This window comes from Schistocerca cancellata, chromosome 9 (assembly GCF_023864275.1).
Source record: "Schistocerca cancellata isolate TAMUIC-IGC-003103 chromosome 9, iqSchCanc2.1, whole genome shotgun sequence".
Taxonomy (NCBI): domain Eukaryota; kingdom Metazoa; phylum Arthropoda; class Insecta; order Orthoptera; family Acrididae; genus Schistocerca; species Schistocerca cancellata.
The window spans coordinates 344,907,609-344,961,786 of record NC_064634.1 but is presented as its reverse complement, the minus strand read 5'-3'; the positions used below and the strand labels follow the sequence as shown (position 1 = coordinate 344,961,786).

Here is a 54,178-nt window from a genome sequence, read left to right as displayed (position 1 = left end):
CCACTGTGTGCTCTATTATTACTTGGCACAAATTCCTGCGAAGTTACAGGACCTAAATTCGAAGGTGGATGCTTGTTCTGATAATTGTTACCATTTTTTCTATTGCGCTGGTGTAGTCTAGCTAGGTTGACTTTATGATTTTTGAAATTATTCCCACTATTCCTTTAGAAATTCGAGTTTTCCCCTTGATGTAAAGTTTCATTACATTCTTTATTTAGGACATCTAGTCCATCAGTGAGGGATAACAATTCTTCAACTGTTTTTCAGCCACTACACAAGATGTCTTTCCTTTCTTAGATGGGTAATCGTCTAATCAAAATTTGAACCAACCCCTCTTCCTCCCTCGGCTTATCTAAATACATTGCCCATATTAGATGCTAGTCGAAATATTTCCTCATGGTACCCCAAGCATTATTGTAGTATTTCAGGTCTCTGAAATCTGGTATTAGTTTCTCCTGCGCACTAGCAGACCAATATTTCTCTCTAAATTTCTTCTGGAAATCTCCCCACGAAGAAAAGTTCTAATATTTACAGTACCCCATTCCGAGACTTCCCCTGAAAGGTACCTTACAGCAAATTCAATCTTTTTAGAATCTTCCCAGTTCTTTGGCAAGGCTTCGTTGAATCTTTTCAAAAAATGAGTCTGATGCACCTCCCCGTCGGGCTTGAATTTAGGGAACTGTCTTGATAACCTCGAATTCGTCCCCCATTGCAAATCAGTAACTACTTCACTAGTCAACACAACATTGGGTGAAGTTTATCATTTTTCTACTTGTTCCTGGATAAGTTTGACTTCTCTCCAGAGTTCGTCTATGTGCTTCCTGGTATCAGTAAATTCATAAGAAACTGTAGGCAATGCATTCCCAGATGTTATTCTCTCATTGACTTTCCAGTCTATAATTTCCTCTACCTGCTCCTCCAGACTACGTACATTTACGATATCAGAGCTTGCTATCTTCTCTTTGAAGCTCCTTTCTACACTGTCTACTCTTGTACGTACACCTGCAATTTGCGATTGAATGACAGGCATTAATTCGCTATGCTTATTAATGCTCTCTTTCAAAGTATGCCATCCCTGCTTTACACCATTAAGCTGAGCATTACATACATCCTCCAATGATCCTAACTTTTCATTTATCTATAATTCTATGCTATTATATTTCTCCTCAATATTCAATTCTAACTTTTTAGTCAAACTCTGAAAATTATTAGCCTGTTTTTGGTTGGATTGAGCAAACATTTGATTTACATGAATGCTTAAAGAATTAGTTAGTTCCTTCTTTAAATATAGTTACATGTTGTCAGCTTTTACCATTCAGAGTGTCAAATTCAGTTTTTAAAGCATCCATGCCGTCGAATAGATTACTAAATTCTCTACTCTGTGCGTCAACCTTGGCACTTAATAAACCTAGATTGGTTGCTTGACTATTCAAGGTTTCACTCTGGGCATCTAATTTATCATTTAATTGAGCATTTACTGAGTCTGAACTTAAGACTCTGGGTATCTATTTGTTCACTTAAAGTTACACTCAGTTCCTTTCTTAAAGTAGCATTTTGAGCTTTGATTAGGTTTACTAACTCAGACCAGTCTGGCACTTCTGTACTAATTTTCATAGCCATGCCTGGTTCTGAAGTTCCAACTTGCTGTTCCTGATCCATAATTTTACATATGCTTTAGACCTTGTGAGAATCTAAAAATTAACTTCAACCCTTAAATGCATGATTTTTTTTTTTTATTTTATTGAAAAAATTCCTACTGTTGTGTTTAGGCAGTGTTAAAAGCCAGAATAATAGTTAAAAAATTTTTCAAAATTTGAGGCTCTTAGATACAAATTAATGGTTTGTAACTGATCAGCTACAAAATGCATTTAGCAGTTAACTGACATAACACAGTGACAACTTTACATCAGCTAGTACTTGGGAATTCAGCTTCATTGCAAAAGTGAACATTGTCCATATACACTCACAGATACTTATTCTCCAACTTTCGGCAAGGAAAAATAATAATAAAATACATAAGCTTCAGTAGGTTGCAAAAGCAACGCGAAAATTCTTTTAAATGAAGTACAGAATTAATTTAAAAATTTTCAACTCAGTGTGGAATGTGCAACAGTCCGTTTGCATATGATATTCCTTAAAGCAATTTTTATTTTTATGAAAGCACAATGGTACTACACACTTTTCACAATAAACCCATGTAAATCCTTTACATCCAGGAAATTTACAACTCTGCCTTATTTACAAGTGGGATGGAAAATGACCCATATCCTTTGTTGGCACATGAGCAGTTGGTCCTCTTCTCTTCTTTGCTGGATTTGTTGTTCCAATTCATAGCTTGGTCTCCCACATTTTGGTGTTGTGGTTCCAGCATGGCATAAACATTCAGCAACCTCAATGCGGAATTTGCTTACCTTTATGATCTTTTGATTGCCTTTACACTCTGCTACTCTTTTGTACAAAATCCATGCATTTACTATGCCCGTATCTAACACATGATAGAATATTCTAAGATACCAACCAATTCAAAGATCTTGTAAGAATTTTGTGTCTGCCCATAATACTGTCTAATAAATCTACACCTACCATATGTTTGTTGTACAACTTCATCAACTGAGGACATGACACTGTTATTCTTGTTTTTGTTTTCCTATTATACCTGCTAACTTCCCCCACAGGTTCCTTTCCAGCAAGACTAGAAAGAAGCATAACAGTTTTGTTGTATTTCCAAACAACATTGGAGACTTCAACTCCTTCAACAGTTGCCTCACACTCAATACACGTACCTCTTCCCAATTTTTTCAAATCATCATCTTTTGGAAGCTTGTAATCTGTCACTCGGTTTCTATTCACAATTCCTAAACAATAAACACCCTGTTTATGTAAGTAAACTAGAAGTGGTAATGATGTGTAGTAATTGTCACAAAGTTTATGGTTTATATTTTTTTGCAGTACTCGGCTAAGGCAAACAACAGTATTTGTACTGGCTCCTAAATCATCCTGCCCAGGAAATCTTTTCTCATGGCAGTTTTCATCATCAGTGAAAATTTCAGTATCGTTATGCAAACGCTGAGATTCCACTAATGATGAATAGCTTGTACCCATATTTATGTGGCCTATTTGGCATATACTGTTTGAGATAACTCCTCGCTTTTGTGGAACACATTTGCTCATCGACAGACACGTTTTCTTCAGTAGAAACTGTTTGGAATCGAGATTTCAGCAGGTCAACTTGAAAAGTCTGTCTTGGCCATTTTTTCCCCTAGGATTAATGTTACTATTGTCATTGAAATGAAGATTTTGTCTGATGAGCTCAAACCTACCTACCGATATTGTACTGCTAATCAATTTATTACCAATGACAGTATCTCAATAATCTCTTGTGTTGGGCACATGTGCAACAGAAATTACAATTTAGATACCAATAAAATTTCTCACGTCATCACATGATGTAGCTAGTGGTTTATTGGGATATTTCTGAACACTGTACCTGTGCGATTCCTCAACAATTATTTCAAAAAATTCTGGTGGGAATACGTGGGTAAAAAAAAAAAAAAAAAACTGATAAGGAGTGTCGAAGTTCATTATTTCAGCTGGTAACTCTGTGGTTCTGTGAAATTTTGACTGACTTTAAGTAATAACTAAATGTTTCTCTTTCCAAACAACGTTTCTGCATTTCTTTGGTGCATTCAAATGTGTGAAATCTGATTCATTGTTAGTATTTGCAGATTCCCGATTATTTCGTTTACTATATGGTGATATTATCGATGCACTATTTCCGGAAGAAGTAGGTAGCACTGTCCCAGGAGTAGATTGGTCTGGTGGTTCCCACACTTCGTTTTTCATTATTACTGCTGTTGCCAGAATCTTCATATTCTTGCGTAAGTTTTGTCTTGTGAAGAGTCATCAGATGATGAGTCCAAACTATCTTCACTGCATAAAGGGATCTCCAGCCACTCCAATATATCATTCTCCTGTTTCTTCTTGTCATGTTAGGTTATGTTCTGAAATATGGTAAATGCACATTGTAGCTGAATAGCTACAAACAGTATTTCACGATTTTCTACACTATATACATTAGAATATAAACATATGCCTGGCACAGTTCCGTCCTCCGTCACAGCGGGACGCACCTCCTCTTCCCCAAAATCACCCCCTCCAAACCTTCCAGGAATTTCTGACTTCCAGCCTTGCCTCTCAATCCTTCTTAAAAAACCTTAATCCTACTCCCAACATCACCACTGCTGAAGGCCCAGGCTATCCGTGATCTGAAGGCTGACCGATCCATCGTCATTCTTCCGGCGGACAAGGATTCCACGACCGTGGTACTTGATCGTCGGGAGTATGTGGCTGAGGGACTGCGTAAGCTTTCAGACAACACTACTTACAAAGTCTGCCAAGGTAATCCCATTCCTGATGTCCAGGCGGAGCTTCAAGGAATCCTCAGAACCTTAGGCCCCCTACAAAACCTTTCACCTGACTCCATCAACCTCCTGACCCCACCAACACCCCGCACCCCTGCCTTCTACCTTCTTCCTAAAATTCACAAACCCAATCATCCCGGCCGTCCCATTGTAGCTGGTTACCAAGCTCCCACAGAACGCATCTCTGCTTACGTAGATCAACACCTTCAACCCATTACATGCAGTCTCCCATCCTTCATCAGACACCAACCACTTTCTCGAACGCCTGGAATCCGTACCCAGTCTGTTACCCCAGGAAACCATCCTTGTAACCATTGATGCCACTTCCTTATACACAAATATTCCGCATGTCCAGGGCCTCGCTGCGATGGAGCACTTCCTTTCACGCCGATCACCTGCCACCCTACCTAAAACCTCTTTCCTCATTACCTTAGCCAGCTTCATCCTGACCCACAACTTCTTCACTTTCGAAGGCCAGACATCCCAACAATTAAAGGGCACAGCCATGGGTACCAGGATGGCCCCCTCGTACGCCAACCTATTCATGGGTCGCTTAGAGGAAGCCTTCTTGGTTACCCAGGCCTGCCAACCCAAAGTTTGGTACAGATTTATTGATGACATTTTCATGATCTGGACTCACAGTGAAGAACAACTCCAGAATTTCCTCTCCAACCTCAACTCCTTTGGTTCTATCAGATTCACCTGGTCCTACTCTAAATCCCATGCCACTTTCCTTGACGTTGACCTCCACCTGTCCAATGGCCAGCTTCACACGTCCGTCCACATCAAACCCACCAACAAGCAACAGTACCTCCACTATGACAGCTGCCACCCATTCCACATCAAACGGTCCGTTCCCTACAGCCTAGGTCTTCGTGGCAAACGAATCTGCTCCAGTCCGGAATCCTTGAACCATTACACCAACAACCTGAAAACAGCTTTCGCATCCCGCAACTACCCTCCCGACCTGGTACAGAAGCAAATAACCAGAGCCACTTCCTCATCTCCCCAAACCCGGAACCTCCCACAGAAGAACCCCAAAAGTGCCCCACTTGTGACAGGAACTTTCCGGGACTGGATCAGATTCTGAATGTGGCTCTCCAGCATGGATACAACTTCCTCAAATCCTGGCCTGAAATGAGATCCATCCTTCATGAAATCCTCCCCACTCCACCAAGAGTGTCTTTCCGCCATCCACCTAACCTTCGTAACCTCTTAGTTCATCCCTATGAAACCTCCAAACCACCTTCCCTACCCTCTGGCTCCTACCCTTGAACCGCGCCCAGTGTAAAACCTGTCCCATGCACCCTCCCACCACCACCTACTCCAGTCCTGTAACCCGGAAGGCGTACACGATCAAAGGCAGAGCCACGTGTGAAAGCACCCACGTGATTTACCAACTGACCTGCGTACACTGTGAAGCCTTCTATGTGGGAATGACCAGCAACAAACTATCCATTCGCATGAATGGACACAGGCAGACAGTGTTTGTTGGTAATGATGATCACCCTGTGGCTAAACATGCCCTGGTGCACGGCCAGCACATCTTGGCACAGTGTTACACCATCCGGGTTATCTGGATACTTCCCACTAACACTAACCTGTCAGAACTCCGGAGATAGGAACTTGCCCTTCAGCATATCCTCTCTTCTCGCTATCCGCCAGGCCTCAATCTCCGCTAATTTCAGTTTGCCGCTGCTCACACCTAACCTGTCTTTCAGCAACATCTTTGCCTGTGTACTTCCGCCTCGACTGACATCTCTGCCCAAACTCTTTGCCTTTACAAATGTCTGCTTGTGTCTGTGTATGTGTGGATGGATATGTGTGTGTGTGCGCGAGTGTATACCCGTCCTTTCTTCCCCCTAAGGTAAGTCTTTCCGCTCCCGGGATTGGGATGACTCCTTACCCTCTCCCTTAAAACCCAGATCCTTTCGTCTTTCCCTCTCCTTCCCTCTTTCCTGACGAAGCAGCCGTTGGTTGCGAAAGCAGAATTTTCTGTGTATGTTTGTGTTTGTTTGTGTGTCGATCGACCTGCCAGCCCTTTTGTTTGGTAAGACTCATCATCTTTGTTTTTAGAATATAAACGTATTATGATTTAAATACACTACTGGCCATTAAAATTGCTACACCCCGAAGATGATGTGCTACAGACGCGAAATTTAACTGACAGGAAGAAGATGCTGTGATATGCAAATGATTAGCTTTTCAGAGCATTCACACAAGGTTGGCTCCCGTGGCGTCACCTACAACGTGCTGACATGAGGAAAGTTTCCAACCGATTTCTCATACACAAACAGCAGTTGACCGGCGTTGCCTGGTGAAACATTGTTGTGATGCCTCGTGTAAGGAGGAGAAATGCGTGCCATCATGTTTCCAACTTTGATAAAGGTCGGATTGTAGCCTATCGCGGTTGCAGTTTATTGTATCGCGACATTGCTGCTCGCAGTGGTCGAGATCTAATGACTGTTAGCAGAATATGGAATTGGTGGGTTCAGGAGGGTAATACGGAACGCGGTGCTGGATCCCAGCGGCCTCGTATCACCAGCAGTCGAGATGACAGGCATCTTATCCGAGTGGCTGTAACAGATTGTGCAGCCATGCCTCGATCCCTGAGTCAACAGATGGGGATGTTTGCAAGACAACAACCATCTGTACGAACAGTTCGCTGACGTTTGCAGCAGCAAGGACTATCAGCTCGGAGGCCACGGCTGCGGTTACCCTTGACACTGCATCACAGACAGGAGCGCCTGCTATGGTGTACTCAGTGACGAACCTGGGTGCACAAATGGCAAAAGTCTTTTTTCCGATGAATCCAGTTTCTGTTTACAGCATTATGATGGTCGCATCGGTGTTTGGCGACATCGTGGTGAATACACATTGGAAGCGTGTATTCGTCATCACCATACTAGCGTATCACCCGGCATGATGGCATGGTGTGCCATTGGTTACACGTTTCGGTCACCTCTTGTTCGCATTGATGGCACTTCGAACAGTGAACATTACATTTCAGATGTGTTACAACCCGTGGCTCTACCCTTCATTCGATCTCTGCGAAACCCTACATTTCAGCAGGATAATGCACGACCACATGTTACAGGTCCTGTACAGGCCTTTCTGGATACAGAGAATGTTAGACTGCTGCCCTGGCCAGCACATTCTTCAGATCTCTCGCCAACTGAAAACGTCTGGTCAATGGTGGCCGAGCAACTGGCTCATCACAATATGCCAGTCACTACTCTTGATGAACTGTGGTATCGTGTTGACGATGCATGGGCAGCTGTACCTGTACACGCCATCCAAGCTCTGTTTGACTCAATGCCCAGGCGTATCAAGGCCATTATTACGGCCAGAGCTGGTTGTTCTGGGTACTGATTTCTGACGATCTATGCACCCAAATTGCGTGAAAATGTAATCGCATGTCAGTTCTAGTATAATATATTTGTCCAATGAATACCCGTTTATCATCTGCATTTCTTCTTGGTGTAGCAATTTTAATGGCCAGCAGTGTAATTTCCACATACCTTACTCATGTCCCAAAAAGTTTTTAAACACATTAATAGACATACAAACACACTTTGTGCACTTCCATTTTCACATACAAAACATGCGATTCAGCAGCAACACAACTTTATGAAATATCGATTGTAGCAGCCTTGTGGTGTGATCTGTTGCAGTTTTCTTATACTATGTGTCGAATTGAGAATGTGCACAAACGGAAATGGTACATATTACAAGTAACAAAGAAACTCGTGTTGTGAATTGAAGAGGAATGGTTTGTTGCTGATCAGCTACACTGTGCATTTAAGGGTAAAGTATAATAATTACACTAATAATGTTCATTCAGTGGCTTATTCCACGTTGTATTAATACAATTAAATTCTGTTTTACACTCACCCGGTGTAGAATTTGGGCTGTGTCAGTGAGTGGATGTGTAATCAATACCAGTGAACAGCAGCTGGTGCCGGTGGCATCAGTTGTTGGTTTCCACGTAGGCGTCGGTGAGCAGCTGTGGAAGTAGGTCAGCACCGGTGAACAGCAACTGGTGCTGCTGGCGTCAGATGCTGGTTTCTGCATACCCACGATGTGTGAGAACTGTATACTCCCGACACCAGATTTTCTTAATTGTATTATTCTAGGTGTATCTCTTCTTAGTTTAATATGTCGAGATCTTCTCTTCGGTTATTCTTGTTGTGGCTTTTTCACTTCTTCTCCCTTATTTACATTTACAAATTTTCTCCATCAGATATTTAGGCAGAATCCAATTTCGGGAAATGGTTTTTTTGTCTTGTTATGTTCGGTTGCTATGGCAACACTCGATAGCTTTTTTTCTCGTTTTTGTCTCAGAATTCCTTTTTTCCTTCAGTCCTGTCATGGTCGCCACATTCTAATGTTTTTGATGGCAAGAATGTGTGAAGTTGGATTGCAACTTTCTCACTTCTTTTACACGTGTAGTCTTACTTGGTATGCGCAGCTGATCTTCTCTGGATAGCCGGCTATGTCAGTCTCCAAAAACCACTTCTCCGATGAATGATGCTAGTTAAAGGAATATATATGACTCTCTCTCATATATATATATATATATATATATATATATATATATATATATATATATAATATGAATATAATAGAGGGAAACATTCCACGTGGGAAAAATATATTTAAAAAGAAAGATGATGAGACTTACCAAACAAAAGCGCTGGCAGGTCGATAGACACACACACAAACACAAACATACACACAAAATCTAGCTTTCGCAACCAATGGTTGCCTCGTCAGGAAAGAGGGAAGGAGAGGGAAAGACAAAAAGAAATGTCTGCTTGTGTCTGTGTATATGAGGATGGATATGTGTGTGTGTGCGAGTGTATACCTGTCCTTTTTTCCCCCTAAGGTAAGTCTTTCCGCTCCCGGGATTGGAATGACTCCTTACCCTCTCCCTTAGAACCCAAATCCTTTTGTCTTTCCCTCTCCTTCCCTCTTTCCTGACGAGGCAACCATTGGTTGCGAAAGCTAGATTTTGTGTGTATGTTCGTGTTTGTGTGTGTGTCTATCGACCTGCCAGCGCTTTTGTTTGGTAAGTCTCATCATCTTTCTTTTTTTTTAAAAAAGAAAGATGATGAGACTTACCCAACAAAAGCGCTGGCAGGTCGATAGACACACAAATAAACACAAACATACACACAAAACTCTAGCTTTCGCAACCAACGGTCGCCTCGTCAGGAAAGAGGGAAGGAGAAGGAAAGACAAAAGGATTGGGTTTTAAGGGAGAGGGTAAGGAGTCATTCCAATCCCGGGAGCGGAAAGACTTACCTTAGGGGGAAAAAAGGACAGGTTTACACTCGCGCACACACACATATCCATCCACACATACACAGAGACAAGCAGACATTTGTAAAGGCCTTTACAAATGTCTGCTTGTGTCTGTGTATGTGTGGATGGATATGTGTGTGTGCGCGAGTGTAAACCTGTCCTTTTTTCCCCCTAAGGTAAGTCTTTCCGCTCCCGGGATTGGAATGACTCCTTACCCTCTCCCTTAAAACCCAATCCTTTTGTCTTTCCTTCTCCTTCCCTCTTTCCTGACGAGGCAACCGTTGGTTGCGAAAGCTAGAGTTTTGTGTGTATGTTTGTGTTTATTTGTGTGTCTATCGACCTGCCAGCGCTTTTGTTGGGTAAGTCTCATCATCTTTCTTTTTAAATATATTTTTCCCACGTGGAATGTTTCCCTCTATTATATATATATATATATAATCTCCCTACTTGTGAAATAAGTAGGTACTTGAAGAATACATTTTTTTAAAGTTCACCGTCAATGTATTTCAACTTCCATAAAGAACAAAATTATCATTCCTCACATAAACATTAGACTTCTTGTAAGTCACATGTGTCGTCTCACATTAGACACAAATTAAGATACATTTACCACGTAGTTCTCACACTTATATTTAAAATATCATGTGTTCGAGACTGTAGAAGGCCAAGTGGTTCTAGAATTTACGCGGAAATTCTCGAAACACTACACACTGTGTCTTGCTGATGATCACTATCTCGCGTCTCTTTGGGTCTCACTTACGTTGTCTTCGTCCACCTCTCATTCTCTTTCACTGCCACTTCCTCTCTCCCACCATCACTGCCTCCTCTCTATTTCTCTCCCACTAGCATTTTCTCCTGTCTTATTCCATCGTCACTACCTCACTGCTACTCTATTTCAGCTCAAAAATTTGCAAGTTTGCTTGCCAAGATTTTTGGTGAGGAAGGCAGAATTAGTATTGAGACAGCAGGCTCCCCACTCTTCTGTCAGTCTTTTAAAGAGGAACATATTCGTCTCTTTTTGCTCCAATAGGAGCATTTTTCAGCTTGTTCCCTTCTTTTGCCTGTTGCAGCAGGTGTGCTGCTTGTACGAAATTAATTCTGTAGGTCAGTAAAGTTTAGACAGTTTATTGATACACTTTGTAAATATAATGTAACAGGATAGATAAAAAGTATACTCACCAAATGGCAGCAAGAGAATACACACATACAAAGGTAGAGGAAATTTGCAAGCTTTAGGAGCCAGTGGCTCCTTCGCGTGGCCGAGGGGTTCAAGGCGAACAAAGAGGATGCAGGAAAAGGACTGGCGAGGTGTAGGAAATTGGCAGAGTATGAAAAACTCGTCCAGAAACCCGAGGGGTGACTTACTGGATGTGATGAGAAGGAAGGACCAACAATCACTACATTAGCTAATCAGACAATTACATTTACACCTCAGACCAGATATTAACTGCATAATTACAGTAATTTTGAACATCTGGATTTCAGTAACGAATAAGGATGTCTAAAAACATTTCAGGTTTCCCTGAGAACATCATCTTAAGAAAATATGATAAAAATATTGACCATTTGTTTTGAATAGAAATTATATATGTGGTACTTCTGGAACTCAAGAATTGTGATTTTTCTGAGTCATCTCAAGAGCCATCAATAAACAAATGGTGCTTTAATAAGGCATCTAAAGCCCGCCCTAGACCACTTGCTAATGCAAAAGAACCAAGCAATTTGCTTGGGCTGGAGGAACTGTTGATTTTAATCCATTACTATAGAATAGCTACAGCCTGCTCATTCTTCAGATTGTATACAAGTGGTTGTAGGCAAGTGGTATCCAAAACACTTGCTCCTTATATTGGTGATTGTGAGCAATGGAACCCAAGATAAAGACATACTGTTGTGCACAGAGCTATTAGTCATGACAGGTTAGAAATTCAAGAAACTTGACAGAGGTTCTCAACAAAACTTGTGGACTTAGGCTCCAAGCTCAGTGACATTACTGGCCACTAATGACGTCAGTTTCTATTAATAAATATACAAGTATTTGAACAATGTTGCTTTCAACTAGCAATTATAATATTTCTGTTATATATATATTTATAGTTTTAAGGTGTCGTTTTTTGCAACTACAGTCCAATTTAAACTAGTTGTCACTTGACAGGCAGAAATATACCAGTGGGAGAGCAGAATGAGATACTGCAGAGACAAGTTTGGAAGGTAGGAGAAGAGATACTGGCAGAAGTAAAGCTGTGAGTACCGGGCGTGAGTTGCGCTTCGGTAGCTCAGACGGTAGAGCACTTGCCCACGAAAGGCAAAAGTCCCGAGTTCAAGTCTCGGTCGGGCACACAGTTTTAATCTGCCAGGAAGTTTGATATCAGTGCACACTCCGCTGCAGAGTGAAAATCTCATTCTGGAAACATGCCCCGGGCTGTGGCTAAGCCATGTCTCCGCAGTATCCTTTCTTTCAGGAGTGCTAGTTCTGCAAGGTTCGCAGGAGAGCTTCTGTAAAGTTTGGAAGGTAGGAGACGAGATACTGGCAGAAGTAAAGCTGTGAGTACCGGGCGCAAGTCGTGCTTCGGTAGCTCAGATGGTAGAGCACTTGCCCGCGAAAGGCAAAGGTCCCGAGTTCGAGTGTCGGTCGGGCACACAGTTTTAATCTGCCAGGAAGTTTCATACCAGTGGGAGTTGATGCTGTTGGCTCACACTCTCGTGTCATCTTCACTGTGCCAGCCAGGTGTTGTAACAGATATGGGTAGTTATTAGCTTTCAGTGTCTTACTATGCATGATGAAAGTAGTTGAAATGGAGGCAGACTGAGGCCGCGCACTCCTAGGAAGCTTTCAAAAAGTGGTTGTTTTGAAGGACAAATTCCTTCCTGCACTGCAACAAAAACGTCTGGGAAGGGCTGCGCGTGTGCTGTTTCACCAAGACAACACACCCGCGCATCGAGCTAACGTTACGCAACAGTTTCTTCGTGATAACAACTTTGAAGTGATTCCTGATGCTCCCTACTCACCTGACCTGGCTCCTAGTGACTTTTGGCTTTTTCCAACAATGAAAGACACTCTCCGTGGCCGCACATTCACCAGCCGTGCTGCTATTGCCTCAGCGATTTTCCAGTGGTCAAAACAGACTCCTAAAGAAGCCTTCGCCGCCGCCATGGAATCATGGCGTCAGCGTTGTGAAAAATGTGTACATCTGCAGGGCGATTACGTCAAGAAGTAACGCCAGTTTCATCGATTTCGTGTGAGTAGTTAATTAGAAAAAAAATTGGACGCCTTAGAACTTGAATGCACCTCGTATAATCTATCTGAAACCTTCCAGTGTCTCCAGGCCTCTTCCACGTAGACAACCTTCTTTCATGATTCTTAAACCAAGTGTTAGCTATGATTAAGTTATGATCTGTGCAAAGTTCTACCAGATGGCTTCCTCTTTCATTCCTCGCTACAAATGGTGAAAAGGTTATGATTCTGCTAGAAGTCTATTTGTGGGCTCAAAATTTATAATCGAATGTCAAAATATTGCAGCCAGACACAGTCATTTTCTAAGAGAATTAGTAGGGAGAAATTTTGATGGTATCATTTGGCTTGATGAAACATAGGTGAATGTGACATAACTTAAAAGAAGGCTGGACAACAATACCATAAGATGTAATATGGCAGCTCTGGTCAGCACCGGGAAGAGAATAACTGTAGTATGTGTTGGAACATCAAAAGGCTTGATTCCAAATTGTCTGCTGTTATTCATTTCAATTAAGAACTCCTGAAAGCTCGAAGAAACTCAAGATAAGTTTGTGAAGTGGTTTGAAGATTGTAATTGTTGTGGATAATACCCGTATCATTCAGGTGTGCAGGATAAGGTGCCCACAAAGACAATGAAGAAAAAGAGACATTGTTTTCTGTCTAGAGAAATGTTGTATACCATTTGACAGTAACCTGGAAAGGACATAACTATTAGAACTTGGATTGTAACACAATCAGTAGCATGCAGTTTATCTTGAGAATGACATGACAATAAAATATTGAATACAATGCTGAGAATGCCTCCCTACCATTGACATTTCAGTGCAATAGAACTCGTACATCAGTATGTCAAAGACATGATTGTATCTGTGTCACTGCGAACAGCAATAGTCCCACCAACTCTGAGTTTTCCCATTGTCCAACTAGAGTACAGAGTACTTTAATGAACCTCTTACATCTACTGAAACTTGTGCTTGTCACTTTATTCCATTCAACTTCTCTTTTCTTCTGGTGGTACGTTAGACTGCATTTTAAACAATTTCATTTTGTGTAGGCACCAAGACATTATTTCAATTCGTGTAATAATTTTTAAGCTACACAATGACAAGAAGGAAACTTTTCCTGGTGCGAAATTTTATCATACTTCAATAACCAATGTAACACTGGCCATAATTAAAATGAAGAGAATATGTTTCTCTTGGAAATAGAGACTTCAAACTTCATACTCATGAAGAGTTAAATATTGACACAGTTACATAAAAATACAATTTTCAGAAGCATGCATATAGGAAACACTATGCAGTATGAAACTTTGAAAAGATTAGTTCTCAAGCGTAACATTTTTGTAATAGAGGTGAATAAAAATTGCCATGAGTTCAATAGTTTTTTTTAGATATGAAGCGATAAGTTTGAAGCTTAAAGTGATTTTCTGTCACTGTGGAGAGTGAGACGCCGTGGTGGTTAACAGCAGACAGTACTTGACACCATAATACCACAACTTTGGACCTTAAAATGTCATGTGCCAACTGGTTTAAATTAGACTGTAATGTCACATGCAAGGAAATATATATCTGCGTTAAGTCCTAAAATGGGCAAATGAGCTGCAGTGCAGGTATAGAGAGTAAAACAAGAGATACACTAGGGTAGAGAAAAAGACCAATTCACAGTTTCTCAAGAGAATGGTCAGCTGAGAATAGTGTGCAAGTCCTTTCTGTTTGACTTTGTATACTATACACCATGATCAAACAATAAGGGCACTGTGAATAGTATATTGTGGCAAGACTGCACAACAGGACTGTAGTGCCAACTGTTGTGGGCCCATGTTGCCAACTCCTCGTCCTCTGATGTGCAAATTGGAGAAACCAATTGAATACCTCAGCTGCAAGCAGTGCGAGGGCTAGTCAATGAGATACAGAGTTACCGCATGTAGAACAGGGTATGTGATGTGTTTTATTCATATTAGTTGATAGATACATGATAAACTGAGAAGTGGCAGCTTCCACACTCTTGTATCTCAGATCCTCACAGCAGCAACTGTATCAGGATGTGTGCATGTAAACAGTGGTAAGTGACAAAATACTTGACTGCTAGTTGTAGTAATATATACGGTGTTCGTACAAGAAAGAAGCCTTTCAGGTGTAATTTTTACATACCTGAGGTCGATGTGGACAACTATGACTCAGATAAAGACCTGAACGCAAATATGCTTCAAAAGTTGTTACTTATTGGGCAAATGTGAATAATTACTCACGCAAGTCAACAGTATTGTGTCACCATAGTTTTTTCGAAGTTATGATGACAGAAATGTTAAGGGCCATCCTTAACATTGTTTACATGCCATTGTAAGATGATAGTAAAATGAACTATAGATTAATTTTTTGGTACAATACTTTATTGCAAAAACTGGTAAAGCAAATTGTAGTATCATAAACTGAAACAGTTTTGGACATTTGTATTTTTGAGAGATTGCACAGTGATGGTTTTTAACTCGCCAACCCCGAGTAATCAGTGGTAAGTCAAACCTAACACATGGTAAGTGCACCTGGTTTGCAAGTAAACAATGTTAAGTAACCATTGATCCATTTTTAAGAACAAAATTTTGGCTAGAATTTGCAATTTCAAAGCTATGTCCGTACTCCAGAAATTTTTGAAAACGGAGACTCTGAAGTAAAAAAATCACCTTGGACACACACACACACACACACACACACACACACACACACACACACACACACTCTGTCCCTTACCAAAATCTTCCAATCACACTGTTAGGAGCGGATCAGTAGTGCAGCCATTGTTTTAAATATTTATTGCTGACAAGTTGCAGTCACACTGGCTGCTTTCTGATCTTAACTGTTTACCATATCTACATGTAAAGTTCTTGTTAGGTTATGAAAATCTTCTCCAGTAGCTTAATTAGAACTTTATTAAGTACTAACAGCCAGTTTCGGCCTTTATGTTAGACCATTAACCAAGTGTATCTGAAACTGCTAACTGTTAATACATAATATGATGGGTATACAGATATTTTTCATGTATAATAGTAGATGAGAGACAGTGCATACACAGGCTTGTTATAATTAAACTTCTGCTCATTGAGAGGGCTCTCATGAAAAATGAGTGATCATAGGACAGTGAAACTTTGTGGAAAGAATTGTAAGTACATGCAGAAGAGAAATAACAAACAAACCATTGAAAGAAACACATTGTAATCCTCACTTGAGTGGGTAATATTTGTTAATTGTGTATCATGTATACAATCCAGGTTATAAATGTTGCTCAGTGTGATGATCATCTGCATCTGTGACAGACTGGAACTGCACTGTAGACTGCTCTTTCGCTGCCCAAAACCTCTCGGCTGGAATGTTGGCTACCTCCATCGCTATGCTCTTCAACCTCGAACACATGTTAGTGTCCCATTGATAAGTCCTGTCCCTCAGGTAACCCCACTGCCAGAAATCACATGGGTTCAAATCTGGTGATTGCAGTGGCCACGCAGTTTAAAACGAGTGGCCAATGATTCAGTTTTCACCAAATGTGTTACGGAGTAACCGAGTGACCTCATGAGCAATGGTCAATACTTGCTAAGAGCAGCAGCACTATTGCTGTTATTTCGATAAAACAGTTTCACGAGTAAACCTCTGATCACCTTGTCCAGACCCATGTTAACTGTCTGCAACTATAATCCAGACTGATGCTCGTGTCGCTACCCTATATTGCATATCAGAACCGGCTCCTAATGGCAAGTCTTAACTCTACACTACTAACAATGGCAAATCCTGTAGTGCACAGCCTGAAAATCTTTCCTACAAGTGTCAAGTAGCTTACATGAAGTATACAAACAAAAATAATCACATACACGAATAAGGGCAAACATGAAAATAGGATACTGGGAATCTCAGATACAAACACAGAAAAAGAATCAAATGCTGAAACAGATACAGGTAGTGAGATTAAGGTGCAGACCTAGATGTAAGACACATCAAAATTAAAGAGCAAAGAAATGGATCAGTGTCATTAAATATTTTAATATGTTTAACACTTATGATTTAAATGATATGATTGTTTATTAAGCTTAAATAAAGTAAAGAAAATTATACAATTGGCTATTAAGCTTAAAATTTTACCTTACAGACAACACAAGCACCATGCAAACAACACGTAGAAATAAGGAAGTGAAAGATACACAAATAATGTTACTGATTACGCCCTGTGTAAACCTCATATGTCTTGTAACAAATGTAATAAGAGTAACACAAAAACACATATGTACTCACAAATTTATCAAATGAATGTTAGACGTATATTTTGTACAGTACCTCGAATGTGACAGGCTCGATGACCTGCTGAGTCCTCACATCCGAGACTGCTGTGGTGGGACCTCTGTTACAAATCTGTGTACTTTCCTGTTAACTTTTATTTCGCCTTCTTAAATGCAATAATCTTATTTTAGAAAAATTTTGCGAATTTGTAATGTTTCATAACCTCTTTTATGTCGTCCTAAACTCCTATCTTCCATAAAAAAATCATTTACAGTTTCATATTGTGAAAATATGACCCATTGTAGTAACAAGATGGCAGGTCATTTACACATGGCAGCAAATAAAATAAAAATAAGTACCCATGCGGTAAACAGTTTCCAGCTACACCAGTTCAAGTAGCAAAAGTTAAATTACACTCCTGGAAATGGAAAAAAGAACACATTGACACCGGTGTGTCAGACCCACCATACTTGCTCCGGACACTGCGAGAGGGCTGTACAAGCAATGATCACACGCACGGCCCAGCGGACACATCAGGAACCGCGGTGTTGGCCGTCGAATGGCGCTAGCTGCGCAGCATTTGTGCACCGCTGCCGTCAGTGTCATCCAGTTTGCCGTGGCATACGGAGCTCCATCGCAGTCTTTAACACTGGTAGCATGCCGCGACAGTGTGGACGTGAACCGTATGTGCGGTTGACGGACTTTGAGCGAGGGCGTATAGTGGGCATGCGGGAGGCCGGGTGGACGTACCGCCGAATTGCTCAACACGTGGGGCGTGAGGTCTCCACAGTACATCGATGTTGTCGCCAGTGGTCGGCGGAAGGTGCACGTGCCCGTCGACCTGGGACCGGACCGCAGCGACGCACGGATGCACGCCAAGACCGTAGGATCCTACGCAGTGCCGTAGGGGACCGCACCGCCACTTCCCAGCAAATTAGGGACACTGTTGCTCCTGGGGTATCGGCGAGGACCATTCGCAACCGTCTCCATGAAGCTGGGCTACGGTCCCGCACACCGTTAGGCCGTCTTCCGCTCACGCCCCAATATCGTGCAGCCCGCCTCCAGTGGTGTCGCGACAGGCGTGAATGGAGGGACGAATGGAGTCGTGTCGTCTTCAGCGATGAGAGTCGCTTCTGCCTTGGTGCCAATGATGGTCGTATGGGTGTTTGGCGCCGTGCAGGTGAGCGCCACAATCAGGACTGCATACGACCGAGGCACACAGGGCCAACACCCGGCATCATGGTGTGGGGAGCGATCTCCTACACTGGCCGTACACCACTGGTGATCGTCGAGGGGACACTGAATAGTGCACGGTACATCCAAACCGTCATCGAACCCATCGTTCTACCATTCCTAGACCGGCAAGGGAACTTGCTGTTCCAACAGGACAATGCACGTCCGCATGTATCCCGTGCCACCCAACGTGCTCTAGAAGGTGTAAGTCAACTACCCTGGCCAGCAAGATCTCCGGATCTGTCCCCCATTGAGCATGTTTGGGACTGGATGAAGCGTCGTCTCACGCGGTCTGCACGTCCAGCACGAACGCTGGTCCAACTGAGGCGCCAGGTGGAATTGGCATGGCAAGCCGTTCCACAGGACTACATCCAGCATCTCTACGATCGTCTCCATGGGAGAATAGCAGCCTGCATTTCTGCGAAAGGTGGATATACACTGTACTAGTGCCGACATTGTGCATGCTCTGTTCCCTGTGTCTATGTGCCTGTGGTTCTGTCAGTGTGATCATGTGATGTATCTGACCCCAGGAATGTGTCAATAAAGTTTCCCCTTCCTGGGACAATGAATTCACGGTGTTCTTATTTCAATTTCCAGGAGTGTATAACCACAATGTATATTTAAAGTAAAAGTGCTGAGAGAATATGTAACTTAAATTATGTTGTAGAGAAGCAACATCAAATGATTATTAGGTTGATATTCGGGCAAACTATTGCTACTAATGGATGTCCAAGTTCTTCATTAAACAGAATATTTATTATTTTTCAGAAAAATTATATAGACTGGTATACATGCGCAAGCTCCAAGTTTGTAAATGAGCACTGTATGTGCCAAAATATTGGATAAAGCCCAAAGTTTGACTTGTAAACAACCTTTGAATAATTCTAAGTTCTGGTTGTAACCATCACCCACCCATATTTATTCTAGGTGTACTCTGCAGCACAAGTACAAGCTGCAAATGTAAAATTGGCAGAGTGCCAAATCCACAAAAGAATTTCTAATTCACTAGTCTTATGTGACAACTGACTGGTCAAATCACAATGTGAAGTTGACACAGGTCCCACATTGGAGGAGTACCAAAGTTCAACTGTCTTGAGTGGTGCTTTATCAATGCTGATCAGTTTTTTAATAATTTGTCTTGGATCTTTGTATTTGCACCAGTCCAACTTCTACAGTGTGTGTTAATCAGATTTAATTACATTGGTAGAAGTGTGCTGGCATGGTCTGTAGCACAAATACATTCATTTATTTGTTCGTAGTGTACTGTGCTGATCTGTACCTTAACACTGAGTCAATAATAACTTATATTTTAAGTGACAATTTTATAAAGTGTTTACCTGAATTACATTCTTAATTTTAGTTGTACAGGTCTATTCAGTATTTCAGTATGTTTCACTTTTTCTGCTGATATATCTGATTTCTCCATACCTCCCTTTAAAACTGATGCCAATAGATATTCAGAAGCTCATGTAACTGGGTGTATGTCATATGTTCAAACCACACCAAAGTTACTTCCAGTAACAGATACATTTGACAGGATCTTGCAGTCACTCTGCATCTACCTGCCCCATTGAAAGCATTGGCTTGGTGAGCCACTGACAGCTCACAATGGTGGTATGCCTCTCCTGGCAGGCATCTTGTTCATCAACTCTCATACTGCAGGACAGTTGGTTAACATAAAAGACAACAAACAGAGAATGTGCAGACTAGGAGTGGCTATTGTCAGTTTTTGTCTCAATCAGTATAATAAATACAGGTTGATGCAGATGTTGCTCAATGTAGGACAACTCCATTATTTTTGCAGATACTGTAAAAATGGTACAGGACAAAATAGTTGGAAATACATTGTTGTAAAGCATGAGCTTAATTGTTGCAACATAAGATTCACTATTCAGGTTAATAATTGGTAGCTTTATTAGTCTGCTTGAAATCACAACTTAACAAAATGACAGTCACAATGGCAAACTGGAACAAACAAACATAAAGAAATTCGTGTCATCTCCATACACCATTTATGACTTAACAACAAAATTGACAATTGCAGTAGCAAACTTGAGGAGTGGCAAACTGAAACATGACTTGAACTGCCATATCATGCAGCTGCACTGCTTGGGCATTACTGGAGGAATTGTTCAAATTGATTACCGTCCTATTGACGGCAGATCAAAGAACATGGTTCATGTAACTCTTGCACGTATTGTGTAACACCGTAGGTGTTATTGCTGCGCAGGATTTTCTGATGTTTTCCTGCAATTTACTCCTCTTAATGTTTTCCTGCAGTGTTTCTATACACTACAGATTTGAGATGGCCCCAAAGGAAAAAGTCAGGTGGTGTCAAATCTAGTGACTTGGGCAGCCATTCCACTGGATCTCTTTGACCTATCCAGCCCTCAGTTAAAATTTCATTCAGCAATTCACGAGTTGTTCATCTGAAATGTGGTAGTGGTCCATCGCTTTGCTACAGGGAGATTCTGAATAGGGCTAGAGTGTCGTCTCGACATACATACAGCTCAGCATTGAGCTGCTTGTTATTAAGAAATACAGGATTGATGAGAACTTCCTCGGATATACAGTGCCATTCATTTAACCTTGAATCAGTCTGATGATGAGCATGTAAAAGCAGTGTATGGGTTCTCAATTGCCCAGTAAACAGTGTTATGTCTATTCACCGTTCTGTTCAGATTTTAACAGGTCTCATAACTGAAAATAATAGCTTCAAGGTTGGTGCGTTCTCTTTCTGTAAACTGTTCACAGAACTGCACCCGTCTACCTGTGTGACCTCCCAGAAGTTCCTGGACAAAATGCACACAATATGGATGGAAATGACCTCTGGATAATATTCTTGGCAGGGATGCTTGACTAATGCCACATTCTTGAGCCACTTTTCTCGTTGATCGTGTTGGACTGACTGTCAGCTTAGATAGTACGCTAGTGGAGGTTGCATGATCTGTTGCTGTACATGGCAGCCCAGACTGTCATTTGGCCTATTGCCTTGAACCGCTCCATTAAATATCCAGTGATGTGTGATATGGGCATCGTTTATCTGGATGCTGTCCGTGATATTCACCCACAGCGTTTCATAGACTCCTACCCGCAGCATGAAATAGAACCATTTTATTGATTAGTGGAAAAAGAAGAAAAATACAACAGCATCAAGGTCACAATTTGAAATGTATGTGCAACAGTTTCGCCCTGTATCTTTTTTTAAATCTTCACAAATAATGGATTTGTCTTATGTTGTTGCGACTTTTTAATCGTCCTGTACACAGTACACACGTATCCTTATGTTAATTGCACAACTTTTTCACAAGGGGGGACGGGAAGAAATAGAGGGAAGCCTGGATTTACAAGGATCAGCAGATTAAATGCAGGAGGGAGATGTTGAAACAGATTCCAGGAGTGAGATTGATTTTATTAAACCTGTGCAATAGACCCCACAAACCATGGACCTAGCAGAGGTGGAGTGGCTCAACAGTACATTCAGCAATACCATAGGTGAAACCACAACAGATGGGTATCTGCAGAGAGACCAGACAGGTTTGGGACTCCTGAACAGGAGCAGTAGTCTTTTCAGTAGTTGCAGTGGCTCTACTCTCGACTGATTGACTCGGCCTCTGACATTAGCCAACATGACTTTGCCATGTTTGTACTGTGAACGGCTGAAAGCAAGGAGAAACCTACAGCCATTTTTTTCAGCATACATGCAGCTCTTACTGTATGATTTCTGTAAAATATTCCAGAGGTAAAATAGTCCCCCATTCAGATCTCCTAGTGGGGAATACTCAGGAAGATGTCATCATCAGGAGAAACAATGCACATTCTACAAGAGTGTGGATTATTAGGTAGGTAGGTTAGAGAATTTTATAAGGGAAGTGAATAAGTTGGATACAGTGGGAATTAGTGAAGTGAGCTGGCAGGAAGAACAGGACCTACTGGTCAGATTAGTACAGGGTTATCAACACAAAATCAGATAGAGGTAATGCAGGAGTAGTTCTAATAATGAATAAGAAGATATGAATGTGAGTATGCTACTATGAACATTGTAGTGAACTCATTATATTATCTAAGACACACAAACCCAACACCTATCACAGTACTTCAAGACTATATGCCAACCTGATCTGCATATATGAAGTGATTGAAGAAAGATTGTATATATCCTTGACAAATCTGCTGTGCCTGTTTGCTTGTTTCTCTGGATCCCAACATGCACTGACATGCAACAGAATGCAGTGTAGTAGGAGATGGGAGTCTGATATCATCTGAATCATTTAATTTTAGGAAAGGCATAACATGCAACTGTCTACATTATTAAGCCAGTTTTGGTATCAACTATCTTCATAGTATAGAAAATCATGTATTAATTATGTATCATGTCATTGACATGGCAAGCTTATTAATACGGCCTTGTATCTAATCAGAACTAACATTATCATAGTATTTCCTCTTGATCGCCTGTTGGATATCCCACCTTCAAAGTTCTGGTGAGAGAGAAGGCTGTATTAATAGGTTTGCCACATCGATTATTGACATGGCATGTAATTAATATCTGAGTTTTTATACCATGAAGATAGTTGAAAACAGAAACCAGTTGTAATAACAAATAAATATAGGCAGCTAAGTGCCACGCATTTTTTAAAATGTATAACAACTGTTGGCACTCACCTACAAAACATGTTGAATAATGTTCCTTACTGTCAAAATTGTTGAAGAGCACTAGGAATTTAAGCAGATGAGAAAGTTCCCCTTAGAGTATGCCTTATCTACACCTGTTTCCTCAGGCTCGCATACATCTCAGCACTGTGTAACACGAATGCTTGTGGTTGGTGAATCACAAAGGCATAGCAAGAGGGAAAATATAGAACAAGCGAAGCTGCTCACTGAACTGACCCAACTGTGCACTGCAATGAAATAGCAGTTCTTAAATTTACAAATTCCTTTTGAAGTCTTTGTTAAAATATGTAATCAAAAATTGCTGTGGGGGCTCCCCTCAGAAGCCAAGTGGTCTCTTGCTCCAACCAATGTAAAACATTCGGATATCTATACTGCACTCATTTCTAAAAGACAGCCTTTGGTGAGATGGCCTCACTGCCCACAAAATAATGTTATTCATTCCGTCATGGCAGTAGTAAAGTATGCTGGTAACTGGGTACTGTAAATTTTGTAGGCCTGCCACACCATGATGACTTGCTGCCTTGTGGAAAGTGCCATCTTCAACCCACAGGATAGGACCTGGGTTGCTCGTAAGTGACTGAGTGGAGCTGCTGCATGGCAGTAGCAGTCATCATGGGCCAGCACAGTGCTGCCATTACTGCAGTATTGGTTAGTCTTCTTGTTTTGCTGTCCATGTTGATACATATTGATAAAACAAATATGGCGCTAGAATAACTTGAGACCACTCTCTTGAACGGATCATAAAATTTCACTTTAAAAATAATTTTGTTTGTAATGGGCAACCAACAGATGCTTAGCGTCGCATGAGAGACGTGTTGAGCAGTATTTGTGGAGACTGACTCAAGCTACACATTGCAAATATCTGCCGAAGCACAAGAGAAAACGACCCTGGTGACTTAGTGAGACATCCTGTGTACATATATTCATTAAACAATTGGAAGACCAGTTTGGAATAACAGTATTATGAAAAGCATAAGTTGTACTCATCACATAGAGGAGACATTAAGCCACTGAGGGATAGCAAGATAGGGGTGGGGGAAGATGATGTGCTGCCTGGAGAGCATGCTGGTACAGGATAAGGCTGCAAGATGCGGAGTTGGATTGCAGAGCAGGAGAACCATATAAATCAGGCACAAACTTCCTTCTATTACCTCCTCCTCATCCATAAAATATTCCTGCTGTTCAGTCCAAAATACCTGCTTTCCATCTCCCCGATTAAAGCTCTCGCCCTCCAAGAACCTGAGCATATGTACAATTCCACCACAAAAAATTCTCCAACCAGTACACCTCCTGCTCCTGCCTTGGACTCCTACTCTTGCATCATCTCTACAAGAACCTCTATCAAACCTCCCCCACATCCCCTCATAGCCAACAAACCTTGCCTCTCAGACCTATCACATTTATCACGGCCTGAAAAACGCCCCCTTCCCACCAGAATACAGAATCCAGACCCAAAACACAGTCATGAATCTGTTTGGGTCCAAAACCCTCAGTCCCACAGAAGCGGGACTCAGTCCCACAATCCAAAGGCCTTACCTGTTGCCCCACTCCCATATTCAAATTTGCTACATGCTGAACCTGCTAAAACCTTCTTTCACTCCCTATGGGGAAACACTTTTTTGCCAATCCTACCAATCAGACTCAATCCAAAGCCAATTGTGAAGTCTGCTTTGACTCAGTTCACTTCTCCATCCAAATTTGATTCACCACCATTGCCCTAAAATCACTCACTTTTAACTGTCCAGAATTTCCTAACCTCAAACATTATCTGACCACCATTCCCCAAATTCTTCAACATGGAAATTAGCCTTACCTGCAGAGACTAGCCATACGTGCACAGAAAAAAACAATTTCTTTGATGCTGACATCCACCACAAGGATGGCTACATCAGAAACTGCATCCACATCAGACATATCACCCACCAACAATACCTTCACTCTGGCTGCTGCCAGTCATGCCATACCAAGAATACACTTCCACACAGCCTAGCCACTGATGATCATAACATCTGTTGTGACAATCAAAACCTCTCCAAATATGCCAGGGTTTCGCTGAGGCCTTCACAGACTGAAATTACCCTCCCAAACTCATTCAGAAACAGATCTTCTGTGCCTTGTCTCTCCAGTCACCCCTCACATAGCTCATATCTAAGGAGCACTCCTCTCATGACTCACTACCACCAGGACCGGAGCAACTGAATCAGAGACCAAGCAAGGTGGCGCAGTGGTTAGCACACTGGACTCGCATTCGGGAGGACGACGGTTCAATCCAGCGTTCAGCCATCCTGATTTAGGTTTTCCGTGATTTCCCTAACTCACTCCAGGCAAATGCTGGGATGGTTCCTTTGAAAGGGCACAGCCGACTTCCTTTCTGTCCTTCCCTAATCCAATGAGACCGATGACCTCGCTGTCTGGTCTCCTCCCCCAACAACAACCCAACCAACTGAATCAGATCCTCCACCAAGGTGCCCTACAATGAGGAATACCTGATGCACTATCCTCCACACCGCTCCCACAGTGGTATTCCACTGCCCACCTTGTCCATCCTACTCCATTCTGGCTCCCAACACCTTGCCTTCCAGCTCATATCAACATCTACATCTATACTCTGTAAACCACCGTGAGCTGCATGGCAGAGAGTACTTCCCACTGTACCAATTATTATGGTTTCTTCGTGATCCATTCACATATACTATGTGGGAAGAATGATTGTTTGAATTCCTCTGTGCATGTAGTAATTATTCTAATCTTAGCCTCAAGATCTCTACATGAGTGATACACAGGAGATTGTAGTATGTTCCTAGAATCATTTAAAGCCGGTTCTTGAAACTTTGTTAACGGACTTTCTTGAGATAGTTTATCTGTCATCAAGAATCTGCCAGTTCAGTTCCTTCAGTATCTCTGTGACACTCTCCCATGGTCAAACAAATGTGTGACCATTCTCGGCGTCCATTTGATACACCCTGTTAGTCCTATTTGGTATGAGTCCCACACCCCTGGTCAATATTCTAGAACCAATCGCACGAGTGATTTGTAAGCAATCTCCTTTGTAGACTGACTGCACTTCCCCAGTATTCTACCAGTAAACCCTGCTTTACCTGTGACTGAGCCTACCTGATCATTCAATTTCATATTACTAAAGAGTGCTACACCCAGGTATTTGTATGAGTTGGCTGTTTCCAACAGTAACATTGATGTCATAGGATACTATGTTTTTATAGATTTTTGAAGTGCACAATTTTACATTTCTGAAAATTTCAACCAAGCTGCCAATCTTTGCACAACTTTGAAATCTTATCAAGATCTGACTGAATATTTATGCAGCTTCTTTCATATAGTACTTCATTGTAGATAACTGCATCATCTGCAAAAAGTCTGTGGTCATTATTAATATTTTCTAAAGCTCATTAATATACAATACAAACAGCAAGGATTCCAATACACTTCTCTGGGGCACACCTGAAGTTACTTCATCTGATGATGGCTCTCCATCTAAGATAACATGCTACATCCTTCCTGCAAAAAAGTCCTCAATCCAGTCACAAATTTCACTTGACACCCCATATGATAGTACTTTTGACAGTAACTATAGGTGTGGTACTGAGTCAATTTGTTTCAGAAATCAAGAAATACTGCATCTACCTTGCCTTGATCCAAAGCTTTCAGTATGTCATGTGCAAAAAGTGAGAGTTGGGTTTTTATTGATCAATGTCTCTGCAATAGATCTAATTGCACTACCTATCCCATACATCCTCCCACCACCACCTACTCCAGTACGGTCGCAGGCACCTCCTATCCCGCCAAAAGCAGGGCTATCTGTGAAAGCAGACATGTGATCATATGACTGGTTTCACAGGTAGTGCGTTGATGGAATAGGTGATGCTTGTGACTAGACTGGAGTTGATGGTGGTGGGAGGGTGCTTGGGACAAGTCTTGCAGCTAGATTTATTACAGGGATATGAGACAAGGGGTTGGGAGCAGGAGTTTTGTACAGATGGACCAGCATATTGGATAGATTCGGTGGGTTGCGGAATACCACTGTGGGAGGGGTGGGAAGGATAGTAGAGTGGACATTCCTTGTTTCAGGGCACAACAACAAGTAGTCAAAATCCTGGCAGAGAATGCGATTCAGTTGCTTCAGCCCTTCATGGTACTGAGTCATGAGGGGAATGCTCCTCTCTGTGGCCAGATGGTGGGGCTTTGGGAGGTGGTGGGTGACTGGAGAGATAATACATGGGAGATCTGTTTTTGTAAAAGGTTGGGAGAGCAATTATGGTATGTGCAGGCCTCAGTGAGACAATCAGTGTGTTTCGAAAGGGACCACTCGTCACTACATATGTGACGGCCATGGGTGGCTAGGCTGTATGGAAGGGACGTCTTGGTATGGAACGGGTGACAGTTGTGGAAGTGGAGGTACTGCTGGTGGTTGGTAGGTTTGGTATGGATGGAGGTACTGATGTGCCATCTTTGAGGTGGAGTTCAACATCAAGCAAGATGGCTTGTTGGGTTGAATAGCACCAAATAAGGGAATAGGATAGAAGGTATTGAGGTTCTGGAGGAATGTGTCCTCGCCCTCGATCCAGATCTGAAGATGTCACCAATGAATCTGAACCAGGTATGGGGGGTTGGAATTCTGGGTGTTTGGGAATGATTCCTCTAGATGGCCCATGAATAGGTTGGCATAGGATGGTGTCATGCGAATGCCCATAGCTGTACCGTGGATTTGTTTGCAGGTAATGCCTTCAAAGGAGAAGTAATTGTGGATGAGGATAAAGTTGGTGGGTGCACAGTAACCAGCCACAATTAGGCATCCTGGGTGGTTGGATTTCTGGAGTTTAGGAAGCATGTATAAGGTAGGAAAGTGGGGAGTGAAAGGGGTGAAGAGAGAGAGAGAGAGACTCTGAGGAGAGGTTGTGGGATGGGCCTAAGGGTTTGAGGAGGGACTGGAGATCTCTTTGGATTTCTGGAATGGGGTCACTGTGGCAGTGTTTGTAGGTGGATGAATGTGACAGCTGGAGGAATCCTTCTGCTAGGTAATCCTTGTGATTCAAAACAACATTGGTGAAGCCTTTGTCAGCAGGTAGGATTATAAGGTTGACAGCAGATTTTAGGTGGCGGACTGCCATTCTTTCTGTGGATGTAAGATTAGTTTACATGTTGAGTGATTTGGTGAATGATGGTGAGGCTAAGTTCTGGAAAGTTAGCAGGGGTTGATTTTGGAGTGATGGTGGATCATGGTTGGATGGAGGAGTGAACTGAGTCAGAAGGGGTTCAGCATTGGTCTTGATTGAGTCTGATTGGTGGTGTTGATGGCGAAAAAGTGTTTCCACTGTAGGGACCAGAAGAAGTAGAGAAGACCTTTAACAAGTCGTGCATGTTTGAATTTTGGAGTGGGGAAAAAGGTGAGGCCTTTGGAAAGGACTGATACTTCTGCGGGGCTAAGGCTTTTGGAGGAAAGGTTCATGACTGTGTTTTGGGTCTGTTTAGGTTCTGGATTCTGTATGGTGGTGGGAGGGAGTTTTTGAGGATGAGGTAAATGTAGTACATCTGAGAGGCAAGGTTTGTCCACTATGTGGGGATTTGGAGGTGGCTTGGAGGCTATTTTAGAGGTGGTGGGTAGTGGTGGTCCAAGGCAGGAGTAGAAAGTGAACAGGCTGGAGAGTTTTCTGAGGTGGTGTCATGCATGTTGTTCTAGTTCCTGGAGAGCAAGGGTTTGAATGAGTAATATGGGATCCAGGAATTTTGGATTGCTTAGCAGGAGAATTTTATAGATGTAGAGGAGGTTTGGGTCTGATTGATATGGTTTTGCAGGACTATGTTGGTGGGGGTTAAGGACAGGCAGAATCTGTAAAGATGGAGGTCATTGTGGGAGGAAGGGTGGCACCTATAAATGGGTAATTTGATGGTAAGGCCATTTGGAGGGATTCTATAAGCCAAGCAACAATACAGGAACAGTATGTGGGGCTAAGTTCTGGCTAGGGATAAGGAAATTTTTCTGTATTGACGCAAATGGAAGGAACAAGAATCTGTGGTGGAGGATAAAAACATGTAAAAATACATAAATAACTTAGAAATATGTCCAAAACATTTCTCAAAAATACACCCAAAAATGTAGGAAAATTCACGAAAAGGATTAAATAGGCAGAGGGGGAAACAAGATGACATTTGAAGGAGTAGGTTGACAGTGATTTGTCAAAACCAACTGAAATTGGCGAGAAGACAGTGAGAAAAAATAAATAAATAAAAAGATAGTAATGAGGGTTGTTGGTGGGTAAATATGAAGAAGGGGGGCAGCAGATTTGACTAATTAGGTGAAGATAGTATGTGAACTGGAATAGAAAGGAGAAGAAGTGGGGAGTGGGAAAGGGTTATTAGGATGAGATATAAGTTCATGTGGCACAAGAAGTCACGAGAAGTAGTATGCGAAAATACGTGAGAGTGATGCAGGAAGAAATCAAGTTGAAGGTATTGGATGAATGGTAACGGTAGGAGTAATCATGGAGATGGTGCCCCACCAATCAGTGCAAGCCATCTGTTGTGTGTGGCCCATAAGTGAAGCATGCATTGTAGTTTGTAAGGCAACAAGGGAAACACTGGAAAGAAGAGAAAGGAGGAGGGATACTGAGTATAATAATACATTAGAAAATAGTAAAACAGGAAACCAGCTCTGAATGAAAGGAAAGCTGTCAGGCAAAATTCAATACTGGAAAATCCAGTATGGAACATAACAATATTATGAAAAGGATAGTTGCTACTCACCATGTAGTGGAGATGCTGAATCGGAGATAAGCACAACAGAAATACTGTCAGAAAATGAGCTTTGGCCAACAAGGCCTTCCTCAGAGACAGAACACACACACTCACACAAATGAAACTCATACACGCAACCACAGTCTCTGGCTGCTGGGCCACATTGCGAGCAGGGAAACGCAATCGGGTGGTGGGGCGGGGGTAAGGAGGAGGCTGTGGCATGTAGGGGGAGGGATAGCAGGGTAGGGATGGGGGATGGTAAAGTGCTGTTAGTGGGAACATACAAGGACAAGATGGAGAGATTGCAGGGCACCTAGGTGCGGTCGAAAGGTTAGACAGAGGGGGAGAGGGGTGTTAGCAGAAAAGGAGAGAGGTAAGAAGACTGTGGGTGTGTTGGTGGAATAGAAGTCTGTGTAGTGCTGGAATGGGAACAGAGAAGGGGCTAGAGAGTGAGAACAATCAGTAATGAAGGTTGAGGCCAGGAGTGATACAGGAATGTAGGATGTACTGCAGGAGATTTCCCAGAAAAGCTAAGCTGGTGTTGATTTGGTGGGAAGGATCCAGATGGCACAGGCTGTCAGGCAACCCCTACACTGTCTGTCTCACCTCCCGACTGCACTTAGCTGCCCTACCCTCTCTCCACCTCCTACTTTTATGCTCCCACTAACAGCCCTTTACCATCCCCCACACCTACCCAGGTATCACTCCTCCTCCCCACCCCAGCCTCCTCCTCCTCCTCCTCCTCCTCCTCCTCCTCCTCCTCCTTACCCCCACCATCTAGTTGTGTCTCCCATCATGTGCAACTGCTTGCAGTGTGGCCTCAACAGCCGGAGACTGTGGTCATATGTGTCATAGTTTTCATTCATTTAATGAGCCATTTGTTTAAACAAAATTGTTTCTACAATTGATACAGATAGTGTAAGGATATACCTGTCAAGTGAATATAACCATGACCCTAATTATTAGAAACGGCAGTAAGACTTCAGTACTCATTATATGTTTACGATTTTTGTTTGTTTAATGTAAAATGTACCAGAATCATCTGATAATGCTTGTTGACCTCAAAAGAAAGTGAAGGAAGGAGGTAATAAGGTCAATATCGGATTTTTGTGGAATCACGAGTTTCCTCAAGGGTAACACCATGAGAGTTCATTCAGTGTGACACTGATAGCTATACCTTTGTAAACTGTGGCTACATCTATGGTCTACTTGAAAAACTGCTTTTCTTTTTGTTGGTGAGATTAATATAGATAGTTTTTATTGGCCATTGATAATTTTGATACTACTGTTGTACTAATGATGATTATCCAACACTACATTGTAATTTCAGACAACAATTTGTGGTGATTGTTTGTTTTCTAGGTAATACAATGTCACCTGTATGAATTGTTGAAAATGGATCCTTTAAGGCTCTTATTGAGGATACACAACAGTTACCTGACCCATTAAAAATTATGTGCTGGAATATGTAATAAAAAAAATTTCAGAACAATACACAGAATACAAAAGGAGCTTTGAAAAAGGTTGATTTTCTATGCATCATTGCTGTATATTCAGTCATTGTCTAAGAGAAGCTATCTGTGTGTAACCATTCATTGGATTGATTTTGAAACATTTGGATGAAAAAGTTTAGTTCTGGCTTGCAGGAGATTTAAGGTAACATACAGTTACGATAAAGTAGAACAGATTGTGGACATTCATTCTGAATGTGATTTAAAGCTTACAAAGATCTTGAATACTATTACCAACAGTGGCTCAAATAGAGATAGAGAAAAAAATTCATATAGAGGAACAAGTGAGAGAGATTCAGCTCCTATTCAGAACACTGATGTTGTGCATGGTGATGATGATGATGAAGACGATGATGACAGCAGTTGTGTGTTAATACTAAGGGAATTTCCAGAAACATCTGAAGATTTTGAAGAGTTGCGGCTGCCTAATCATGAGAAGTGTACCATACACACACATTATGTTTAATAGAATAAAGAGAGATGAATAAGGCTAGATCTTTAAAGTACTTCATACAAAAAAAACTTTATGATGCAGCCATGTCAAAGTGATGAGCATTTTAGAAGTTGGGTTCAAGGTCTCCCAAAACTTGTGAAGCCTATTTATAATCAGCTTGAAAATCCCCTACTAATCTATTTACATGTGATGGAATTCAAACTACTGTATTATGCAAGATCTACTCGCAGTCAAGGATACTCTAAATGAAACTTTAAGGAAACTCAGATTATCATCTTTGAAAGAAATTCAGATACATTTTCTTAATGAATACATAAGTTGTTCAGAACCTATTGCTGACAGCATCAGAAGTTTACAAGACTAGTGGAGCCTAAAACAAAGTCTGGCTTATAAGCATCCATATCCTATCCTTTTTTTCAAAATGAAATAGGTTTCTGTATCTGAAGGGTGATGTCTATTCAGATTTTGCACCAATCGCATAAAAGTGATGCTAGTAGCACCAATACGAGGATGCAAAGCAGATTTGCTTTAAATACACACTGTAACGGTCATGAGTACTAGTTACCTTTGAGATTGGACATGATGAGTTGTGTTGCTTAAGAATCCCTTTTGAGGCAACAAAGATGCCATTATCAATTCCTCACTGAGTTTGAATGAGGGAGTATAATATGGCTACAAGAAGCTGGATGTTCCTTCTGTGATACTGCAGAAAGGCTTGGCAGGAATGTAGCCACTTACATGATCCTGTCAGTGTTGGTCACAAGAATGTTGTGTTGTTGCAAAATGACCAGGCTCCAGATGGCCACATGGGATTACTGAGAGGGAAGACCATCGTGTTTGGCGTATGGCTCTGGCACATCATTCTGCATCAGCAGCAGCAATTTGAGCAGCAATTGTCACCACAATGATACTGGAACTGTCACAAATTGGTAACTTCAAGGATAGCTCCGAGTCCGATGCCCTGTGCCGTGCATTCCACTGACCCCAAACCACTGCCTTTTGCGACTTTAGTGGTATCAAGCAAGAGCTCATTCGAGAGCAGGGTGGAGGTCTGTTGTGTTTTCTGATGAAAGCTAGTTCTGCTTCTTTGCCAGTGATGGACGTGCGTTGGTTAGGAGGAGGCCAATTGAGGGCCTGCAACCAACTTGTCTGCTTGCTGTACCTCGAGTTATGATCCGGGGTGCGATTTGATATGGCAGCAAGAGCACTCTGGTGGTTATCCTATACACCTTGACTGCAAATTCATATGTCAGTCTGGTGATTCAACCTGTTGTGCTGCCATCCACGAACTGCATTTCAGGCAGTGTTTTCCAAAAGGCCGCCCACATAACATTGTTGTAATCCAACTTGCTCTACACAGTGTCGACATGTTGCCTTGGCCAGCTTGATCTCCAAATCTGTCTACAATGGAGCACATATGGGACATCATTGTATGAAAACTCCAGTGTCATCCATAACCACCATTAACCATCCCTGTATTGACTGACAACAGGCACGGAACTCGATACCACAAACTGATATCAACATTATAGATTTCATGTTTGCAATGCCGTATCTTGTGCTTACATTAATCTATTATTTTGCAATGTTAATCACTTAGGTATCTTACCTAGACAAATGTATTCCCAAAATTTCATTACTCTGCACTAATTATTTTTTGGTGTTGCAATGTTTTCCCTCATTGTATTTATGTTGAAGCCTCTGATTCTTCTGTAGCCAGAGGTAGTGTCCACACTACAATATATATGAAAACACTACAATATTTAAAAGATAATGGCAATAGTTTAGATTCCTTGAACATATATCCAGCTGAAAAAAAGACACTTATCCTTGAATATAATACTTGTTTACCAATATATGTTCCTGTTGAACAACTATTTTCCTTCAGTGAAATGATAATGAAAGGTGAAGGAATTGAACAATTAATGGTGAAATAAATGGCATGTAAAATGTTCACTAATTAGAGGTATTTTATTTGAATAAATGCTGCTCCATCTTCGGGCCACGAGTGGCCTACTGGAACCATCCGACCGCCATGTCATCCTGAGAGGAGGATGCGGATAGGAAGGGTGTGGGGTCAGCACACCGCTCTCCAGGTCGTTACGATGGTATTCTTGACCGAAGCCGCTGCTATTCGGTCGAGTAGCTCCTCAATTGGCATCACGAGGCTGAGAGCACCCCAAAAAATGGCAACAGCGCATGGCGGCCTGGATGGTCACCCATCCAAGTGCCGATCACGCCCGACAGCGCTTAACTTCGGTGATCTCGTGGGAACCGGTGTAGCCACTACGGCAAGGCCGTTGCCTATATTATTTGGTTAAAGGTCTTTTGAAAATACATATTTTGTATTTTATATTTAAATACTTTTATTTAAAACTATTTTGTATTCACATTTGAAATAGAAAAAATAACCAAGTATTTCCGGTTTGAATTTAAATACTTCTAATAAACCATTTTGCACATCTCGGCCCACCACTCAATCCCAAGTTGTTGCTCATGTTAGACACAGTTGGACCAAAGCAGTCAGACAGTTGCTTAAATGTTTAGCAGTCTTGTGTCTGTTGGTGAGTCAACACTTCCTATATTTTTATTAATGAATACTGAGTATTGAAATTCCTTGCAGCTTGTTCACATGAACAATCCACGTAGCACAACAGTAAGAAGAGTTCAACCTCTGGTCTGATCAGCCTGCCCACTTCTTCTACAGGTTGTGTGGCCTTTACACACAAGCTAAGTGTGACTGAAACATAAGCATTTATAGCAGTGCCCAGATTTTCGAATATATGGCTGCACTTAATAATGTAGGAGATACATGTGGACATATTGCTGCAATATAACTGAAACAAAATATCATCATATAGGCAGCTGTTTTCTCCTCTTTGCCGGTCACACTTTTTATTGTAATTCATACCTCTCGGATAACCTCCTCGTATTAGCCCCACAGTTTAGTGGTTTCTATTGCCACCATATTATGTTAATGAAATTATGTTGTATCTCCTGATGATGACAGGATATTGGTCCATATTATTGCGCTTCAGAAAGCATTCTGCCAACAGGTAGGATGTCTGCTCAATTAGAAGAGTGCTATTGTTGTTGTTGTTGTGGTCTTCAGTCCTGAGACTGGTTTGATGCAGCTCTCCATGCTACTCTATCCTGTGCAAGCTTCTTCATCTCCCAGTATCTACTGCAACCTACATCCTTCTGAATCTGCTTAGTGTATTCATCTCTTGGTCTCCCTCTACGATTTTTACCCTCCACACTGCCCTCCAATGCTAAATTTGTGATCCCTTGATGCCTCAAAACATGTCCTACCAACCGATCCCTTCTTCTAGTCAAGTTGTGCCACAAACTTCTCTTCTCCCAAATCCTATTCAATACCTCCTCATTAGTTACGTGATCTACCCACCTTATCTTCAGCATTCTTCTGTAGCACCACATTTCGAAAGCTTCTATTCTCTTCTTGTCCAAACTAGTTATCGTCCATGTTTCTATGCTATTATGAAGTCATATTAAGGAATTAAGGTGGTCATTGCTTACATTGCTTTCAACATATAAAATGAGGACAGGTGTTTAAATTTCTCCACCACTTTGCTGCAAATATGCTCAGGTTTGGCTCTGGAGAACTATTCAAGAACTAGCTTGCATTGTTCATTTGGTGCGAGTGCTCATCAGAAGCTTACATGATACACTGGGAGTTCTTTTGGTTGAATTAGTGAGTTCTATTTTTGTCCCACAAGATTCTACAGGATTAAAAATTAACTCAGCCATTGTCCCACATGCCTGAGCAAGCCTAATACAGCTGAGATGTGGCAGATTCCCTCAGGTTACCCACAAGCGAATCATGTCACGTGCCATACTTGCACGTAGCATACCTCAAGAGCGGGGTGGATTGTTGTTTTTTATTTCATTTTATTTATTTAAACAATGAAAAAACCAGGATGGAATGTGTGCCTGTATGTGACTCAGCACCTCCGCTATCGTTTTGTTTATTTATTTATTTCTATATATAAGTGTAACAGCGTGGTGACATGATCAAAAGACCGTGTGTCAAAGGGTCACTCGCAAGCACGGCTTTGATTCTGAATGAAAACAATCTACAACAGGAGCTGAGCTCATTCGTCATAAGGGGGCATGCTGACTCTGGTAATAGCCGTATGAAAGAGGGCGGAGGAGCACACAGAGGTTCAGGGCTAGCCTCTTCTTGTCTTTATGGGGGAAAACTGCAACTCAAGGTAGGGCAGTCACCAATGATTAATTGGATAAGGATGCAAAAGGTAATGTAAGCCACTGCATTAACTGTTAACTGCTAGAGTCAGCTCAATGTGAGCTCAAGAGTATTTTCTTCTTTTGCTGATCTTTGGCATGGTGAGCAATGAAGGTAGCAAGTTCCATGTAAATTCCTCTGTTATATAGCTGCCTCTTGAGCTCTATTTAAAACCATTGTTGCCCTCATTGTTTCCTTACACTGCATGTTTTTACCCGCAGCAATTAGAGTTATTCCATATTTCAGCAATGTGATCCCATGCCGAACACCGTCATTGTCATTCATGTGTATCAACCTGTAAGTAAATTTGTTGTTTTCACTTACGAGATACAACTTGTAGGAAGTGTTTGTTGTATACATAGAATGTTCTCACATTGTTTCTCAATTCCCTTCAGAAAATGTCCAAGTATCTCACAGATGAGGAAATTATGTTGGAGCTGCTACTCACTGATAGCAAATAGTCATTGTCTGAGGAATGTTGAGAAGATGAAGAGAACAACATTGAAATAAGTGAGTGTGATAAGGATTCAGGTATGGTTGCCTCTTCAAGTGATGAAACTTCAAACTCATTTGTTATGATAGATTACTATGCAGACTGAATGGCAGAAGAAACCAGTCATGGGGAATTTCTCATAAGCCAAGTGCTTTAGCACTGGCTACAGCAGCAAAGGCTCAAGGGAAGTGTTTTCTCTCAATTTTGATGTTAAATTGATGGATGACATTGTTATTTACACTAATATGCTCATGATGAACATTCATGGACAGTTTGACAGATCTTGTGATGTACAAGATACAAACTGTGTGGAGATGAACGTCTTTCTGGGCCTCCTGTTATGTGCATTTCCATGTCGAAGACCTGTGGGTGTAGACAGGCCTGATGTATTTACAATTACTATGCCATATAGTGTGTTCATGTTTTGACTTTGCTTTAATGAGAAAAACACTAGAGATGAGAGAAAAATTACTGATAACTTAGCTGCTGTGTATGAACTTACCACACCACTGCAAGATAAGCATTTGAAGTTGTATACTCCTGGAGAATAAATGACAGTTTACAAGCAACTCATTCCATTGTAAGGACTGTGTATCTTCTGACAATATCTGAAAAAAAATAAAGAAAAAAAAGGAGATAGACTACACAACATTTTATCTTATGAAGTTTGAAATACTGTTATGAATATAGGCACACAGTCAGGTGGACTGTTGAACAAACCAAATAAGCCTTCATAAATAGTGCAATGTCATGTTATTCCTCTAGTAAGTACTGGCATAACTATATCTACTGACAAGGTATGGTGCATTTATGTGCCTCTTGCAAGAAATCTGTTGGATAAAAGGCCGACAATAATCGTAACATTACAAAAGAACAAACCAGATATTACCTCACAGTTTGTGTCCAATAAACAAATAACGGTTCGGTTTTACAAAAAATGTAACAATGATGTCATATGTTCTGGCAAGTTGCTAACTATCTTCACAGTGCGTAATCATGGAAAGATTGATGGAAGATACAAACTCTCAGAAGAAGCCAGAAGTTATAACATTTTACAATGAGACAAAGGTGAGGTGGACATTGTGATCAATTACATAATAATCATGGCCTAATAAAGTTGCAAGACATTAATTTCCGGAGAATGTGTTTAATGTCTGACCAATCCTCCCTGTACCTGCATGTTAAAGTTTGCCTGTCTGAGAGGGTATGTGAACATGCCAAAATTTAGGATATATTCACCTTTTTTGCCGCTACTAAAGGAGAATTTTTCTGCTGGTTCACATCTGTTCTCTTCTATTGCCTAACTACAGCAGAGTGTGCTGTTCACATGAAACAAATTCTGTTGGCTGGTAAAGTTTTGACACTTTGTTTATATACTTTGATAAATATAAAACAACAAATAAATGTGCACAATATAAGGATAACACAAAATCATTAGCTTTACATTTTTTCTGGATACTTTGCTCATCAATCACAATTTATTGAAAACACCTGGCTTACTACTCGTATCTAATAGAGCAAAATGTTATTAGAAAGGTCGCACTGAATTTGCAGTCTTTCCAGTCTTACTTAATATTTGGCAGTCATTTTAAATTCTTTTCAGGTATGTTTAGACTCTTTTTAGCCCATTTCCTGTCACTGCAGTACCACTTTGGGCATGTTTTTATAGGCTTGAAGTGCACATTATACTAAAACGTGCATCATAAAGTTTTATTGGTGACCTCAGAACCCTCGTGATGATGCTACAAGTCTTGTTATGTGTTCACTACATCACTTGAAACTGCATTAACATCTCAGACCAGATATTATGTCCACTATTTTATGTGCATAAATATGGTAACTTTAAAGCTCTGGATCTTAGTAACGGATAATGAAACTGAAAAATGTTTCAAGATTTCTTGAGAACATCATCTTAAAAACATATGGTAATAATTTTGATGATCTGCCAGGAATAGAAATTATAGAAGTGACCAATCTACAATTGGTACTTTTGGTACCCAAAAATCGTAATTTGATAATGGATGCAGAATTTTGAAAACAGAAAAAGTCATGTAAATCTGTAAAATCTATAGTCAAAAAGTTATCCATTTTCTGTAGTTGGTGACCTAAATAGTGTGGTCCTTGGTGCAAAAATAGCTGAAAACCAGTTTTTGTAGTTATCTGCATAAGTGTGGTAACATTGAACCTCTTAATCTCAGTAATGGACAATTGTATCGAAGAAAGTTTCTGAGTTCCCCAGAATATCATCTTAATAATATATGGTAAAATTTCAATGGTATGCCATGAATGTAAATTTTAGAAGTGGCCCTCCACACAATTGGGATTTTTTGTTCAAAAAATAATGGTTTTTCAGGGGTTTCTCAGCAACTGTCCATGAACAAATGGTACTTTTATAAGACAGCTAAAGTCCACCTCAGACTAAACCTCATGGGGTGGGGGCAGGGGGGGGGGAGGAAAACAACCCAATTGATTTGCTCAATTTGCCTGAACTGGAGCAAGTATGTAAATTTTTGACCCTGTACTACAATATCTCCATTGTTCTGATAGCTATACTAATGGCCAGTGAGCCAAGGGCTATCCAAAATAGTTGACCCTTTATCTGTGTGATCAATAGAACCTGAGATACTACCCTCTAAAAGGTCCCTGTTTTGGATGGGGCTTTTTAGAACATATTAGTACTAGCTCAGTCAAAAGACCGAAAAAAAGGTCAACTAGGGGAAAGAATAGTATAGTAACAAATTTTTGCACACTGCTAGGAAGGAGTGTTCTGAACAACATACTAAAAATCCTGATGGATGGGTTTTGAATGTTGGGATATTTAAGGGGCACATTTTTGTGTTTTACTGGAATAACTCGAAATCCACGTCTCCTATCAAAAACGTTTCCCAGTACAAAATCAAACAACATTTCATTTTCTCCCTAGGACTAATTGCTTCCACATTGCAGGAAGGAGGAGGAAGAGGAAGAGGAGGAGGAGGAGGAGGAGATTAACATCCTATTTACAACGAGGTCATTAGAGACAGAGCACAAGCTTGATTTAGGGAAGGATGAAGAAGGAAAGCAGCCATGCCCATTCAAAAGAACCATCCCAGCATTTGCCTTAAGTGATTTAGGGGAATCACGGAAAACCTAGATCAGAATGGTTGGATGTGGGTTTGAACTGTCGTCCTCCTGAATGTGAGTCCAGTGCCAACCACTGCACTACCTTGCTTGATCACGCTGCAGGGGATGGAAAAATTGCAGATGATTAAAAACAGTGTTTTAACAGGATAAAATTGATGTTTATTGTTAAATGATGTAGGTTAAGAACAAATATTAAATGTGTGTACCACACCTGTGTGCAGTAGAACCATATCAAGTGATAAATTGTGTTCTGGGGCTCTTATAGTGTTGAAAGCTGGTGTGGAGGTTAGAAGCATGAGAGAAGGCAAGTCACTAATTTATGGTCACATGCTTTGCTCCTTCGTACATCTGCAAAATGAAGAGTCAGCAGGAAATTCCCCATTCTTCCTATCACACTACATCACAAAAAGCAACTACAGCATATTTCACAAAGTTATATAGAGCCTTCTGCTGCTTGCAATATGAATTACTGCCCATCAGAGTATGCAGACATGCCCATGGGTGTTTGTTTTCCACAAAGTGCATTAACTAACACTATATGCAATAAAGATATCAATTACTAATAATACCAATTCAAGAAATGCAAATGGACAAAATCTACACAGATGTCTGCACAGTTTTTTACAATGCTAGGTTGAAACTGAATCTGAGCCACCCTGTACAGCAGCTGTAGCATTATCTGGGAAAAGGCAACTTTCCTCATCATGGGGGCTCCTCACTTTTCAGTTTACAGACAGACTGTACCTCCCCAGCCACTTCTTTCATGTGAGTAGACAAAATAACTTCACTGAGCTCATGTTTATATAGCAGAATTTGTTTCAGTGTATTAAATGGCGTAGTGTCTATTTGCAGTAGTTAAATGAGCTGTTATGTAAAAAAGCTCAACAGCTGGAGATACCAACTGTCTACCACAACCAAGAACCTCCCCAAGTGTAACATGCTATGAATGTGTATGTGACAATATCAGTTCCATTGTCTCCACTATCAAAGGCTGAAATACTTTTTGCAGCTTGAGGGTACCACATGCATCACCCCAGTCTCAGCTCTCCAAAAATCTGAAGAGGTCCAAAGACATAAATTGGCCCCCTCTGTGGCAAAAGTAGGTCACCTAGATGTTATGAAATTTCAGATATTTCAGCACAAATCAAACAACACATTACAACATTACAGCATATTACTGTCCTAGATTTAAACATGATTAGTCCTATTCCAGCAGATATTTTGAAGCCAACCTTGCAAGATACGCCATAGATGTGTGGGAAGTGGCTCCATTAGGTGAAGCCCACTAAACAAGTGCCAGGAATTCCTGAATGGAAGAGATTTATGAAGTGTATCAGTAATACAATTAATGACAAGAAACATACAAACTTTCTAGTCATTCATTAATTCACTACCAGGTGAGTACTACACAGTGTGTGTGCAGAATATCGTAGCCAGTAGATGTGCAATCAGCAGAGCATACGTGGGGAGAGCTGTAGTGGTGGGGGTTGCAGGAAGATGCTGTAGGGGAAATGCCATTCTAAACTGAAGTCCGCACTCATATTTTTGTAAATATGAAGAGGAGCCCCTCCACACCACATTTGCTTGGTAACCATTCAAAAAGATTACTGTCGCTTCTGCTTTGGTTTCCTGCTGAAAATGCAACAAAAATACTGATTTATTTTCATTTGGCTTTTTATCCTTTTGTATCTTTCAGAGAAGCATCATAAGTGGTGAATTTTGAGTAAAAACTACATTTCTCTTGTTGACATGTTAAAATTTGCTTCTTTTGCCAAAATGCTCTGCATTAACAGTGCACTTACGTAAAGAGGGGCACAGCATCACAAGCCTTCCACAAAATTTAAAAATGAATAAATGAATGAAAATAGCCTGTGTTGTCCCATTGAGGGCAAAGGCCTCCTACAACTAGGGGTAGCTGCTTTTAAAGACTCATTCAGTGAGCTAGTCCATGTAAGAGGCTACTGCACTTAATGCACATTACACATTGAATTACACTTGATCACATAGTTGTAGTTCTAGTTCTTTCCATTCCTTTCTGTTTCTGGCTATGCTGGTCCAATATCTTCCTGCTTGTTTTTTTGAATAAGTCTGATGATTTGTGTCTTCATCTTCCCGAGAGTCTCTTGCTGATGTAGGGGTCCCGTGTGGTAGTTCGTGCCATCCATCTGTCATCTTGCAGACTCTCCATGTGGCCGCCCCATTTTCATTTGATCTTCGTAGCCTGTTGTGCTATGTCTGTGTTTGATGGTATCTTGTGTATCGAGGTGTTCAATATTCTGTCTGTCAGAGACATGCCGAGGATCTTCCTCTGCATTTTCCTTTAGCATACTTGTACTGTGTTTCTCTCTTTGGCTTTGAGAGCCCATGTCTGACTTCCATATAATAACACTGGAAAAATGCAGCTTTCAAGTGTCTTCATTTTGAGCCTTCTATTCAGGGTTCTGTATAGCAATATGAACTTTAAGGCGCAGAGACCTTGGGCTTCTTTTAAAAGCTCATTGTATGTGTTGTCTTCTCCAGGTGACTTTCCATTTTTCAACTCAAGAAAAAAAAATTAAAAAATACTTCACAAGAAAAGCCATATTTTGAATATGGTAGAAGAAGTGGGAAAAAAATTTTAGACATGAAAAAGAAAACACACAGTTCATGTTGAATAACCAGCTGGAATTAAAGCACCATAACATTCTGGCTAATTTCGATTGTTTGTATGACTGGGTACTAGTATGCAATAAAATTCTGTACTATTTTTGCTTGTAAAGGCAGCGATCCAGCACCCCTAGTCATAAGTATATGACGTCACACTAAATTTCGTTCTGCCTGTTAGCTAGTCTCTCCCTGTCGTTCATGTGGGACACGTTTGCCTTACTCTGCACTGAGCTGCCCTGCTGTCATACTGGTAAGACACTGTCACTTGATTCTTTCTACAATGTAATTTGTGTGTGCCGCAACTAATTATGTAAGCATTGACACTTCTTTATTGCCAACCCAACCACTTTTTTAAAAATAAATTTATCATCTGCTTACTATAAAATATTTTCTTTTTTCCTTTTAGATACAGGCAAATTTTAAAGAATGGGGCACTTCTACTTTATCTATCACTCACCATAGTACTGATGACGATCTCTGAGTAGCAAATTTTCACTAGGAATAATTGGTATGCCCATGATCTCTTAAGGTTATGAATATATTTTAGACATTCCTTTACTAATTTCAATACACGCAAAATGTGGTGATACTGTACTTTGCTCTTTACCATGTAGGTTCACCTGATGATGCGGCTTAAAGCTGTGAAACTGGCGTGTTTTAATGAACAAAAATTTTACCAGCTGTAAGCAAATTTCTTCCTAACATCATGCTCTTCAACAGCTGTGGTTGCCCAGAATATAAAATAGTTTGTGAGTTTACACAATGTCAGTTTACTAACATTTTGTGCAAATCCAATTGCAAGGGAATTCTGGAACTGTAGGTTTAGTAAGCCAGGAAAAATAAGGTGAATAACTTGTGGAAAAGCACATCCTCGGTACAAAAATAAACATGTAATGTGTTCACTTAAGCTGTTCCAAAATCCACAGCATTTCTCATTTCACTAGCTATTGATGGCCCTTAAAAGTTATATTCTTTCACGAAAAAGTTTGGAGTTAGTGGAATGACAAGGCAGATGGGAGAAGTTCTGCATAATATCCATATGGCAAAATACTCTCCTCTTTGCCTTCTATCATTTGCCAAAATCTCATTTCAGTATGTCAAACTGTTTATGAAATGTGGATATTTCATTCTGGCTTTATGGGTGGTTGGCATGATCACAAATGAGTGTTCTACATCAGTTCAGTTTTCTTGAGATTGGTGATAGATAGAGACTTCCACTTGATTCTAAAGAAAAATATAATATCTTAACTAAATTTAATATGCGACAACTTATTATGTAATATGCACCAAACACAAAATCAAAGCAACCCCTATTTTCCATTGCAAACTTTTTCAAGTTTTGCACAGAGCCTTACTTACATGCAAATATCACAATAACTATGACCATTAATGAAATGATGGGCATGTCATCATGAAGCTACATATAAAGCTATAAGTAATGTAAAAATGAAATTTTTGTTCAGAATAATTCCTGCAAAATCATTTCAGAAAGATTGCAGGGTGTACGACTTGGTTCTGTCTTTGCAATGTGTCACTGGCTGGCCAAAACTGGGCACACGATGTTGGCCTCCTCTTCTGAACAAACAAATGAACTTGTTCAATGCTTTGGATGAAAACTGGACACTGCACTTCAGCCACTGTGGACTCAAAATGGTTTACCAATGTGCTGTCAATGACACACTGGCAAGATGCCACATTTACCAATCAAATCGCTTTCCCGCCAACAAGATGTGTCACTGATGACATCACACTTACAAATCAAGCACTTCTCAGCCATTCTTTATAGGAATGTATTTTAAATAAAAATTCACTTATCAGCTGCAAGTACTCGCTGAAAATAAATCCCCTATATAAAACGAGCTCAGTAAAGTTATTTTGTCGACTCACATGAAAGAACTGGACAGGAAAGGTTGTGGAGGTATAGTCTGTCTGTAAACTGAAAAGCGAGCTGCCCTTGTGGTGGCGAAGTTGCATTTCCCAGAAGAGTGCTACAACTGCCATACAGATTGGTTAAGAATCAATTTCTCCCGCAATAATGTAGAAAAGTGTGCAGAGATTTATGTAGCATCAGTCCATATGGTTTTCTTGTCTTTGTGTTATTCGAAACTTGTACCTGTATTCAATGTAATATTAACACTCTTTGTGGAGAATAAACACTCCCCGGCAGTGTATGTGCAGTGCATTACCAGTGATTCATAAGATGAGCTGTGTCCACGTCAATAAAACTTCGTGAAATACCCTGTAGTTGCTTTTTTTGATGTAGTGCAGCAGAGAGAGTGGGGAATTACCTACTCACTCATCGTTTTGTAGATGTATGAAACAGGGAAGTGACTTATCACAACCTGGCAACCTACATTCCTTCACATTTCTAATCTCAACTTCCGCCTTTTCACAGTATAACACAATTTATCTCCTAGTTTGTTCTGCTGCCCTTAGATGTGCTACACACTTTACAATTTGTTCTTAACCCACATAAATTGACAATGAAAATAAATTTTATCCCATGAAAACACTATTTTTTATAACCTGCGGTTTTTCCATCCCATGCAAAGCAGGAATTATTGGTGCTACAGAAAAAATGAACAGGACCTTTTTTGCAGGAAGTTTAATGTAGTTTAACATTGTACTGGGAAGCATTTTCACTAGGAGGAGTGGTTTTTGATTTATTTGAGAAAATCATTAAAAAGTGACCTTTAAAGAACCTCCAACCCCATCCAAACATTCATAACTCTCCAGTCAGCATTTTTGGTATGTTGTTTGTGACACTCCCTTCTAGCAGTGTGTAAAAATTTGTAACTACGTGATTTTTTCCCCCTGATTTTCCTTTGTTGACTGAACTATACTGTGCACTGTCATGCATGGATCAACTAAACACTTAACTCTGTACACGATTTACAGTCCCAGTTGCGCACCAACAAAAATGTTATCTTCAGTATTTCATGTAATTATTGATTGAATTTAAAAATTTAAAATGCTGCCTTAATCTGCTCATTAAGAGGTATAATCTTCTGTTAAAGGTTCAACACAGTAAGACAAGTATTACAGTTAAAAACTATGTGTCTTAAGGTAGCGTTATTCACAATGAGCAAATTACTCAGACTATATTCATCCAGCAATGACTTCCAACTAACCTCAAACATAATTTCAAACCTTATCCAAACTTTTTCTCACTTACTTGCTTAACGTCAAATATGTAACTCATTTGTAATTAGAAGTTTGAAGCCATTTTATACATGGGCATTTGATTCTGTAACTGGTTTTGTCTAAGGCAAGAGCAATTCTTATATACACACATCAAAAAAAGTTTTGCGTCACCTTGGTTCCCAGAGTTCCAGAACCTCTACAGAAAATTGGAATAGAGATTGACATAAACACCATTTCTGCTCTTTTTTTTGTTCATGAAAACCACACATTGCATGTTGTTCCACCACACAGTGAGACCTTAAGAGGTGGTGGTCCAGATTGCTGTACACACCGGTATCTCTAATACCCTGTAGCATGTCCTCTCCCTTTGATGAAAGCCTGTATTCATTGTGGCATACTACCCACAAGTTCATCAAAGCACTGTTGGTCCAGATAGTCCCATTCCTCAATGACGATTCAGTGTAGATCTCTAAGAGTGGTTGGTGGGTGATGTCATCCATAAACAGCCCTTTTCAATCTATCCCAGGCATGTTTGATAGGGTTCATGTCTGGAGAACATGTTTGCCACTCTAGTCGAGCGATGTCGGTATCCTGAAGGAAGTCATTCACAAGATGTGCACGATGGGGGCACGAATTGTCGTCCATGAAAATGAATGCCTCATCAATATGCTGCCGATATGGTTGCACTATCAGTCGGAGGATGGCATTGAGGTATTGTACAGCTGTTACAGCACCTTTCATGACCACCAGCAGCATATGTCGGCCCCACTTAATGCCACACCAAAACAGCAGGCAGCCTCTACCTTGCTGCACTCGCTGGACAGTGTGTCTAAGGCTTTCAGGCTGACTGGGTTGCATCTAAACACATCTCTAACAATTGTCTGGTTGAAGGCATATGCGACACTCATAAGTGAAGAGGACATGATGCCAATCCTGAGCGATCCACTCGGCTTGTTGTTGGGCCCATCTGTACTGCGCTGCATGGTGTCATGGTTGCAAAGGTGGACCTCACCATGGATGTCGGGAGTGAAGTTGGTACACACCATGCGGCCTATTGTGCACAGTTTGAGTCATAACACGATGTACTGTGGCTGTAAGAAAAGCATCAATCAACACGGTGACGTTGCTGTCAGGGTTCCTCCGAGCCATAATCCATAGGTAGTGGTCGTCCACTGCACTAGTAGCCCTTGGGCAGCCTGAGCAAGTCCTGTCATCGAAAGTTCCTGTCTCTCTGTATCTCCTCCATGTCCAAACAACATCACTTTAGTTCACTCTGAGACGTCTGGACACTTCCCTTGTTGAGAGCCCTTCCTGGCACATAGTACCAATGTGGATGCGATCAAACCGTGTTATTGACTGTCTAGGCATGGTTGTACTACAGACAACACTAGCTGTGTACCTCCTTCCTGGTGGAATGACTGGAACTGATCGGCTGCCGGACCCTCTCCGTCTAATAGGCGTTGCTCATGCATGGTTGTTTGCATCTTTGGGTGGGTTTAGTGATGTCTCTGAACAGTCAAAGGGATTGTGTCTGTGATACAATATACACATTCAACGTCTGTCTTCAGGAGTTGTGGGAACCGGGGTGATGCAAAACTTTTTTTTTATGTGTGTATATACAAATCTATTACAAAAAAATAAAAGTCAGAGATAGGAACTGGTTCCAGCATACAAGGATGTGAAGAACAGGACCAGCTACCAGTGCCAAACAAGTGAAGAAAGTGTTATATGTGCCAGGTACAAATGGCAGCAGGCATTCCACAGCATGTGTGATTTCCTCCAAACATACGCCCTGTGTAGAAAGCACAATAAGATAATTTGCATGTCTTTGGAAAAGGGATGAACATATTATACCATGTAGCATGTAAAATTATGCTTCTGTCTTAAAAGGTGACTGAAACTTCATGTTCAAAAATAAGTTATTTGAAATAAAAGATGATCAAAATATCACCAAAATTGTTGTCATCCTTTAAAAGTGAATGCAAGATGTTTATTTTAAATAAATGGAATGACGGAGTATCACATTCTTCCTTGTGTTTTAGTTTGAAGTCAGCTAGACCCAAAATGAGTGCATATCAGAGCACCATGTGAGTACTGAAGGGTACAAATCAGAATGTGTATATACAAGAAATGTGGCCTATAATTGAATCTCTCCATTGGTTAAAAATTCCACACTAGTCCCTCATTCAGGAAACATCTAGTGGCTAGTGTTGTGTTTGATTACCGGCCAGGATGGGGATTTTTCTCTGCCCGGGGACTGGGTGTTTGAGTTGTGATCATAATCATCATTTGTGACAGTGGCTAGGTTGAACTGTGTAACAATTGGGACTTTGTACAGGTGCAGATGATCACAAAGTTGAGTGCCCCACAAACCAATCATCATCATCATCATCATCATCATTCATAAAACCAGGAGGTGACTGGTGATGGAGGGTTACCTTGTGAAAAAAGATTGAAAACTGAGCAAAATAGTAACGTTCTATGAGTTGTAGCATGGAATATCGGACGTCTAAATGTGATAAGTAAGCTAAAAAAGTCTGAAAAGGAAAATGCAATGCCTCTATCTCAATAGAGTACAACTCAGTGAAAAAATGGATAGAAATTAAGGATTTCTGGTCAGATGAATATAGAGTAATATCAACAGCAGAAGATAATGGTATAATGGGAAGAGGACTCATTATGAATAAAAAGCTGGGGCAAAGAGTGTGTTACTATAACAGTTCAGTGGCAAGTTTATTCTAATCATAACTGACATCAGACCAACACCAACAATAGTTCAGGTATATAGGCTGACATTACATTAGATGAACAGGCAACTCCATTTATAAAGGGGAGGGTGGGGGTGAAAAAGTTAATAATCATGTGGGCCTGAAATTGCATGGTAGGGAAAGGAGTAGAAGACAGAGTTATGGGATGTAGTAGGAATGAGAAAGAGTCTTTGAGTTTTACAATGAAATTCAGCCAGTAATAACAAATACACTGTTAGAGGATCACAACAGAGGCAGGCAACTTGGAAAAGACATGTAGACATGAGAAGATACAAACTGGATTATATCATGGTGAGACAAAGATTCTAAATCAGATATTGGATGGTAAGGTATACCCACGACCAGAAAAGCCTCTAATCACGTTTCAATGATAACGTAGAGTGGGCTGAAGACATTCGACATACGAAGTCATCCTTGTTCTGCCAACAGCCTTGTCAAAGAGGGTGGAAGAGTGGATTGATGTGTAGGGCACGCTCTTGCCCTTTGGATGTGAAACAGCCCCTAAAAGGCAGAAGGATCAACAATGATCAACGGCATGAGGATGCAGAAGACAATGGAAACAACAGCATTAAAAACTCATAATGTGTGTCCACAAGATGTGACCTGTAACTGAATAAAGTGTCATGATAATCTCTCCATTGACAAATGATTCCAAACTAGTCCCCCATTCAGATCTCCAGGAGGGCCCTGCGAAGGAGGAGGTGACCATGAGAAAAAGATTGGATAACCAACAAAAGGAAACATTCAGCAAGTCAGATTTTGGAGTGTCAGAAATTTAAACTTGGCAGAGAAGCTACAAAATCTGATAGAAGAAATGCTAAGTCTAAATCTAGATACAGTGGGAGTCAGTGAAGTGAAATGGAAAGAAGGCAAGGATTTCTGGTCAGACAAGCATAGGGTAAAATCAACAGGAGCAGAAAATGGTATAAGAGGCATAGGATTTGTTATGAGTAGGGAGGTAGGAGAGAGACAGGATTACTGTGAACAGTTCAGTGATAGGCTGTTTCTCATCAGAATCAATAGCAAACCGACGCCGACAACAATAGTTTACGTATATCTGTCAATGTTCCATGCAGATGAAGAAGAGATAGAGAAAATATATGAGGATATTGAACTGGTAATTCAGTACATAAAAGAAGATGAAAATCTAATGTCATGGGAGACTGGAATTTGGTTGTAGGACAAGGTGTAGAAGAAAAGGTTATGGGAGAATAGTGTTTGGTAGTAGGGATATGAGAGGAGAAAGACTGAGTTCTGCAATAAATTTCACCTAGTAATAGTGAATACTCTGTTCAAGAATCACTAGAGGAGGATGTATACTTGGAATAGGCTGGGGGATATAGGGAGATTTAAGTTAGATTACATCCTGATAAGACAGAGCTTCCAAAGTCAGATATTGGATTGTAAGGTGTACCCAGTATCAGATACAGACTCACATCAAAGCTAAGTAATAATCAAGAGCAGGCTGAAGTTTAAGAGACCAGTCAGGAAGAATCAGTACAAAGTGCGGAAGTACAAAGGAATGAAGATAAAGCACTTGAAGTTCCCTGAAACCGTAGATACTGCAATAATAAATAGCTCAGTGGCAGTTCAGTTGAAGATAAATGGACATCTCTAAAAAGGGCAATGACAGAAGTGGGAAAGAAAAATATGAGTACAAGGAAGCTACAAGGGAAGATCGGAAAGTAATGCACAATAATTTTATTACCAAAAAGTTTAAAAGGTAACAAAATGAAGAAGAACCACAAATGACCTTATATATTTTACCTACATTTCTACACAGTCACCAATATTCTCAACACATTTCTCCCATCATGGTACCAGTTTCAATATGCCCTGTTTGTAGAAGTCCATTTGGTTGGAGTATAGCCACCTGTGAACTGCTGATTTCACTTCCACATCTGTTGCAAAGTGTTGACCAGCCAGGAATTTCTTCTTGGAACCAAACAGATGAAAGTTCGATGGCGCATGGTGGATGCTGGAGCACCTCCCACCCAAATTTGGCGATTTTCTCATGAACAGGTGCAGCAACATGGGGCCAAGTGTTGTCAAGAAGTAGTCTGACACCATCAGCACTAATGTTGTGACATTTAACACAAAGGGCATGCTGCAACTTAACCGAAGTTTTAATGTAGGCTGCAGTATTCACAGTGGTCCTGTGTTCAGCTAAGTCCACCAATACCACAAGAAGCATATCCCAGAGCACTTTCTTAAGCATTTTCCTAGCAGATTGAGCCATTCTGAATTTTTTTTATACGGGGGGAACCAGCATATTTCCACTTCATAGAAGCCTGCTTGGTTTCGGGCATGTAGTTGTATGCCCACAACACATCACCAGTGAAAATCCCTTTCACAAAGCCATGCCCTTCTGTGGCAAACATGTTAAGTAATCCAAGCTCGTCATCATACACTGGCCTGCTGACCCTTGTGGTTGGTTGTCTGTCAGGTTCTTAAGCACCCAGTGAGCACTAACTTTACAAAATATAATAATGTATGTCATAAGCGAATGAAAAATAAGCAAAGTAGACTACTTTTCGTGTCAAACTATCAATTACTTCAGATACCATAGTAAAAATGGCAGCATGAAGTCTTTGGACAAGATCCCAAATGTGGGCTTCCATTAACAGTTTACTATCTATCTGAACACTTAGAAATTTGAACTGTTCAGATTCACTAGTCATATGCCCATTCTGTGAAATTAAAATGTTGGGTTTTGTTGAACTGTGTGTTAGAAAATGTAAAAACTGAGTCTTACTGTGATTCAGTGTTAATTTATTTTCCACATGCCATGGACTTACATCATGAACTGCACTTTTTGAAACAGTTCCAATGTTGCACACAACATCCTTTACTACCAAGGTTGTGTCATCAGGAAACATAAATATTTTAGAATCATCTATAATACGAGAGGGCATATCATTTATATAAATAAGGAACATGGGAGGCCTCAGCACTGATCTGTGGGGCACACACTATTTGACCATGCCCCTCTCAGACCCCACATCATAGCCACTCTCAATAATGTGGATAATGACCTTTTGCTTTCTGTTGTTAAAGTAAAAGGGGAACCAGTTGTAAGATACCCCCGTGCTCCATAATGGTCCAACTTCTGCAACAATATTTTGTGATCTAGATAATCAAATGCCTTAGTTAAATAGAGAAAGATGCCTAGTATTCGAAACCTTTTGCTTAATCCATCCAGCGCCTCAAAGAGAAAATAGCACTTTCAATTGATAAATCACTTCTAAAACAGAACTGTACATGTGAAATTTAATGCTCAGCTATCCTTATATACACACAGCCTTTTTAATAACTTTAGCAAACACTGATGGCATAGACATAGTCTACATTATCCCTTTCTCTCTTTTTATAAAGCGGCTTTACTACTAAGTACTTTAATCATTCTGGAAACTAACCATTCTTGAAGGAAAAATTACAAATATGGCTAAGTATAGGGCTAACATGTGCAGCACAGTCCTTTAATATTCTACTAGGCACTCCATCATATCCATGAGAGCCCTTAGTCTTCAGTGATTTAATTATTGACTCAGTCTCCCCTTGTCAGTCTCTCAGAGATTTCATACATCAGTCTCAGAAAGGCATTTTCCAAGAGAGTTATATGATTCCCTGTGGAAACTAAGTTTTTATTTAATTCACCAGCAATTCTCAGAAAGTTATTGTTAAATACTGTACATATATCTGACTTACCAGAAACAGAAATATTTTTACTATGAACTGCCTTTATACCATCGGCCTTGTACTGCTGACCAGACACATCCTTCGCAAATGATCATACGGTTTTAATTTTATCCTATGAATTAGCTATTCTATTTGCATACCACATACTCTTTGCCTTCCTAAAAACATTTTTAAGCACCTTACAATACTGACTGTAATGTGCTACTGTAGTTAGATTGTGACTATTTCTAACATTTTGCTATAATTCCCACTTTGTTCTACATTTCCGTATCCCACTAGTCAGCCACCCAGGTTACCTTTTACTGCCAGTGCCCAGTTTAGAATGTTCTAATGGAAAGCAACTTTCAAAGAGCATGAGAAACGTGTTAAGGGAAGCATTATACTTCTCACCTATGTTATCGGCACTATAAACATCCTGCCACTCTCGTTCCTTAACGAAGTTTTAAAAACACTCTACATCTACATCTACATGGTTACTCTGCAATTTACACTTAAGTGCCTGGCAGAGGGTTCATTGAACCATTTTCATACTACTTCTCTACCATTCCGCTCTCGAATGGTACATGGGAAAAAGGTACACCTAAATCTTTCCGTTCAAGCTCTGATTTATCTTATTTTTTTATGATCATTTCTCCCTACACAGGTGGGTGTGAACAAAATATTTTCACATTCAGAAGAGAAAGTTGGTGACTGAAATTTCGTAACTAGATCTCACCGCAAAGAAAACTGCCTTTGTTTCAGTGATGGCCACCCCAACTCGTGTATCATATCAGTGACACTCTCATCCCTATTGCGTGATAACACGAAATGAGCTGCCCTTCTTTGCACTTTTTCGACGCCCTCCGTCAATCCTACCTGGTAAGGACCCCACACCGCACAGCAATATTCCAGCAGAGAACGGACAAGTGTAATGTAGCCTTTCTCTTTAGTGGGTTTGTCACATCTTCTAAGTGTTCTGCCAACAAAGTGCAGTCTTTGTTTCACCTTCCCCACAATATTATCTACATGGTCTTTCCAATTTAAGTTGCTCGTAATTGTAATTCCTAGGTATTTAGCCGAATTGGGAGCCCTTAGATTTGTGCGATTTATCGTATACCCAAAATTTATCAGATTTCTTTTAGTACCCATGTGGATGACCTCACACTTTTCTTCATTTAGTGCCAATTGCCACTTTTTGCACCATACAGAAATTCTCTCTAGATCATTTTGTAATTGGAATTGATCATCTGATGATTTTACTAGATGATAAATTACAGCATCATCTGCAAACAATCTAAGATAGCTGCTCAGATTATCACCCAGATCATTTATGTAAATCAGGAACAGCAGAGGGCCTATGACACTACCTTGCTGAACGCAAGATATCACTTCTGTTCTACTCGATAATTTATCGTCTATCACTACGAGCTACTCTGGGAGGAAATCACGAATCCAGTCACACAACTGAGCTGATACTCCATATGCACGCAATTTGATTAATAGTCACTTGTGAGGAACAGTATCAAAAGCCTTCTGGAAATCTAGGAATATGAAATTGATTTGAGATACCTTGTTGACAGCACTAATTACTTCATGGAAATAAAGAGCCAGCTGCATTGCACAAGAATGATATTTTCTGAATCTGTGTTGGTTATGTATCAATAAGTCGTTTTCTTCAAGGTGATTCATAATGTTTGAGTACTTATGTGCTCCACAATGCTACTGCAAATTGAGGTCAGTGATATGGGTCTGTAATTCAATGGGTTGCTCCTATTTCCTTTCTTGAATATTGGTGTGACCTGTGCTACTTTCTAGTCTTTAGGAACAGACCTTTCGTCAAGGGAGCAGTTGTATATGATTGCTAAGAAAGGGGCTATTGTGTCTGCATACTCTGGTACACCTTCTGGACTGGAAGACTTGCCTTTCTCAAGTGATTTGAGTTGTTTTGCAACACCTAAGAGATCTACTTTTATGTCACTCACGCTAATAGCTTTTCTGGTTTTGAATTTCGGAATATTTACTTTGTCTTCTTTTCTGAAGGAATTACGGAAAACTGTATTTAGTAACTCTGCTTCAGTGGCACCATCATCAGTAGCAATTCCATCATTATCGTGACGTTATTGACTGTTTTGTTGCCACTGGTGTACTTTACATACGACCAGAATCTCTTTGGGTTTTCTACCATATTTTGAGACAATGTTTCATTGTGGAAACCATT

At 40.7% G+C, this 54,178-nt stretch overlaps 1 long non-coding RNA gene and 1 pseudogene across 1 annotated transcript; both read right to left on the bottom strand.

Annotated features, from left to right (window-relative positions):
* Nucleotides 1–3,555: 3,555 nt before the first annotated feature.
* LOC126101093 (uncharacterized) lies at nucleotides 3,556–51,586 on the bottom strand. Its single transcript, XR_007522258.1, has 3 exons — nucleotides 50,054–51,586; nucleotides 37,104–37,209; nucleotides 3,556–4,001 (listed from the first exon to the last, which is right to left on the bottom strand). It is a non-coding gene; the product is annotated as an uncharacterized LOC126101093 (long non-coding RNA).
* On the bottom strand, nucleotides 34,032–34,149 carry LOC126102558 (5S ribosomal RNA; annotated as a pseudogene).
* Nucleotides 51,587–54,178: the final 2,592 nt, after the last annotated feature.